Source organism: Vitis vinifera, chromosome 10, assembly GCF_030704535.1.
Source record: "Vitis vinifera cultivar Pinot Noir 40024 chromosome 10, ASM3070453v1".
NCBI classification, from domain to species: domain Eukaryota; kingdom Viridiplantae; phylum Streptophyta; class Magnoliopsida; order Vitales; family Vitaceae; genus Vitis; species Vitis vinifera.
In genome coordinates this window covers 7932515-8003682 of record NC_081814.1, presented here as the reverse complement: position 1 = coordinate 8003682, position 71168 = coordinate 7932515, and the positions used below count along the sequence as shown (strand labels likewise).

General features: G+C 33.9%; 5 protein-coding genes across 10 annotated transcripts; 1 reads left to right on the top strand and 4 right to left on the bottom strand.

Annotated features, from left to right (window-relative positions):
- Positions 1-744: 744 nt before the first annotated feature.
- Positions 745-8778, bottom strand: LOC100854996 (probable LRR receptor-like serine/threonine-protein kinase At5g45780). Of its 2 annotated transcripts, none has more exons than XM_003632967.4 (11): positions 8425-8778; positions 8200-8332; positions 7969-8040; positions 6556-6699; positions 6402-6473; positions 6256-6315; positions 3323-3396; positions 3094-3240; positions 2664-3002; positions 1685-2076; positions 745-1196 (listed from the first exon to the last, which is right to left on the bottom strand). In XM_003632967.4, exons 1-11 carry the CDS (start codon positions 8522-8524, stop codon positions 867-869), a joined length of 1863 nt encoding a protein of 620 aa, XP_003633015.1. In that variant the 5' UTR covers positions 8525-8778; the 3' UTR covers positions 745-866. The 2 variants fall into 2 exon arrangements, with proteins under 2 accessions (XP_003633015.1, XP_019078165.1); XM_019222620.2 differs by having other exon boundaries at positions 3323-3388; positions 6415-6473; positions 8425-8774.
- Positions 8779-9743: 965 nt separating this feature from the next.
- LOC100855030 (shaggy-related protein kinase eta) lies at positions 9744-14882 on the bottom strand. 2 transcript variants are annotated; one of them, XM_003632968.3, is made up of 12 exons: positions 14562-14882; positions 13552-13644; positions 13391-13450; positions 13035-13307; positions 12871-12945; positions 12737-12793; positions 12049-12189; positions 11889-11939; positions 11713-11808; positions 11321-11404; positions 10945-11046; positions 9744-10356 (listed from the first exon to the last, which is right to left on the bottom strand). In XM_003632968.3, the coding sequence occupies exons 1-12, from the start codon at positions 14574-14576 to the stop codon at positions 10261-10263; spliced, it is 1143 nt and encodes a 380-aa protein (XP_003633016.1). In that variant the 5' UTR covers positions 14577-14882; the 3' UTR covers positions 9744-10260. The 2 variants fall into 2 exon arrangements, with proteins under 2 accessions (XP_003633016.1, XP_010655538.1); XM_010657236.3 differs by having other exon boundaries at positions 14279-14798.
- A 9924-nt stretch (positions 14883-24806) lies between these two features.
- On the top strand, positions 24807-36594 carry LOC100249781 (O-fucosyltransferase 8). Of its 3 annotated transcripts, none has more exons than XM_010657234.3 (10): positions 24807-25055; positions 27352-27438; positions 27543-27642; positions 27814-27884; positions 30327-30415; positions 31066-31186; positions 31288-31431; positions 34081-34415; positions 34528-34768; positions 36031-36594. In XM_010657234.3, exons 1-10 carry the CDS (start codon positions 25023-25025, stop codon positions 36343-36345), a joined length of 1536 nt encoding a protein of 511 aa, XP_010655536.1. In that variant the 5' UTR covers positions 24807-25022; the 3' UTR covers positions 36346-36594. The 3 variants fall into 3 exon arrangements, with proteins under 3 accessions (XP_010655536.1, XP_059596035.1, XP_010655535.1); XM_059740052.1 differs by lacking the exon at positions 24807-25055 and adding an exon at positions 25083-25818 and having other exon boundaries at positions 35782-36594; XM_010657233.3 differs by lacking the exon at positions 24807-25055 and adding an exon at positions 25086-25818.
- A 218-nt stretch (positions 36595-36812) lies between these two features.
- LOC100244635 (nucleobase-ascorbate transporter 2) lies at positions 36813-41940 on the bottom strand. Its single transcript, XM_002265876.5, has 14 exons — positions 41490-41940; positions 41296-41393; positions 40791-40967; positions 40162-40262; positions 39993-40068; positions 39809-39868; positions 39232-39416; positions 38664-38760; positions 38489-38575; positions 37956-38014; positions 37762-37853; positions 37594-37671; positions 37348-37508; positions 36813-37253 (listed from the first exon to the last, which is right to left on the bottom strand). Exons 1-14 carry the CDS (start codon positions 41578-41580, stop codon positions 37041-37043), a joined length of 1575 nt encoding a protein of 524 aa, XP_002265912.2. The 5' UTR covers positions 41581-41940; the 3' UTR covers positions 36813-37040.
- A 5599-nt stretch (positions 41941-47539) lies between these two features.
- On the bottom strand, positions 47540-64047 carry LOC100854923 (uncharacterized). Of its 2 annotated transcripts, XM_003632966.4 has the most exons (9): positions 63779-64043; positions 63289-63668; positions 56823-56883; positions 54751-54986; positions 50666-50867; positions 48972-49103; positions 48751-48818; positions 48538-48656; positions 47540-47944 (listed from the first exon to the last, which is right to left on the bottom strand). In XM_003632966.4, exons 2-9 carry the CDS (start codon positions 63610-63612, stop codon positions 47878-47880), a joined length of 1209 nt encoding a protein of 402 aa, XP_003633014.1. In that variant the 5' UTR covers positions 63613-63668; positions 63779-64043; the 3' UTR covers positions 47540-47877. The 2 variants fall into 2 exon arrangements, with proteins under 2 accessions (XP_003633014.1, XP_010655534.1); XM_010657232.3 differs by lacking the exon at positions 47540-47944 and having other exon boundaries at positions 48544-48656; positions 48726-48818; positions 63779-64047.
- Between the last annotated feature and the right edge of the window lie 7121 nt (positions 64048-71168).

Genomic DNA, 71168 nt, shown 5'->3' with positions numbered 1-71168 from the left:
CTTAAAAAAACCGAAAAGATTATTGCAAGTTCATAATCATTGAGTTAGGTTCTTTTATTTGCTTTTCCATATTTCACAAACCTTGTTCTTAAAAATAAATAAATTGAAACGATTCTATGAATTTGTTTTAGGTAATGGAGTTTATGTTAACATGTCTCACCTTTTATGCGTGAATACAATCATGCATGGCCAAAAAACATTATATAAGATCATTATGTTTTTTAGTATTAATTATCTAAGTATTTTCACTTCTATGATTTACGAAAATGATTTGAGTATTTTGAATATCCTTTGTAATGCACCATGATGATTTACTCAGAACCTCTATCACAAAATTGACTTATATTTGATAAATTATGCTCCAAGTCTTCGACAAGTAAAAAATTTTGAATGATAAGAGAATATCATTACCAATATTATCAATACTAGATATCATTTCTTTTTCTTAATTGATTCTCTATCACCATGAGTGCCCATTCCTTCATGGGTCTTAGAGGGTTAGTTTTTTTTTTGTTTTTTTATTGTAAACATACATTTACTTCTAATAATATTTCATTTAGCATAGATATACAAAATCCCTATTAACATGAAGAAGTGAACTTCTAAGTTCTAACAGCATCAAAAATAAGCACCAGCATCTTAGTTGAATTGGAAAAGCTACACATAGTTATATTATACAAAATTCTTTAAGAGGGATCTGATTTTTTAAGTATCAATATTCACAATTGCAAGTAAGTTTTGTTCTATACCAGTTGCACACCTAGAGATGGGTTTGAGGTTGCTGCCCTATTGTAGTCCCAAAGTAACAAGTTAAGAGATTTTGGTATGTAATGCTGAATCTGGAAAAAGGATATGATAGTTACCAGTCACCGTGGTCCAGACAGCTCTATTGCTTCAATGATGAATGAAGATTCCTCATTGGCTTCACTGTAATTCCTGGAGAGACTACAAGCCCTTCCCTCACCATTGAGGGTTCCTCCTCCTCCTTGTGATTCCTCCTCCGCATGTCCAGACTGCCCAACCATACTTTCCAGGACCTTCAACACTTCAGACATCTTGGGCCTGAGGTTGGGATGGGGTTGAGTGCACAGCTGAGCAAGCCCTACAGCTTTTTCAAGCTCTTCTGTGTCGAAGCATCCCTTCAGATCCCTATCTATCAGCACTTCAAGCCTCTTCTCCTCCTGCAGAGTTCTAACCTGCACAATTCAACTAACACTTGAATTTTTATGACCCATAAAGAAAATGAGAAACAAAGGCCCTGTGAACTTAGAGATGCATACTCTCAGTTACTAAACAAAAAAGCAAAACATCGTATCCTCCCTGGGCGAATTCCATGCTAAATTTCCATGATGGTTGCCAGCACAATGCATATAAAACAAGGTGAATGGATGAATTTGAGGGCAAAAGACCAGATAACACCAGGAAAAAAAGGAAAACCCAGCAGAAAATTCCCACCCTTAAAAAGTTATCAATCAACTAAGCTGAGGAGTTGCTCGTACAAAGTCAAGAGCCATGTTGTGAATTAAAGTTTCATAACCAAAATCACCAACAGAAACAAAAGTTAATCATAAAAAACATACATACTTCTGACAACTTTTCCCCCCTGATAAAAAAGGTCAAAATATGATAGCTGCATAGCAAAGAAAAAGTATGAAAATAGCAGATAGCATAGGAAACTACTTACCCAGTCAAGAATCATACCCTTCTGAACCTGACCATTTCTAGCATCTAATGCCTTTGGCCCTGTTATGAGTTCCAAAAGTAAGATCCCGAATCCAAAGACATCAGTTTTCTCCGAGGACTGTCCAGTTGAAAGATACTCAGGGGCGATGTGTCCCACTGTACCCCGAACTGCAGTGGTAACATGTGAATCCCTCCTGTCTAACAGCTTGGCAAGGCCAAAATCCCCAACTACAGACTCAAAATTTTCATCAAGCAAAATATTTGCTGCTTTTACATCCCTATGAATTATTTTTGGATTACATTGTTCATGTAAGTATAACAGTCCACGGGCAGCCCCAAGAGCGATGTGCATGCGTCTGTTCCAATCTAAAGATGGTTTTTCTCGACCTGTGTCTGTCCAAGAGAATCAATATCATGTAAAGAGGAGAAATCTTCTACTTGATCTTATTTTTGTTTGAAAAGAAAGAAATCATGCTTCCAATGCAATTTGGTATTCAACAACGAATGAAATTTTTCTGGGTAACCAATCACTAACCTACTGGATATCATCACCCAAGTGAATAGCTATAATATATGTAAATGCCAAAATTGAATTAAAAAAATCTCCAAGTGCATAAAATAGTATTTGGAAGGCTTAGAAGAAAATGGAAAAAACTATCAAGAGTAATTTTCCTTTGTTCAAAAAAACACTTCCGTGCCCTGTATAAAAATTGTGATATTGTTTGAAATCACCTGTAAAGCAAAAAAAGATATGTATGCCTCTAAAAGTCCACTTTCTTCCAGAAAATCATGTTGATTTCAGTAGAATGACAAACCTGTTTGAATGGTATGTAACTTGGAGAATGAAAACAATGCTAGTAAAATGAAGCTCATTCACATATAAACCTCAGGATACATAGATCCTACTTCCTCAAATTCATTCAGAGAGAGAGAGAGTAACAAAGAACACAGGCAGACACAGCACCAAAATGGAAACAAACCTCTCAAGCGATCAGCAACACTCCCATTTGGCATATAAGGATAAACAAGCAACCTTTCATCCGATGTCATACAGAAACCATACAAACGTAAGAGGTTTCGGTGCAGGGCCAACCCAATCATCTCAACTTCTGTTTGAAATTGCACTTCTCCAGTGAAATTGGGATCTTTCAGCCTTTTAACAGCCACGATTGTCCTATTTGGAAGATACCCTTTATAAACCACTCCAAATCCACCTTGTCCTAAGATGTTTTTGGGACTAAAATTGCTCGTAGCAATTTGTAGTTCACGAAACGAAAACCTCTTAAGATGACCGATATCAAATTCATAATCTTGCTGCACTGCAGATTCAAATAATCAGTGATTCTCACAATATTTGGCATCATTTGCATGCTTTATAAGAAGATGAAAACCAGTGTAATTAGAAGGTACCATATGATGTAAACAGGAGACGAGACCTGCACCAATGCACCAAACAGACAAGCAGAGTCATAGAAACCAGAAATGTGCAGCTGACACCTATGGCAACAGAAACCACCCATCGATGATGACCACTAACTTTCTCAGATGAACTTGTGCCTGCAAGTGAAGAATATTGCATAGGTGGTTATACTTACCACATCCTCAAAATATACCACTTGACAGGTTATGTGAAGATTACCATTTATTGGTTTTGCAACACGCATGCACGTTTGGGCAGATGATGAAGTGCATAGGAAATTGTTCCCTGTAATACTACAGTGAAAAACATGTAAACCTCCAAAAGAAAAAGGAAAAGCTGGAATAAGATAATGCAAAGAATTTCTGAATCAAACTGGAAGTGCCTGTAAATAATTTGAACACAAACTGCAAAATCTACCATGCCACAAATATTGGCAGTTTCCATATATACATTTCAAAATACATTGCCTTCCTTTTATAAATGATGAGATTATACTACATTTAAATAAAATGGAATGGATGCCATAAGGAGCGGGAATTTGCAGAGAATGTTTCTATTTTATTACTTGTTGGGAGAACATAAAATTCATGCATGAGGTGCAACATTTAGGATATATCCACCAACTCAAGATTTATAACAGAAGATCAATCTCAATCAGAAATGAATTAGCTAGAAATGCCATTTACAATGAAAGGAACCTATCCAGGACTCCGTTCAGACCTGACCAAGTAGCTTTGAGCATCCCATAAGAAGCAAACTTTGGTTTCTATATCATGTTATGCCAGAATTTGGTTTCACACATTTGTTTTTACATAAGCCAAATGATTTGGTGTGATTGTTGGGCATTGTTTAGCAGATGGAAGTAAGCAGGATGACTGGACAAGACTGTTTTGCTCCTATAAAAAATCTATCAAGTGAGAATTGGGTTTAGATAAACTTTGCTGTACAATTTTTTTTTTTTTTTGGATAGATAAACTTTGTTGCACAATAAATGCCACTTTTCTTTTGACAGGAGTTGGTATTTTAATGTGGTTGTTGGGAATTGTATAGTAGACGGCAGGGAGAGGATGAGACCATTTTGATCATGTGGTTAAGTGGGAATCAAATTTAGATACAATTTTATTGTGTCAAGCACAGGCATCTTGAATAAAACTATACTTCACTCCCACTTTGGAAAATGAAGATAAGTTCTCTTCTACTCCAATTAAGAATCAACCAAACCTTCTAAACCATCAAGCTGCATCTACAAATCCACCACAAGAAGAAAGGAGAAGGTTTGAGGATTTTCTTCAGTTTGTTCACAAAAAGAAAGGAAAGAAAGAGAAGAGCAATGATGGGCCCCACCAAAAAGCACCTCCATTTTGATCAAATAAAATGTTTTACTAAACTTGTCCTTTAAGTTCTGTCTCCTCACTTTTCAAGACAGTTCAATAATTGGAAACTTGAGTATGTAGAGAGATTCTTATGGAATTTGCACACTTTATTAATTAGAAGGGAAGAGGAGAACAAGTTGAGCTGGAAGGAAACCAAGTGCGACACTTTCTCTGTTATATCCCCCAATGCCTCCTTAGCCAAGGGAGGTAGAGAGATTTTCCATGCAAGCATAGTGTGGAGTACTTGGGTACCAATGAAGGTAGGCTTTTTTGCATGGAAAGCGACATTGGGCAGAATTTTGACGGTAAACCAGATCAAAAGAAGAGGATGGATTTTGCCAAATAGACGTTTCTGGTGCAAAAGTGAGGAAGAATTGATGAATTGTTTGCTTCTTTATTGCTCCAAAGCAAGAATGTTGTGGCATCTGATCTTTTTTCTCTTTGGAGTGGTATAGGTGATGCACTATTCAATTAGAAGGAACCTATTGAGTTGGCAAGGCTCACTCCTGGCAAAGTAGCAGAAAAATATTTGGAGGGCTGCTCCCTTGTGTTTATTTTGAACTTTAGGGAAGGAAAGAAATGGGAGGTTGTTTAATGATGTTGAGCATTCAGACCAAGCAATCAAATTTTGTTTTATGTCTAGTTTTTTGGATTGGGTTAGAATGTACATAGCAAACCATTCAATGTAAATGATAGAATTTGTAGAATGGACCTTCAAGTAAGGAGAGGGAGACTTTTTTGTTTACCCTTTCCTTGTTTACCCTAGGCAACTATTCTATACACTGTGTGTACTTTGATGCACCTCCTCTTAGGCGCTTTTAAAATATCTTTTCATTTGTCTATCAAAAAACATTTCTGTCTCCTAGCAACTCATTTTCTGTTCTCTCTTCAAAAGAGAAATCGAACAAGGGGAAGTGAATTTCTCAAGTACACTTCTTTTTTAGTGGACCAAATGGACTACAAGTGGAGAATTCTAATCTTCCAAATCGTCTGGAAGAAAGTAGTGTCAACCATGACATGCTGAAAGAGCTCCCTTACCACACTGATATAGCCTGCATTATTTTTTCTCTTTCCACTTTCTCATGTAAATTTCAGGGTTTGCGTACCATCATAAACAGTAGATATGACCCAAAAAGGAAACCATTAGTACTTGCGGAGTTCTTGTGCCCCTCCCTACCTCCCATCTTCAGTTCTTTGCAAGTTCATCAGGATCAGAAAATCAGTCATTTGATTGAACATGAATCAAATCAGTACTCCAAAGAAATAGATATTATAATTACTTATAGCAGTCAATGAGGATGAATTTCTGCTGCATCAAAATAATAGTTCACCAATATTTGGCCCTAGAATTTGTGAGAAGCAACTGCCATATTTCTCAGAAGAGAATTTTAACATAAGCAGGTGAATATCTTAAAAAATCACCAACTAAATCAGTTTAGGTAAATTACATAAGCTCCTTTACCTTTATTACAGGATCATCTTTGCTATAATTACTTTGAAACTTTAACTATTCAAATCAAATGTTCAGCTGAAAGAATGCTAATAGAAAATCCATTTATATTCTTTATAGGCAATGGATGTTTAGACAGATGGATTTTTCACCACCACTAAATGGCTGCAGCAATTGGTATCAATTTGTTGAAAGATGTAAAATATAGTCACATCAAATTCATAATGTTCAAAGGGATATTGATCCATCTAAGCTGTTGGTCCACCAAAAAAACAAAAGCAGCAATGCTTTTCTATGAAGGAAAGATGCATTTCCACTAAAGATTTCACCTGTAGTCTTTTGCCAGTATGTTTGGAGTGGGACCACTGAGATTGTTGAATGATAAGTCCCTGAAATATTGAAGTAACATTGAATCAATCACCATTTTGCATTATATAAAGATAGAAAAGACAGTTTCTGTGTGTGGGAGACCTACAAGAATGAAAGACCTGTAAGATTTGCAACAAGCCCAGGGATCTGTCCAGACAACTTGTTTCTACTAAGCCGCCTGAAAAATGTAGCACACTCAAAGTTATCATGACAGTTGGTAAGCAAATTGGCACCAAGTTGAACAATCAAGCCATACTTACAAGTAATTTAGATGAGTCAGCAAGCCCAATGAGCTTGGAATTTCACCAATGAACTGGTTATCTGAAAGGTCGAGAGTTTGAAGCGCAGAAAGCTTCCCAATCTCAACAGGGATAGGACCAGATAATTGATTGTTCTGTAACCACCTGCAAGGTTAATAAAAAAGAAGGCTTTTGAAACAAAATTATAATTCCGTTTAGCTATTAACACAAAAAAAAAAAGAAAAAAAAAATTAGAAGTTAAAAAATGGCTATCACATTCTTGTAATGAACTTAAAATATTGATACAAATTTTCAGATAAACATAAGCAGACAATCGACTTTCATTTAGATGCCTCCTAATGCACATTAAGAATTCCCCGTAAAGAGGCTACTATGATAAAGCTCCCAATCCCAAATTATAGACTTTTGTCTAAAGGATAGGTAGTCAAACATTATCTTGTGAAAAATAATAATAATTCCACAAATATTTGAGTATTGAAAATACTTCTTTTCAAACTATTCCCCCACACAAATTCAATCTTGATTTTTTTCTTATACAATAAAATTCTTGACTAAAATCTGAAATCAGTGGATAATTCGAGAAAATCCAAAATTCCACTGACAACATGATCATCAAAATCTCACTTGATAAATAATGACAAAAACTGGGTTACCTCAAAAGGCTATGGTAGGACATATAAAATGTGGATAATGGGATCAACTAAAACAACAAACTTTGATTAAATGATTCTTATTCTTCCTCCTAATTTCCTCTTTGCAAGAAAATTATAAAACTAAAGAATCAAGACCTAATACACAAGAGATTTGCATTTTCTAAGATGAATATTTATTAACCAAGGCTCCTACTTTAAAAGTAAAACCCAGCTTGCACTTAAATTTCACTTACCTACATCTATAAGTAATCTACACAATCTCAACCCATAATACCAAATTTTAAATTAAGTGATGTGCCCACATATCCCTTTCCATTCAACATACCCAACAGAAGGAAAGAACATGCAGACAACAAGAGCCTAAATCTCATGATAAGTAAATGACCCAAAGAACCCTTAGTTATTGTTTGAAAAATAGTGCATTGGATTTGTTTTAGCCAAATGTGCAGCATGATCAAAGTCATGTATACTAGAAAGCAGTTTCTCTGCCCTCCGATTTCCTTTTCCCTTATCCATGTATGATTTATTTGTGCAAATTATTCGAATTTTTGAAATCAGGTCTTGTTGAATTGAGCTGAGTTTTGAGTCCTTGGCAAATGAATCTTACTGATTAGGATGAACACTATAGCCTAATTATGGATTGAAGTTAATAGCTCAATGGATAATTGCCCAATGATTCCAAACTCAGAAAACATTTAACCAAATTTGCAATAGAAGTTGTGAAGAAAAAGAAAAAATAATAATAACAGAATAAGCTTACAATGAACGGAGATGACTCAAATTCCCAATACTGGGAGAAAGGGTTCCCGATAAGCCCACGCTAGACATAGAGCTGTCAAGAGTCGAGAACTTTTATTAAGTGCAAAGATATAGTAAAACTCAGCAGATTTGGGCATTGAATAAACTATAAACCTACACCCAACTGACTGAAAAGCAGAGTTCCATTTTCACGGCAACCAAACAGAGGAAACGGGGGCAGTGGTAGACTTACAGAGAAATGACGAAACCCTCAGGAGTGCAACCCACCATGTTCCAAGTACAGGGATCAACAGAGTTAATATCCCACCCATCAAGCACATTCGACTCATCATTCATCTTATTCTTCATTGCCATCAAAGCGGCCACTGTCCAAACAAAAAGTGAGGAAGAGACATCAACAACAACAATAATAAAGAAGAAGAAGAAAGAAGATAGCATGAGAGAAGAAGGCAACAACCTTCATAGTTAACCCCCTTGGGAGAGAGAAGACTAATGGAGGCTCCACCCATGATGGGCAAACAAAACAACACCCACAACATCAAAACGGCATTATCCATGATTATGGAGTTGAGTGAGATTTGGTGAGTTTTTCCTGACACTGGAGACTAGGAGGTTGATTCAAGTTGAAGTCACCTCCGTTACTGTTCAGCCACTCTCACTCCTTCCGCATTTTAAGCTCCAATGGAGCTCTAAATTCATCATCATTATTATAATTATAATTTCTCATTGCTAAACCTGATCTCGATTGCCCCACCTTTTTCTATTTCCTAAAATAAAATAAAAATATCAGGGGGAGAAGTGACGAAAGAAAATGGCGGAAAGAAAGGAGGACAGGATGGTGAAAGGAGCACCAAGCACAGCAAAGTCAAATGCTATAGAAAATGATGTGAGCGAGAAAAAATTAAAAATAAAAGTGGGTAGGAGCCGGGGACGGGGGACCTCTGCTTCGAAAGAAGAAAAAAGTCTTGAGATTTTAATGCCGTCAGAGACTGTCGGCTTGTCGTTTTCTCCCTTCATGGACATGGTTTTCAAATGCCTATGATGCCTATGATTTGACGCCCTCCACCGCTTCTTGCTTGCTACTGAGGTGAATCATGTTGGACACCACATTGTAAACAAAAATTTATCAAGCTTTTCTCGTGTTTCTGTTTTTCATTTTTGTTTTTTCGCTTTTTGTCTTGTTTTCTTTCTCTTCATAGTGGAAGCTCGAGCATTACAAACTCTGATGATGGTGTTTGGAGATTAGACTTTCATACACATCTATAATGCGTACCAAATTAATGTTACTAACTGTAACTTTGTAACTTAAAATTGTGGTACTCAAATTTCAACCCTGATATAGTAAAAAACAAGAAAGGACAAGTTTTTTCAACAGACAAAAAGCGTCATATACGAGCCCTCAGCCCTCCCTTGTTGAAAAGCCTGATGGAAAAGAAAGGGGAGTTTTGATATTTGCGCACCCGCACACAAAATTTGACTAAACTGGACCGGTTGGACATTCATTACAGCACCACCTAATCATTCAATGAAACATGGACATGCGTTGAGATAATTAAAGCCAACCAACAGCAGCATCACACACCTACCCTTCTTACATGATTAACAACATTGGTTCATAATTCACTTGGGTCATTCATCCTGTAGCAGACAAATGATCCAACAGCCGGGAGTCAAGAAAGAATAAAATCAATAGGGACCCAATTCTTATGAGAGTATTTTTAAGGCTTTTCATATTCTCATTTCTGTATGGGTAGTAGCAATGGGGAAAGAAAAAGAGGAACACAATCATCAATTCTTTAAAATTAAGCTAGGAGGCTGGTCTCTCCACAAATTGAAACCACTTATCTTTAATACAATTCGGTTTGTACCAAAACAACCATGAAGATAAAAGTAGAAACAAGGAAGTAAACAAACCCAACAAGAAACTCACTACCCCTTTGCAACGGCCATTTCCTTTCAGAGCCCTCCTCTCGTAGGCATTATACAATTCACCTCATCTTTTCATTCTGCTAACAGCTTTTGATCAGTTCAAACTCAAACTATATATACTATCAAACATATACAGGTAAGAAAAAGCATTTGGGGGATAAGGGAGGAAAGACATCATAAAAGAGAAGCATCCAAGTCAATAAGTTGCAGCCATCCACCCACTGGAGTCTTTACGTAAATTCTTGTAGAGCAAGAAATGCTGCTGGTCAGGCCTCACTGCATGGGGGATTCAGAACACAGATGGCACATCCCTTGGTGGTTCATTCATCAATTAGCAGAAATCAATTCAACATCACAAATAAATTTATGTGCCTGCTGGGTGGAAAAAACTTAGGCCTATTTGCCTCCTCACATGCTCCGGTATCAACTTATTAACAAGCTCAGGAGAAGCCCCAGATAACTGTGAATCACAATAAAGATAACAAGTGAACATTAAGAATATCTTGGACCAGAAACATACAAAAAGAAATCATAATACTAGAACTAAGAAATTGCACATTTGCAGAATAATTTCCCAATACAAAGCAACTTAACAAAGGCTTATTCCAACAAATGCAGACAAAGGCCAATTGCTTTAGACAATTATATGAATCATGAACAAAACCCATATATATATAACAAGCCTAAAATGCATAGGTAACCTACTAATGACAGTCAGGAATATTGTTTCCACAATGAAGGTATCTCCATCAAATCAGGTTCAATTCAGCATGAAAGACTAAAAATTCACATCATAAAACTGAAGATGATCTAGACATATCAGTAGACCCATTTGATTTATTGAACTCAATTCTTGTTAATATAGTTATGTGCAAAAGGATCTGTGTTTAAAAGGCCTCTCATTATATTGAACAAAATTGAAAGGCCAAAAACCCAGAAGTCCAACAACATGAAGAAATTATGGACAGACATGTTCAGGCTGGAGACAAGAAATTAGTTTAGAAATTATATAGAATAAAAAATATAAAAATAAAATAAAAACCCTTACTTCCTGCTTAAAATTGAAGAGAGGTGGTAATGGACGACCATTTGGCAGGCGGGCATTGGGTTCTCGGAGCTCATCAAAGAAAGGATGTGCACATGCTTCTAGCTGCAATGACAAAAATATAGCTTAGTCAAAGAGGATGGAAATGGACAATGTATATTTCAAAATAGTACTACTAATAATTACTTAGGATTTAAAGAAACTATAATACAACCCAAAGGGAAAAGCCAATCCAATGAGAAAATGGAGAAAAAAATTACTATAAACTAATAAATTGGCAAGTAATTAGTCAACCTCAATGAGTCCTCATGAAAGTTTCCTAAACTATCAACCATATGTAACCATATATCTAGAAAAGTCATAGCAGAATCAAACTCACAGCTGTGCAGCGAAGACTTGGTGAGTATTGCAGAAGTCGAGAAGCAAGATCGATTGCTTCAGGAGGCATTCGTTTGTGAAAGACCTAAACCCAAGAATTTAAACATCAATGTGAATCCTCTTTCACCAATTTGACATAGCATTTACAAAAATACGTGCACCAGTTAGAAATGGAGCCCACATTCCCACCAGGAACAATACAAGAAAAAAAATTTAAGCCATCTAAAGATTTCAAACCATGCATGACAAAAGCAAAAACTGATGACTACGATAAAAAATTGTCTGCAGATCATTATAGATAATATAATGATCTACGTTGTTATTAACTGGTCTCATCTATGTTGTTATTAACTGACAAAACCACAATAAAGGGGAAATAAATAAAATGCAAACCTTGTGCCAAGGGTGTGCTTTTATCTGTGGAAACCTAAAATCAGTATAACTCGGATTCATACAGCGAATTTCTTCCCGCGTTGGTGTACCAAGAACCTGCCACCAGACAAAATGCAAGAATTTAACAAATGATCACCAGAACTACATGATTTCAAACACTAAAAATCAAATTGCACCTTGATAATCTCAACAAGCTGGTCCACTGCATTCTCTCCAGGAAACAATGGCTGTAACCGAAAATAAGTCAAATGAACAAAGTTTTATCACAGAACTAAAACACATTTCCAGATATTGGCAGAAAGTGCAAAACTGAAAATTGCTGTGCAAATTGTTCACCTGGCCTAGAAGAAGCTCAGCTAGGACACAACCAGCTGACCATATATCAATTGAGGTTGTATACTCTGTGGCCCCAAATATGAGTTCAGGTGCTCGGTAGAAACGAGAACATATGTATGATATGTTTGCTTCACCTTTAACCTGATGAAAATTGGATTCATGGTGAAAACATGAAAGATATCATAGAAAGAAAAAACAAGCAAAGACTTTCTTCCTACTGAGTACTGACTACCATGAAAGATTTGGTATCGAGCAAATTTTTCTTGAAACATATATTGAAAGGAACTGATCATCTCAAGAGCTAATGATTAGTAGAAATAACCGTTAAATGGTGTAGATTAATGATTAGATGATTAGGTAATTTATAGAAGGACAAGAGGATCAACTAAAATGCTCTTGAACCCACAAAACAAGAACATTATCAGGTGCAGGTTTCCTAAATCAATTTGCCTTCGAATGAACACTTCATATGCCCTCAAATACGACATCATTAATCAAGAAACATAGCATTAATTTCTTAATTTCCTTTAATAGTTTTATGCCAAATAGAAGTAAGATAGGCTGTTGCTAGATTGGCACCCCTCAAGATACTAGGAGAAGAATAAAGTATCAAAGAAGTTCTGGTAATACTTTGAAATAAAACAAAATAAAACTGAAAGGCCAAATGAAAATGAAAGGATTGACATACTAGCACTTTTGCACTTCCAAAGTCACAAAGCTTAACTTGGTGAGTAAGTGGATCAACCTGTAGAGAAGCCAAAAATTAATTCATTGATGCAGTTGTGACTCATTATTTTAAGCAACAGTCAGAGAAGAACATACTAGAAGATTTTGAGGCTTCAAATCCCTATGGCAAACTCCAGGAACACTGTGGATATATGCCAGGCCCCTGAAAATCTGGGATACATCCTCAACTTAATTAATATCTGGAGAGATAAAAGATAAAATATATATCCAAATTCCAAAGTGGGAAGTATTGCACATACTTGGTAAGTGTAAAGTTTCACATATATAAGAGGCATTCGCTGTTTTGCGTTGCTGTAGTGCTTCAAGACCCGATACATGGTCTCAGGGACATATTCCATTACCAAGTTGAGGAAAAGTTCATCTCTACTTGTAGTAGAAAAGAAACAATGTTTTAGGGAAATGACATTTGGATGATCCATCGTGCGCATTAACTGCAGCTCACGATTCTTATATCTTCTGTCCTGCAAAACCTTCTTTATGGCCACAGTCTCTCCAGTTTCCAAGCATTTTGCCTAACAGAAGCGAGGAACCAAGACATGAAATATAAAGAAAATGATATTGACACAAATAGTTTGCATAATTAATATCCATGTACCTGAAAAACAATTCCAAATGACCCGGTACCCACAACACGCTCTGCCATGTAACTGATGGTCTGCAGTAAGCATCACAAGAAATATATAAAACCGTTGACAATCATATTTCCACTCACAATTTGGAAGAGAAATTGCTTGTGGGCATTCAAAGTAGTTATACCTGTTTGGGCTCCCCATTTTTCCCTCCAATTGTGGTGGAAATGATGTGACCTGTGACAGGATCATTCCCATCAACAACAGGGGCAGAGATTTCCTGTGACAATAATCAAGTCAATGTTTCAAGAAGTGTTAATTCAAGAGCATTTGCATCACATAAGTAGAAGAAAATTTCGGAAGAGCAAATACAGGATAAAGCCACGTTAACTGTTAAGTACGACTTTGAATAGGTGACTATAAACATATATGACCCCTATAACAGCCCAGAAAATCGAAGAATCGGGTTTTCTAGGAGCTCAAAATCAAGCATGTTGAAAGTCAAGAAAAGAAAGATGCCCAAGAGAAACCATTAATTGCTAAAAAGTGTTAAATGCCTAAATATTTGCAGATGAACAAAGAAGAACCAAAGCCACCGAACCATGAAACAATATGGATCAGAATGAAGATGGGCATATTTCTATAAGAAAAAACAAACTGAATCAGGCAATTCCAAGCACCATACGAGGAATTGAAGAAGAACGACTTAATACAAATCATTTAAACACGAATCATACAAGAGACAAAAGAAAAGCACGACCAAACCTCAAATCACAACAAAATCATAGAACAAAGCCCTGATCTAACCAAAGCTTTCAGTAAAGTCCATTTCAATCAGCAAAAACAACAGGAAAGATCTTCAAAACCACCGGAACACAGAGATTTCTAGCAATTCCAGGTGAAAGAAAACGAACCATAAAAGCTTCAAATCATGAAGAACAAGAGCCAAAAGGAACACATCCAGCTAGATCTCTAGAAAACCAACCAGAACCAGCGACGCAAACCTCTAATTTCCCCCTAGGTTGGCGAGAAAATGCAGGAAAACAAAAGAACAACAAAAAAACCCCAAACCCCAACCTCAGGACAAGAGAAAAACAATATAACTGGAGTTCGTCATTTGTCTGAGAAACAAAAAGAGCAAATAAATGAGGAAGAAAAAAAGGTTGGGAAAACGGAAGAGATAGAGAGGAATGCAACCTTGTCGTCGGACATGAGGATGAGATTTTCCGGCGGCGACGAGAGAGAATCTTTCACTTTCTCATTGTAAGGGAAATGGAGGCCCCAGCCACAACAAGCCCATGTGCTTCCACCTCCCTCCCTCTACTCCTTTTTCTTTCCTTTCCCCCTCTCTCTTTCTCTCTCTCTCCCTGAATGGATTATGGAGACGTCGTTTCTCTAAATTTTTTTGTTATGCCACGCTAGGAATGTGATTTGGACTCCATGGCTCTCGCTTTGTAGTCTCTACTACGCAAAGATAACTAACAAATAAATAAATAAATATAAAAACAAAGAAAAAAAAAAAAGGGGACATTTTTCATTTTTTTTAAATATATATTTTTTTAATTAATAAATCAAATATGAAAAAAAAATTAAAAAGAAAATATGAAGATGGGGTGGTGGTGTCGGTAGTGGTCAAAGCAAAAAGGGAGAAGTCTGAAGTCTGATGCACTGTGGAGGCAGCACACCACTGTTACGCTGGCGCGACTTTGACAGCAGATGAACATCACCTCAAGATGCTGACACGTGTCCCACTGCAGAAAGTGATTGGATGCTCACCCCCAAACACTAGGCCCCATCGCCCCATCATTCCACCTTCTCCTCTCCCACCCTGCCCCACTCCCATTATTTTATTTTTTTATTTATTTCTTTTTTTTTCTATTATATTATTTAATTTTAAAAATTTTATAAAAATAAATCTATTCACAGTTGGTCGGTTTTCAGAAAGAGACAAGTGGACAAGATTTCAAAATTTACCGAATCAATTACCACTCTCATCATTCTCGATAAAGGCACTTGGAGTGAGATGGGTATAGTAACAGTCGATTAGTAATTCAATGAGGAGCTTCCTAATTATGAGCTCTCCATTTACCAAATGGAATTCAATTTAAATCCAATTTGTTTGGGCATGTTTGGAATCATCTTCAAATGTAATTTTCAAAAATACTTTTTAAAAATATTTTCATAATATTTCCTTGAATAAAAGCTTATATATTTACAAAAAAATTACTTTTACCATACATCTTAAAAAAGGAAATTGGAGACAAAAAGACTAAATAAAATAATGACAGTAAAAAGGAAGGGGAATAGGGAAAGGGGAAGTGGGGGGTGGGGGCCGGAAACACAAGGGGCAAAGAGAATCCAAAGGAAATAAAGTTGATCCAAATGGTAAAAAAGGGACGGAATAAGGCAAGATGAGAATTACATAAGTTTCACATTTGACTATTGGAATCAGACAATTCACTTCTTTTCAAGCTTTTGGAGGCTTGGGATTTAGGCTTAAATGCCACTAACCCTTAAGTTAAGCCTAATCTTATGTTTGTTGAATTGCTTGCTTTCATAGCTTCACTTCACATATCATTTCTTCTTCTTATATTTTTATCTTTTTTAATGCCTAATTTTTATTTTTATTTTAAATTTTGATGTCATTTACTTGGGATGTGTAGACTTATATCATCACTAGAAACATGTGAAGTATATGGGTAACCCGAAACGAAAGTTTTGTTTTGATCCATCACTGAAAAATGAAAGGATTAAGTTTTTTAAGATGAAAATTGAAGTTTTTCATAGGAATTTGAATGAGATATAATTGAAAGAATCCTTAACTATTAAGGGTTAGTAGAATGATACACACTTTTACCCCTAAATTATACCCTCTATAACATGATTATGGTATATAAATTGACCTTTTATTAAAAAAAAAGAAAAAAAAAAGAAAAAAGAATTGAAATCTATCAAAATATAATAAAAAAATTATGAAAATTAAAGTTATGTTGAGGACTTAATGAGTTTAGGAAAATAGGTCTTGTTTAAATAATTAAGAACACATTTGATAGTAATTTAAGAAAAAAAATGTTTTTTTAAAAAAAAACTGTGATTGGTAAATTTTAGGAAATATTTTCAAAAATAAAAAAAAAAACATTTAGAGTGTTTTATAGAGAAAAACTTAGAAAACATTTGGTACCAATTTTATAAAATGTTTTTAACTTTTTTAACACTTAAATAAATAAATAAAAGTCTTAAAATTGTTAAAAACTCTTCAAAAAATCATTGTCAAATGGGCTTTTAGAGTACGTTTGACGGTATTTTTAATAAAGGGTTTTATCAAAAAGTTTTTTTTTATGAAAATTACTTATTTAGAATGTGTTTGATAGCGATTTTAAGAAATGTTTATAACTTTTTTAACACTTAAATAATAAAAAATTTCAAATATTATAAATATTATTAACGCTTCATAAAATTACTACCAAAATAGTTTGAGTGCATTTGGAAATGTGTCAAACACACTCGTAGAGTGTGTTCGACAATGATTTTACGAAGTATTTATAATATTTTTAATACTTGAAAGATAAAATTTTCAAGTATTAAAAATGTTATAAATGTTTTTTAAGTGCATTTGACATTAATTTTATGAAGTGTTTTTAATTTTTTTTTTAACATTTTAAAATTTTTATTTTGCAAGTATTAGAAAGGTAAAAAAACACTTCTTAAAATCATTACCAAACACAAACTAAGAATCATTTGACAGTGATTTTAGGAAACGCTTTTAATATTTCTATACTTGAAATTTTCTATCATTTAATTATTAAAAATGTTAAAAACATTTTTTAGAATTACTCTCAAACTGAAAACATTTCCTAAAAACATTTATAAATTGGCTCTTAATAGATTATTTTCCTTAAAATTGATAAAACATTTTTATTAAAAACACTTTAAATTGATATAGGATAAAATACACTCTAAATAACAAGTTGAATTTTTTATTCATGAATTTTTAGTTTTTTAAAATAAAAAATAAAAAAAACAAAACAAAAGGCAATAACATTAGAAGGCGTTATGCAATAATCCATAGTTTTTGTTTTTATTTTTAACTTCCTATGAATTCGAGGGTTTGAAAATAATTAAGAAATTATTCAAGGGTAGTAAAAAAAACAAAATTCCATGATGAAGTGTTAGAATGCATGATATACTTTCTCTATCCAAATCTTATAAGTTTTAACTTTTTTGAAAAATTGGTCACTTAACGTGATATCACAATCTCGATTCAAGATATATCATGTGTTTGAATCTTATATTGTTCATGGGCTTAGATTTCAACGACCTAGATATATTGAATCTCATTATGTAACTGTTCATAGGTTCAAATTTCAACGACCTCACCATGTCTAATCTTATTATGGAAGCTCAAATTTTGCATTTTGAACCTTACCATGTCAAATATCATTATTTAATCATCTCGTGTAAGCTCTATTTGAAATCACTACATAAGACTAGCATAATTTTACCATCAACTCATGAATAGAACATGTTTATTACCCAATAAAAAATAATTAAAAAAAAACCTTGTATTTAATGTTTATTAACTAGAGCTACAACTCGGGTCCATTGTTTGAGTTAGTAGTTAACTTGAGTCTAACCTAATCCAACTTCTAACCCAAAGTATTTAATTCAAACTTATTTCTTTAAATTCGAGTTAAGTTGGGGTTAATTATAATAGATTCAAGTTGATTGAGTTAGATTTGTATTGATCGAGTTTAAGTTATTTGAACCTTAACTCAAATCCAACCCAAATTGTGGTTACAGTGAAAAAATCTAACTTAAGGTCAACTCAAATATTAAAAATGATTATCTAAACCCGACAAAATATCAAATTCTTAATATACACCCTCATTATTACCTATATAATCGATTATTATAAATTTATAAACAATACTTGTGATGCTAAACAAAATGAATTACACAAATTGTAAAAACATATCATTTGTTTCTCTAAGTATTACTATTAATCTAATTTAGAGTTGATGTTATAAAAGAAAGGAGCAAACATTGCACCTAGTATAAGAACAACATGGTTCAATACCAATATTTAAAAAATAAATAAAAAATTTTGAAATAGATTAAGTGTATAAATACTATTAATTTTTGATAAAATTGTATACTATGTCATCAAACATTTGTTTGGTGTGATATTATTTCAATCCATTATACAATTGATAAAAGGACAAGAAACAAGAATATAGAGTGGCTCCACCAAAAACTAAGAATTCTTCTTATTTCTCAAAATATGGAAAGAATCATGTATTTAATATATATTTAAATATTTAAAAACAAGTTATTATAATTAGATTTAAACATAATATTTGAATAAAGATTTAAAGTCAACAGATCATTTAATATATTTAAATATTTTTAAAATTATTAAAATTATATAATAATTATTATATTTAAAATGTTTTAAGTCATTAAGGTTATATATATATGAGAGAAATGAAATATTAAAAAATAACCTTGAATATTATTTTAAAAATAAAAACAAAGTCATATTAGTGCAATAATAAAATAAAAAGGATTTGTAAAATAATAATATTAATAAAATAGATTTTTTTTTATAAGGTGATTATAGATTTCCTTCCAATTCTTTGCCAATTTTAAATAGTTAAAAATCAATAATTTTTTTTTCTTATTTCATTATTCATAATTAGGTATGATTTTGGTAATTATTTTAGAAAACATTTTTATCTTCTCTAGAAGAAAAAAAAAATAAAAAAATCATACTTAGTAACTAAAAATTGTTTTTGTTTTTTAAAAATAAAAAATAGGTTGTTTTGATATAACATTTTTTAATTATTTTATGATACTTTCACTTGTTTTTTAAGGATTGTTTTAAAAAATAAGTATACAAACATGTATACTAATTAAAAATAAAATACTAAACATAAAAATCATTTTAAAGCATATTTAAAATATTAAATATATTTTATGTCTTTAAATAAACTTTTGTTCTATAAAATGTAAAAAAATAGTTTTAAAAATTTGTTCTCAAAAACCATTTTTGAAAATAGTTATCAAATATGTCGCTAATCGCTTTAATCAAATTCTCGATTTTGAATCTATTTCCTTTCATTTTCATTTTAATTCCAAATTTTTTATTCTATTTTCTATAATTTAGTAAACATTTCGAAAGTTAATGGGGATTCCTTTTGAAAAAAGACTTACCATGTTAGAAAAATAAGACAAATAAACAATTAATCTGCCATTCCAAGAATGCAAACAAATACCAATGTCTCGAGCTAATTTGTCTTTTCTATCAACACAATTCAAGTGGAAATAGTGTGTAACAATTTTTGCATTAAAAATGAAAAAATGGACAGTGAGAATTCTAAGAGATAATTTATCAACCTAATAGAAAGTAAGACACAAAACACCAAAATTTATTCGGATTGGACGGTTCGCCTCCGTCCATGGGTCAAACTTAAACAAAAGTCTAAACAAAAAACAAAAAAGAAAAGAAAAAATCTAAAAAAAACAAAAAAGAAAAGAAAAATCCACGCTTCTTTCAATGAATTTGGTAGGAGAAGAAAACGAAAAGCGTGTGGTAATTGTTTTTAAAATAATTTTGTATTATTCAAAAAGAAAAAAGTTTTTATTTTAAAAAATAAAAAATAAAATGTTTTCAAATGATATGTTTTAATTATTTTTATTGAGAGTTGTTGATATCGAAATTAGGTATGTGTCATCTAAGCATCTTTGGAAGGATGCAACTCCACCCGTTACCATGATCACAAGAGTGGAACCCTTCTAGTACCACTTATCAAGAGATGCTTCTCTATCCTTTGTACCTCTTCATATCATCACATGATTGTTGATAAGATCATGCTCACAAGAACACATCTTGTATTTGGCATTTAATCGAAAAAGTCTGTGAACATCTCGTGATTATCCTAAAGTTCACACGTAACATCCCTGTTTATGAAACGAACACACCTATTGTAACAATCAAAGGAAAAAACCCAAAGAATACTAAAAAAGATTGTTTCCGATTGTTTTAAAAAACAATTATATAAATATCAAGAATGATTAAAATAAAACACTACATGTAGAGATTACTTTTAAAACTTATTTGAAAACATATAAAATATGTTAAAAATATTTCAGATTCTCATCATATTCTTGTTCTATAAAATATTGAAAAACGGTTTTTATAAACTATTCTCGAAAGTTGTTCTCATAATTATTTTAAAAACTATTGATCAAACGTTTTTAGAAATACAAAATATGTTAAAAATGTTTCAAATTCTTGATCAGACTTTTGTTCAATAAAATATTGAAGAATAATTTTTATAAAACCATGTGAAAAACTGATTTTAAAAATACTGGTCAAACATATCCCTGACTGTTTTCTTTTTTCAACCTGCGGCTATTCCCTTTTTTATTTTTCGGCAAAACCCTTACAATTCTGCTAAGCACCTCCCCTTTAAGAGGTGCTTGTGCCCATGCATTGGACCCAAGATTTGGTTTCGGTAACAGCCATCAATGGAGCGCCCAATCAACAGCAAAAATGCCCTCACATGGGTGGGTCTCATGAGCTAAACGAAATGGAGCCCACACACACAACACGTGGAAGGTAAGAAATTAAAGACGAGGAGAGCATGGCGAGCAGAGATATAATAAGTGAAGAATGAAACGTATTTGTTGAAAAAAGTGACAAATTAAAGAAAAGATAAAGAAAATGGAAACACATTCCAAACCCAAAGTCACATAATGGCTATGTCTGTGACAAAGTTCAATTAGGCTAAGACAGACAGAAAAGGACATATAACCTATATCTAACTAAAACCCACCCACATGATCCTGGGACCTGCCCCTCATAATAGATCGTGTATCTTAATTACATGCCTTTGACTTGAGGGCATCCCACATCAAATCGGCAGTGACCATCAACTGAAACTGGTATCAGGTTTTCTAACTCACCACCCCAAGCTATGCACCTATTCATGGAGAAACCTAGTTCCCTATTCTTTTGTTTCAAGCTGTGTTCAATGGCCTGCAGATCAATCTGCTCTGCTCTGCTCTTCTTGCCTGGCAACTGGACCTTGGAAACCTTTCTTTCCCAGCTGCTTCACCTCCACTTTACTCACAGAAACTTCCCTGGCCGTCTGACTCACTATTTGGCTCATTTGAACCCAATGGCAGATATACAACATATATGGCAGCCAATAGCTTGCAAGGTTAGGGTACGATCTCACCTTCATGCCACCAACTATTTCATATTCTTAAGTTTTGTAAATGTGTACCAATCAGTCCCACATGTAATTTGGTTGGGCCAAATCTTGGTGTGGCCCAAGCTCACTAGTGTGATTGTCAAGCCACGATCTAGCCTACTAACATTTTTTCTTTTAGTCCAGTAACGTCCATAACCGCCTGTGAGGCCTCGTATTTGTGAAGGGAAAGCCCACCATGTCAGAGCCGCTAATTGTTAGAAATGATAATTGTACGAGTTTTTTCATATCTTCGTGTCATATGTTAAAATCTTTTATTAAAATGGAGATGGGAATAGGTTTATATAAATAAGTAAGGAGATGATGACTCTTGTGTCATTTCCATCTCTATTTATTGTCTAACCTTATAAAAATTGTCACGTTCATATAGGGTTTTAGTAGATCGTGATGTGAAAAAAGTTCAACATTTTAATTTTTTATTTTATTTTATTTACCATATTTGTGAAAACCCTTCGTATCAAAGCCGCTCATTATATAAATGATAATTTGAAAAGTTTTTTCAAAAGTTCATGGGATATGTTAAAATTTTTTATTATGATGAAAATGAGAATAAGTTTATATAAATAAGATAGAAGACGATTATTGGTTCAATGATCTAATAAATAAGCAAATTCAATATAGTCCAAAACAAACAAGACACTAAAATAGCAGAGGGTACTTATTGGATTGATTGGTTGAGGCATGATAGCGCATTGTCCTTAAAGTAGATATATCATTTTTGGGGTTTTAATATCAGTGTAGTAGGAATTGATGTCCTATCTTCAGGATGCAATAGTCTATATACCTCGCCTTAGGTGTATATCTCTATTTATTATCTAACATTATAAAGATTGCTACATGAGTTTTAGTAAATCATGATAGGAAAAAAGGTTTAGCATTTTATTTTATTTTTTTATTTACCATATTTGTGAAAGCCCTTTATATCAAAGTCGCTCACTATAAAAATGATAATTTAAAGATCTTTTTCAGAAGTATATGTTAATTTTTTTTTATTAAGATGAAGATGGGAATAAGTTTATATAAATAAAATAGGAGACGATTGTTGATTCAAGGATTTAATAAATAAGCAAATTCGACATAACCTAAAACAAATAAACAAGAAATAAAAATATAAGGGGGTATTGATCGGATTGATTGACTACGACGTAATAGGTAATGCATTGTTCTTAAAGTAGATCCACCATCTTTAAGGTTTTAACCTCATTGCAGTAGGAATTGACGTCCTATATCTAGGATTCAATAGCCTACAAACCTCGCCTAAAGTGCATACATTTGATGAAGAAAATACAACTGACTTTTTTTAATATCATTCCTCCAATTAAGAAAAATAAAATGAGAAATTGCAGAAAATGGAAGATTGCAATTTGCTTGGAACAGTATCTCGGATGGGAATTGTTGGACTCACACATACACATGGGGGATCTACATTAAGGGTTAAGGGTTTATGACCCAAGCCACCCGAATTTTCCATTAGAATGGGTTTGAGCTCTTGAGGCACGTGAAACTGTTGGAAAATTTTTATATGGGCTAACATTAATTGAATAATTTGTATTTGTAAAAGCAGTTTAATGGATAGTCTATTATATAATTAGCCCAATTAACTAGTGATCACATTTTGGATTGGGTTTTGCATCTTTTGAGTAGAAGCTCAATTGAGTGGTAAGTGTAGGCTATGAGTCTCATTGAAGCCCATTATGGGAGGGCCCAATGAGAACCTAATATTGAGTTATGCTAAGTCCCCTTTTTAATCTAGATAAAAATGGTATTTTCTGTTTTCTCATAGACCCACCATAGTTGTTATCAAGATCATAGAGAGGAAGACTTGGTTGCAAGATAATAATCACCTGTTTTTTTTGTGATGACTCAAACAGATATGTTCTTTATAGTGATTTTCTATTGTTAGTATCATTTAATCATGTATGATTAATTTATGTGATTATGTAAATATTCTACAGAAACTCCCTCATAGTTCTTCACAAGCTCACAAGGCTAAGAAAAATGGGTTAGTATATATACTCACTGAAGTGCTTCTCCTTTTCCAATGTAGGATTGGAAAAACAAGCTTTACCATTTTAAACACATACACTCTATACACTCTTCCTACAACGATGACAACCCATTTTGAACTTGTCTCATTACTATCTTTATTCATTATATAGCCTTATAAAGATTGTTCCATGCATATAATGTTCTAGTATATTATGATATGATAAAAAGTTGGACATTTTAATTTTATATTTTATTTCCTTTATTTCTTATATTGAAGTTTAACTTAAATAATTAATTTTTTAAATAGTAAAATGCTTTTTAAAGAAAAACAATTCAACTGCATTTTTTGATATGTTGACCCGTATCGTATTTTTTCTATACTTATAATTAGTTTTCATACTTTTATGGGCTTCTTAATTAGTTTCATTTCTTTACTCTTATCTTCCTTGGATTTCTTTATCACAATTCCATTGGCTTTGTTTTTCCTTTTAAAAGAGTGATGTGGTTCACACCCCATTAATTTTATCTTTTGAAAAATCTTTTGGTTCTTTTTTTTTTGTTATTTTATATTTCTCTATCACCACGTTTTTAGTAGAAATTTTTTTTGAGAGCTTAAATCAAACTATTTGAAATAAATCTAGCAAAAATGCATTTTGGTCCTACCATATATTAATAAATGTTGCTTTAAAAATAAATTTTCGAGAATTAGGTCTTGAATTTACCATCAACCCAAAAAAAATAGATTGAGTTAAGTTTAAATTGAAAATCTCGTATTAGAGATAAGAGTTAAGGTTACATTGATTATTTCTTAACCAATTTGCTCAAGTTACAAACTTGTTAGCCCCAACTTAAATATCATATTAGGTTTTTAATTGGATTAATAATTTCTGTTATTCTCGTACTTGGCCATGCCCATTATTTTCTTTCGATTATTCCTATGAAATTTTTAACTATATGATCTATTTTAACTTTAATATTAACCTTATATGTTTTAAGGTTCCTTTACCTTTCGGCTCTCTACCCTCAAAAAGAAGAAAGATTAAACTTTATAAACAAATTTAAGATGAACATTTTTTATTTTTAATATAATAATTAATAAAGCTCTATTTCATAAATAAATAATTCTTATTTTATTTTATTTTGTGGAGAATTACAGGATCCTCATTTGGTGGAAGAGCAAGTACGGATGCAACCGTTTTTGATGTGAAGTTGGTTAAAAAGGCCCCACCAGATTGACCGAATCATTCATCTCTGGGTACTGTTTACCTCTTCTCTACACCTTTCTTGGCTTTCGGAGTCTTCACAGATAAAATCCCATGAAGATTTCTGGGTTGGTGTCGTTATTGTTGTTGTTGTCGTTGTTGTTCATCTGTGGCAACATCATGGTTGGAGAATGGAAACGCAGAAACGCTTCTTATGTTTGGTGGTAAGTAGTTGTTGTGAATGCGATTCTTCTCCTGCTTTATAGTAGAAAAGAATTGCTTATTTATAGTGTCATCTGTGTATTCAAATTTTGGCTTAGTTTTCACTCATCTATATGCGTCGTGCCACCAACTTCTTAACTTCACTTGGAATTCATCGTCAATGTGTGCCAACAAAGCTGAATATTGTTCTTTCCATCAGATGGGTTGGTGGGTTGGTTTTAGATTTCTCAGGAAGAGAGAGTTGTGGGGTGTGTTGTAATCAGGGCTCTGAAAAGGGGTTTTTGAGTGTTTCGTTAATTATCGATCAGAACATGTTAATTTCGTGAGAGTTGGAGGTGGTGGCTTTGGTTTGAAGCCTTGTCGAGAGACTGTGGTTTAATGGGGAAGCAGGGGTCTCCAAGAAGTCCTCGTCCTAAATCTGTTGGTGCTGATTTATCATTGGGGATGAAAGAATATCAGGGTAGATGCCCGGAAACTCTACCGGGAAGTGATCCTTCTCTTGGGAGGAGAATATCAGGGGGAGATTACAACTGGAACAGAAATTTGCTGCTTCATGGGTTGAAAAATGAGCCAGCAAAATTTGGGGCTTGTAAGGGAGTTTATGTAGGGAAAAAGCATACATGGTTTCGTAAGCATGTGAGGTCGGTTGTTTTTATGTTTGGGCTGATGGGTTTCCTTTTCCTGCTTGATTCCCTTATGGTCTCTATTTTTGATTCAATGAATCTTCAGGGCAGTTCCGCCCCAATCAAATCAAGTGGCCTAAAGGTACAACTTAATTTCTGCAAATGATGCCTTGCAAGCTAATACTACATGCTTTTTCCTCAATTTGTTGTGTTTATGGGTGTTGGACTACTGACTATTGGAACTTGGAAGTTACATAGTTCAAGATGCAGATATGCCAAATAAGAGTTACTTATTTCGTCCATTATTTTCTCATATTCCCATTTTTTTTTCTTATCTTTGTTGGTGCCTATTGGTAAAATTCAGTGGCATCTTCCCTCAGCTTACTTTGTTACTCTCTAACTCCTATTATGATCAAGTTCTACTTCCCAATTCTTTAGGCTAAGGCATGATCTCTATACACATCAGCAAAGTTAGATCCTTTTGAACAATAGGAGTAAGCTCCAAGTTCATCTGAATGGGATCACAACATTATCTTTAGAAGTCAAAGTTGAGGAGGTCAGTCTTCCTCTGCTTCATTAGTTTCCTGCTATCCATGCTTGATGCATCACTGAATCATAAACATCTTCATTTATATTGTAATGACCGGCTCCCAACCATGTAGATATTGTCCACTTTGGACCCAAAGGGGCTCTCACAACTTTAAAACGTGTATACAGGGTTAAGAGGAGTCCATACTTATATAGCGCTAGGAACTATCCCCCCTATCCGATGTGGGATGTCACAAACACCCCCCCCCCCCCCCTCCCCCCCCTACAAACACAACGTCCTCGTTGCGTCCCACGGGATTGTGGGGCCAAACAGACAAACACCCTTACGGGCCCAAACAAACCCCACACCGAGGTCAGGGATCAGTTCTGATACCATTTGTAATGACCGGCCCCTAACCGTGTAGATATTGTCCGCTTTGGACCCAAAGGGGCCCTTACGGCTTTAAAACGCGTTTACAGGGTTAAGAGGAGTTTATATTTATATAGCGCCAGGAACTTTCCCCCCTATCCGATGTGAGATGTCACATCTATCCCTTGGCTAAGAAAGAGTATAGGTTGAATATCGTAGTGGGATATTGTACCTCAAGATATGTTAGTCTATGTTTTAGTATCATACCTCTTCCATCATACATCTGCAGAAGTTTCACTCAATTTGTCATTCTTTTTTCACATGATGCCTTTACATCACTATCTGTTATGCCTTCACATCATGGCACAACTTTTTCCTGCTGAAGTTCTATAGCAACTGATTGTTCTGCTTTTTATTCACAGAGAATTTTTTGTTGCTTTTTTAAAATGAGAGCAGTCATGGTATATGTTGCCTAATCCACCTTTTCTTCTCAATTGCATAAGGGAGGAAACACATGCATGCTTATTGTTCTAGTTGTAAGACTCAGCATGTCTAAGTGTGCCTGTATCCTTTAGGCTCTGCTTATTCCCTGGCAAATTAGCTTGTGCAATATTTATTTTTTATTGTGTAATTTGTGGATAAAGAGTGCATACTCAAGTTATGTGGTGTAGATATTTTCTTTGTGTACTACTTGTAGTTAATTTTCTAGTAAAAGAAGTAGGGGAAAGTCCTCGATTGCTTCAACTTAAATGGGATTATGTTTCCTGCATGTATAAGGAGGATAAGAGTTATCCCAATGAAGAAAAATCACCTGTACTGATGTATGATCGGCTTCTAAATTTGGCTTCTAGTGCCCTTGCAGAGGTTTGTTTCATAACTTTTAAAGTCCATATGTATATTAATACGTGCTTGTCAGATACATGATTAGATATATTTCTTAAACATCTGGAGCCTTGATTGTGCTACAGAAAGAATTCAAGCAAGATTCATTGAATTTCTGGGAAGAGCCATATCGGCATGCATCTGTATGGAAACCCTGTGCAGATAGAAAAAGTTCAAAAATTATAGGTACTTGATATCTTTAAACCTTTGTTGTCATATGAACAACATTTCATTTAACTATGTTTTACAAAAATAACCTCTATTGTCAAATAACTGATAGTGTGAGATTGAGTTAGAAGTTTAATGATATCCCTCAATGTTTGAATTGCTTTGTCACTACTTTATTTTCTGACACAGGGAAGTCTGAAAAAAGTAATGGCTTTATGTTGGTCAGTGCAAATGGTGGTCTCAATCAACAGAGGGTTGCTGTAAGTATCTAAGCTGCATTATTAATTAATATTTACTTTCAGAGTAAGGAGAGCTTCAAGCAGACTAGGATAACTTAATTCCTTTGAACATCTCAACTCTTCCTGTGAACATACTTGCAATGAGTTTATTTTTATCAGAGAGTTCTCTATAACTTATGTCATATGTGGTAAAAGTTTGCTGGCAAAAAATCAATTCTCCCCTGCATCTTCAATATGGAATGGAAGTTTTACTTTGGAGACAAGGATGGAGACATTTTGATTGTCAATCTACATATTCTCTTTATACAATGGAAGGCAATCTCAGCTTGTCATTGTAATTATCCTTACACAGTGATTAGCTAAAGTTCAGAGCAAAGGTTTGATGACTAAGCTAAATAAACCTCAACAGTATCTAGATCTCTGTTGGTAAAAGATATTGCATCTGATTTATTATGAGAACTAGTCAAGTACACTACATTAGATGGATCACCCTCTCTTGCTCTATCCCCATGAGGGAACACAATAGAAACCTCACTATAAAGTGTACAAGAAGAAGATCTCCCAAAACCCTACGCAAACCATCCAAAGAAGCATGATCTTGCAACTCAGAAAATATTTAACTTTGTAAATTAAAAATATATTTCTTAGGAACTCTTATACCAATTGAGGGTTTTGGATCTTAGGTGTCAGTAGACAATGGGTCTGTCTCGAAGTTTCAGATTCATCCATGCTAGAGTGGGAGTGATCTTTGAAGTTTTGTGAATTTTAATGGTATATATGGGTTTGTCTCTGAATTCTTGAGTAAGGGGTGCCATACCCTCCTTGTATTCCCCAACTATGAAGAATGAGTAGAGCATTTACAGTATTTGGACTATAGGGATAACATATTGAAGTAGTCGAACAATGAAAACATTCAATGTTATGTATTTCTGAATATAACCTGGTCCAAACTGTTTGTGCCAGGCTTTTATTTTTTCTCCTTGAGTGATTTGAATTTTTAAATTCTGGAGTCTGTCTCATTTTCTCTAATTTATTACCAAAGATCTTGTGGTCCACTTGCCTCATATATTTTTTTTACCTTTCATATAATATTTGAAGTAAAGGTAATCAAGGCAGGAAATCAAGGCATGCCTTGATAGTTCTTACTTTTGATAAAAAGCACAATCATGTTGTCTTTGAAATCTTCAATAGAATAATATTGTTTTTCAATTAATGGAAGCAAGTTTTAAGTGGTAAGTATGGGTAGAAGATGGAGGGTGGTGATCCAAGGAAGTGAGAGAAATTTATGGGGTAGGGTTATGGAAAGTCATTAAAAAGGATTGGGATCTTTTCACTAGTAGAGTTGTCTTCTCAATTGGTAATGGGTGGAGGGTGAGATTTTGAAGGACAAGTGGTGTGGTGATGAACCGTTGTGTGCTACCTTCCCTTCTCTTTTTGTTATTGTTTCTTCTAAGGAGCTTGGGTGGCGGATGTTTGGAACTCGTCAGAAGAAGGGGGTTTTTGGCCCCCTCGCTTTTCTAGACTCCTAAATGCTTGAGAGGTGGATATTGTGGAACATTTTCTTTTGAGTTTGCAAGGGAGGAGAGTGTGCAACAAAGAGGAAGATAAGGTAATTTAGAGAGGGTAAAAAATGGTAAGTTCTCTGTTAATGTCTTTTACTCGACTCGAAAACTAGGAAGTACAATTTTGTTTCTGGCAAGTGTGATTTGGAACTCATGGATGCCGCCGAAGGTGGGCTTTTTTGCTTAGAAGGTTACTTGGACAAAGGTTTCAACCTTGGATCATTTAAAGAGGAGAGGATAGTCTTTGAAAAACAAATGTTTCCTTTGTTAGTTAGAGGAAGAGTTTATCGATCACATTCTTATCCACTATGTCAAGACAAGGCTATTATGACATCTACTATTTTCTCTTTTTGGTGTGTATTGGATGCTTTTCTCTTTAGTTAGAGAGACCCTTTTTGGTTGACATGCCTCTTTTGTGGCTAAAAAGTAGAAAAAGGGGTGGTGGGCTGCTGCCTTATACTTGTTTTGGAAAATTTGGAAAAAAAGAAACAATAGATCATTTGAGAATGAGGAGCATTCCATTCAAGGACTAAAACATTCTTTTCTTTGTAATCTTTGGGCTTGGTCTAACTTGTTTTTAGCTTTTGGTCCCCCATCTATAATAGATTTTGTGGATTGATTGGGTTCATATTGAGGAGGGCGTTGTTTTTGCGTCTTCTCTCTTTTCTTTTAGAGGAGTCTTGAGGCCTTCGTTATATACTTCTTATGTACTTTGGGGTGCTTTGTTGGAATTTCTTGTTTATAGTATTCTCTTGCCTTGCTCATAAAAAAAAAAAAAAATTGTTTTTCAATTATGTGTATTAGGGGAGTTTCTCTTCTCTTTGGAGTCTAGACTGCTGTTATATTTTAAATGACCTTATTTCTGCACAACTTCCATGTATTGTTAATTTACTGTCTGCAGATTTGCAATGCTGTTGCTGTGGCTTCTCTTCTTAATGCTACTCTAGTTCTCCCCAAATTTCTTTACAGCAATGTGTGGAAGGATCCTAGGTCTGATTTCGTGCCTTATGTTACTCCTACATATTGTTTTAAACAGTTTTTTTTTTTTTTTTTTTTTTTTTTTTCAGTTTTTGGTGTATGGTTTTGGGATCTCAATTATTGATGGATTTTCATGGAATTGTTCAGACGTCACTTTAGTCTTGCTTATCTTATCTAGGATATCCTCTTTTAATAAATTCAGTTGAGTAAAACAGAAGAGAAATACTTGACTCAATGATTTCTCCTCTTATCTCACAGAGTGTAAGCTGCCAAAACTGAAGGTGCTTCATGCTTATGTTACTTAAACCAGCTATTAGATGTCTTACAGCTTCAAGAGATGGATATACAAGTTAAATTATAATGGTTTATTATCATCTTAATAACATGAAAGTAGAGTAATGAAATGTAAATTCTCATGACTGGTCTAGTTTTCTCGAGGGTTGTCAGTAGGACTATACTATCTTTTTATTTTATTTTATTTATTTGGATATCTTGAATTGATTACCTATTTGCAGTTATTAGGATCTGATTAGTGCCTTAAATAGTTGCAAATATTTGATTTTTGTCTTCATGCCCCAATTGTTGTACACATGCATGCATGCATGCATTTGCTATTTCAGTAGCAAAATACTTACTCCATGTGTTATTTGATGGGACTGCAGCCAGTTTGGTGATATTTATCAAGAGGATTATTTCATTAATATCATGAAGGATGAACTAGAAATTGTAAAGGAGCTCCCTCCTCATTTGGAGTCACTAGACATGGAAGCAATTGGCAGTCTAGTATGTCATTTATGTTATTTCTTAGTTTATATCTTACTTGCTGTGGATTATTTTCACCCATTTTGAGAGCAGTGCCTTAACCTTTTATCTTGCTTTTCCAGATTACAGATGCTGATATTCCGAAGGAGGCAAAACCCATAGAATATGTCCAAAAAGTACTTCCTCTCTTATTAAGGAATGGTGTTGTCCACTTTCTTGGATTTGGAAATCGACTCGGCTTTGATCCATTGCCTTTTAAGCTTCAGGTTGAGGACATCCCTTGAAGGTTCAAGTATTGCAGGCTTAATGATAGTGTTATGGAAGCCTAGCCTACTATTCACTAGATATCAAATCTATACTATATTTTGGTTCAGGTAGCATTGAATATTTTTGCATCTTGTTAAGCACTCATTTAAGTTCACATGAAATCTAGGTCATGCTAAAGTAAGATAGCTCAACCTGGAATTTCCAAAAACTTTAGGAGTCATGCTCTCTATTTTGGTGGGAGTATTGAATCATCTAAAGATCCTGCTAACTAAATAAATAACTCAGTTTCTAACCTGCAAATAGTAGTCCTCATGTACATATTCTGATATATAGACTTCCATTTTACAATACATGCTAACCTATCAAAAATATCATGCAGAGCACATGCATTATATGGTCTAAACAAAGTTGCTTCCTTGGAACATGAAATTTTTGCCTCCAACATAATCTATGAAGCAGTTGTTGCTGATACACCAACAACCTTCGCCCACATTCACCCCACAGAAGTAGCTTACTCACCAAATGCATTCAATTAATGCATCATGAATCTTTGGGCAGTAGACCCCGATAAACCTTCTTGTTCAAGGTAGAGGATCAACTCTCACGCTTTTGAGGCTACTGATCTCAAGAGAATGGCAAAACAAGGAACTGTTACACTTATGCTAGATGCGTCTCGGGTTAAAGCCATTAGCCTAGTATAAATTGTTGGTCCATTACCTAATAGCTTAAGGTTTTGGGTTAGATTGGTAGGTTAACATAGTATCAAAGATCTAGTTAACCGGAGGTCTCAAGTTTGAGTATTTCTAAATGTTTATTACCTCATCCATTTATTTGTAATCCATAATGTATAGTTTGTCTTTCCATGTGTGGGTATGGCCTAGAATAGAGTGTGAGCCTATTGGCTAACAACTAAGTTTTTGGATAAAATTAGTATAGCTTACAATAAGTTATAGGGTTGTGTACATGCTTGTGCTCTTGATAGCAGGTCATAGCAACCCCGTCGCTGACCTGTGAAACAACTCAATGGTCTTGGTTTAGTGGTTGAAATACAAACTAACCAAGACTCACCTGTACCCTCTAAGATTAACGCCTGTCCCTATAGTCTAGGTTATAACATGTAATCTCTTTAACTTGCATAGAATGGATTCCAGTTCTCCATAATCCCTAGGCAGTTTCTGCTTGATGTGTGATTCATGATTCTGTTGACTCAACATGGCTCCTGCTTGCAGATCATCTGCAGTACTTTGTGCTGCAAGTCTTCACATGCCATAGCAGCTATCTAATGCCACTGAGCCATCACACATCAAAATCTTCTACTTTCCCTTTGACAAAGTGGTCTCTTGATGCTCTCTCCCACTCGTTTTCCACTTAGGTTGCCATGCAGTCTTACTTACCACTTTAACCTAGGTCTCTCCAGTGGAAAGTGCGTTGATCAAATTTTAGTATTTCTGTATATATCCATTCTTTCTTGGAATTTCTATTCTCCAAAGTTTTGTTAAGTTCAACCCTGATTCTCTCCATAGGAATCCTGGTCGATCAGGGGTACTCTTATCTCTAGAGATCATGATGCTTATCATTCTCACTTACTTCAAGCCTTTCAGTGTAGAAGATGCCAATAGATCCCAATCAAGTTTAGAGACTCTCCAAAAGACTTCAAAGACGATGCTTAGGTTAAAATTTCCATATCTATCTTACCAAATGTCAAACTTGTCTTTGAAGTTATCTTTGTTCCTTTCTTGTTATATAGAAGCTAGGATCTTACCCCTCCAAAACCCCCTTTTCCCAGAAACCTAGGAAAAGAGAATGCAATGAAGAGATGTGGTATGAGGCATCCAACTCATAAAAGTAAATCAAAGTAGAGGTTCAAAACTAGAAATGGCATCTTAAAATGAAGAAACAAGTGACAGCAGATTCCTCATCCTTCTTACAGAACAAATCATAGATGTGTACTTTGGTCTTCTCTTAGAACTCACCTCTGGTGTTTGCTTTTTCATAAGCCATTATCCAAATTACAGCTGTAACTTCAGGAGGAACCTTAATGACTAAAGCACAATAGAGAAGAGGATAGGCTTTAGCGGCATGATTCTTTCAGAAGATATTTACAAAATACAGAAAATTTGGATCAAGAGAACCAGACCTGTTGCATGTTAGTGCTACATTCAACATTTTATGAATAGATTCATCTATGGTCCTTGGTTGTTTTATCACTGATCCATATTAACATTCAACATTCTCATTTAGCTACATTCATTTTGTAGATTTTTTGTTTTTTGATTGCTCAACATTTTCCATAAAGATTGGTTGATCTTATTGACATATTGTAAAATTTTCCCCAAAATGATAGGTATACATCAAATAAAAGAATCTGTCACTTCTATCCATCTTATTATAATTCTGTGGACAATATCTAATTCGATATCCAATGCATGGATGACTGAATAAGATAATAAAATGGTTTTCCTTAAGTATCTAGTTATCATTAGCATCCACTGTGTTGTATCTACTCCTAATTCAGAAAATGAAACTGAAGTATATCCGATTTTACACTTCCTCAAACAAATAATATGTACCAAGCTCAAAGTTCCTCTCTTCCATGTGAGTGACACCTTTATGAGTCAATGATATATTATTGATTTTTTTTTTTGCAGAGGTTAAGATGCAAATGTAACTTTCATGCTCTGAAGTTTGTGCCAAAAATTCAACGAGTTGGTTCGTTATTGGTTCAAAGGATAAGAAAATATGATGCTGCAAAGAGTAGGTTAGATAAACAACTGCTTGGAAACTTCATGTCCAACATTCCCTTGAAAGAGAACCATGCTGAAGGGGGCCCATCCAAATATCTTGCTTTGCACTTGAGATTTGAAGTGGATATGGTGGCATACTCCCTATGTGAATTTGGAGGTGGAGAAAATGAGCAAAAGGAACTTCAGGCCTACAGAGAAACTCATTTTCCCCTGCTTATTGAGCGCTTGAAGAATGTGAAGTAATGTATCTAGTTTTCTTGGCTCCTCAGGTTTTGCATCTTTTTTCACCATGTTTGATCAAATTTATTTTAGTTCATTAATCTTTCCTTGGTGTATTGTTTATGGCTGCAGACCTGTTTCCCCTACACAACGGAGAAAGTTGGGGAAATGTCCATTGACACCAGAAGAAGCAGCACTAGTTCTTTCTGGTCTTGGTTTTAAGCGGGGAACTTACATCTACCTGGCTGGGTCTCATATATATGGGGGACAGTCTAGAATGCATCCATTCACTAACCTTTATCCCAATTTGGTCACGAAGGAGGATCTCCTCTCACCCGGTGAACTCGAACCTTTTAGGAATTTCTCTTCCCAGGTAAATTAGCAGTAGCTTGTCCTGCCTTTCAATTGGAAGAAATCTAGGTGTAGTAAAATATGTGAACAATTTCTCATGGGAGCTTTGACAATTACTTCTTAGCAATATACTTAGAACATTTCATACAGAGCTATGAACTGGTTATGCAGAAACTTGAACCACTTTCAAGGTTCACTTAATTCTGTTCAGTTCCTTGAAGGAATGAAAAGAAAATAATTTTCTAGTAGAATCTTCTTTCTTCAGCACTTTCAATCCCTTTCTTTTATTTTCTTGTTTTCTTTCCATGAACTTCTCTAATGAATTTCAAATTTTTGAAAATTTCCTTGATTGTCATTCATGTCCTCGAAAAGTGACCGATGTTGACATGGGATATCTTCATTCATGAAAATTTTACATACCTCTACACACTGACCTACATCTTTCTATTTGGTAATGCTTATTTACTCACATGGCTACAAACAGTTCAAAGCATGAAAATCTACAACAGAGTAGGAGAAACATTTGAAATGGATGATCCAAACTATTGAAGTTGAAAGAGTAGGAACAGAAACTATACCTCTTAAATGATTGACATTTGATCAAACCCATACCAGTGAGAAACTTAGCTCTGGAAAAGTTAGTGACGAAACCGAGTACATACTGTTTTGCAGTTTGTCTTAAAGTCTAACCTAAACATGTGAAATTGGTCCAAAGTGTCCAGCTGTCAGAAAGGCTTTGACATAACGACCATTGAAAATTCTGTATTGGAGAGAACACATTATTAGAAATATCAAATGAGATGTAAAGTAGGCAAACCATTTTCCAACATAATAAGTCATTCATGATTCCTCAATTGACATTGTTGTATTTAGTTGGGCTAGTTTCTATATTGCTTAAGTTATTCTAACTTTTCACATATGATATTTGCATTATGCTTGTATAGTGGATACAAAAAGTGTAGATTATTTACTTGACCTTGTTGATTTTATAGTATGAAGTATATAATATGTGGTATTAAATGAGTGCTATTCCAGACATGAACTTCCTGGTATCATGGAATGGGAATGATCGCAAAGAATACCATTGTATCATGATAGTTCAAAGCCAAAGGACAATGCTTAAACTGTTCTTTCTTCAAAACTTAAGGCCAATTCTCTAGACCCTGCTGCTGGAATACAGCTCAGAATCTTGGTTGTCATTGTTTCATCAGATAAGAGTATTTTCTTAGGTTATCTCTTTCCCTCAACTCACGGGTACTAAAAGGAGAATTGTTGTGGATGCAGCTGGCAGCTCTGGACTTTATTGCCTGTGCAACTGCTGATGTGTTTGCCATGACTGACTCTGGGAGCCAATTATCATCCTTGGTGTCGGGGTTCCGAACGTACTATGGTGGTGGACGTGCTCCCACCTTGAGGCCTAACAAAAAGAGGCTAGCAGCAATTTTGATGGAGAGTAGGACCATAGAATGGAAGAGTTTTGAAGAAAGAGTAAAAAAGATGATCGAGGAGGGTCAAAGGGTGCGGGTGAGGGGTTTTGGTCGAAGCATTTATCGACAGCCAAGGTGCCCCCAATGCATGTGCAAGTCCCACTTACATTGACAACCTTTCCAAGGGTCCTTCATCCTTTCAATATTCTTTCATTCATTGATGAGAGACCATGCCTGGCATTATGGTGGTGTGGAACCTCAATCTCAACCTCATTGTTGATTGAAGGCAAGACCTGTTGGATTGATGTATATCACGGGATAATGGGGCTGTATTATTTTTAATCTTAAATCTTCCTCTATGATTCTTTTATGATTGTTTTTGACTCTGGTAATATAATAATTCAAATTTCATTACACAGAAGCCTCAGTGTCTTGATCTCCCTGATTTCTTCCTTTTTCTTACATGCAAAAGTTTTCACATGGAAACTTGGCTTGCATATAACTTTATGTCAACATCTATGGCGTCTCTTCCCGCCTTCTGCGCCTTCATTCCTCCCATGTAGTGTGTGGGAAGTGTTGATAACAACTGTCATTGTTGGCATACGTATAACACTGTAAATATAGGGGGCCTCAGCTAAATGCAGTGGATAAATAAATTATTTTTACTGGATTAAACCTGAATAACCCTAGTCAAATATACATAAAATTGAAGAAATAGATAAAAGACAAAACAAAGCTGCCATCTCGCTTCGAGTCAAAACATGGAAGATCTCCATTTCAGTCTCTCTCACTAAGATTGTGATCATCACACAATCATTTTCTACAGACATGGCTTTTCCTTACATCTCTCTCTTGTAAGGCAGACATTCAAGATGGTGGAAAGAAGCGGTTGAGGTTGAAAGGGAGGGTGTAGAACTCCTCATTCCGGCTGTCTCCTTTAAATGTCCGGAACTTAACCCACCATGGCATCCCCCTGTCTCTGGCGCTGTCCTTGTAGTCAAGTGTGTTGTCTAGGAAAATAGCGACGATTAATGCAACCGTTGGGGACGAGAAGAAGATGGTATTGAGAAAATCATTGAACTGCATGGAAATAAAAATGAAATGAAAATCCAACCCACCACCCAGCAATATAGTTTGACGTTAGCAGATAATAAACTGACTAGGAAAGACTCACCCATCCAGCCCTTGTATGAGCAGGACCATGAAGGGCAGCAGAGGTGTATTCCCTGAAATACTCAGGAATGGACAAACCCAGGAAGAAAGCCACACCCGTGATGAAGAGGTTCCTCATTGAGTTCATGTTTGTAAATTGCAAAAATGATAGCCCCACAGAAGCTGAAAGCAACAGTATATATTCAACCACCAAATTGCAAAGTTAAGAATACAGGAATCAAAACAAAATAGTGATACTAATACTCACCAACTAGGCCAAACAAAACACAATATACAGCAGCAAATATAGTGAAGGGTATTGATGCAAATAAAGCTCCAAATTTCCCTGCAAGTACAAAAAGAAAAATGAGTTTTAAGGGACAAAGAGAAGAAGTAATTCAAGAAGCAGTAGTATGTATGATAAATTGTTGCTCACCTAGTATTGAGAAGAATATCATAAAACCAGCTGAAATTTGAATGACCCTGCGGCTTCCAACGCGAGTTGATCCAAGAAGGCCCACATTTTCTCTGTTGTGTTTTTTTTCTCAAATAAATTAAGGACTATTCCAAGAATAAATAAAAAAAATCGAAAGCAAGAATTTGTTGACAGGGTAGTATGAGCATACTTACACAGACACTGTCGAGCCAGTGGATGTCCCAAAGAGTCCACTCAGTAAGATCCCAATTCCCTGCATAACGAGGTTCGATATAAGTTCTCTAAAACTAGAATTGTGTAATTTTATTCTAGGGCTATGTTGGCAGAACCATTTTAATGAGGTCTGGTCGGATATACAATCAACTAGTTCGCTTGAATTTTCCATGGTTGTAACCTAACTTTTTTTTTTTTTTTGTTCTTTTTACTTCTATTGCTTTGGTGAACCATAGAACAAAATTGCCACCTCTTTTTATTTGCATGATTTCAGAAAATTGTACCCCTAAAATGTCCAAGTTGGTAGAATATCATGCTAAACAGGGGGGGCACTGGTTTAACAGACAAAAGTTTTTGTTGGTCCCACAGGAAAAGACAGAGGCCATGTAGATTTTGCTGTCAGTTTGAGAACTTGTCACATGTCAGTTTATCAGGTCTGATGGCATCCAAAGTGATAATTTTGCTACTCGTGAAGAATAATGGAGCATAAATCCAACAAGTATAATTTGCAGACCTGCCAGCCGATACCCCGGCTAAGGACGTGGGCTGGAGGTGGTGTGGCACTTGCTAGCCGAGACGCAGCCTTATAAGCTCCAGTTGACTGCCAAAATAAATACAAACTGTTATTACCAGTACTCAATATCTATGATCTTGAATCCTCTGTTGTGTGCAGGGCACATGCATAATACCTCAATCAAGGAGACCAGGACAGCAGCCATCATTCCAAAAGCATGACCAGCATCAAAAGTGGGTGCGCCCCACTGAAGAGGATATGGTATCTTTATCCTACATAGCAATGATTCCAAGGATTAGAGGCAATACTAAGAAATCTCTTTGATTGAAAAATGTACAATCTCTCTGTACACAGTTCCAGGAGGAGGAACCCACCCATGAGTGGATGTCACTTATCAAATGGGGTCCCTATAAAAGTGTTACACTAAAAGGATGATACAACTTGTGCTTGTTTTCCAACTGTACTTTCAGGGTGTTTGAACAGTAGCCATTCTCCATGAAGAGAATTTTGGGTACCAACCGTGGGCTTGATTTGAGATTAGCCTTGTCAGTTAAAAGAAATTTCCAGAATGTTTCTATGCACCACCACCACTGGCCATCCAAAGATGTGCAGTATGCTCAGATCACTGTAATAAGGAGCACTAATAGTTCTGGTATAGGCATTTGTGTCTATGGTAAGTGTGTGTATTAGTATATTAGATTTAGGCAAACACAAAATTGATGGAAGCTAATTCTGATACCAACCATGGAGCAGAAGATATGAGGTTGGCCTTGTCAGTTCGGCAGTTATGTTGGGTTGTTTCAGGACGATGTCTGTATGCACCACTGGCTGTCAAGAGATGTGCATATGCCCATATCACTGTGACTGATATAAGGAGTGCAAAACGCTCCAGTACAGGCAGTTGTTTTGTTTGAAAATGTTTCAAGTACTGCGAACAAAAAGTAAGCACACATAATTAGAAAGAATATTTGCTTCCCAGCTAATACTATCCAAGGTTCATACTACTAGTAATCTGGCTAGTTTGCTTAAACCGATTTTGCAAAAATTACAATATGCAACTATACAATTCTGCTAATGGCTGAAACTTCTAAGCTTCTCCCCATTTAGTATAATAATGAAGTCTAAATTTTTCAAGTCTTGTTCCAAATGATAGACATCCACCACAACCAGGAGGAACTGACTCCCACTGGGGATAATCTACTAGAAGATAAAGAACCATTTGATGGAAACAAGTTTCATTCCCATTTGGTATAGAAACTCCCATTACCCTGCAAAGATAAAAAATTAGAAAGTGAATTCAACAAATAGGATGCTGTTTACCTGGGAGAAGGCAATAAATAGGAAAAGCATGGGTATGCCAATTTCCACGCACCGTCCAAGCTGATAGATATTTGGAGAAACCAAGGTGAATGGTATCAGTGAGAGGGAAAAAGAATACCGACTTTTCTTTTCTGATATGAGAGATTTAAGAATTAAAATACAGGCATCAAAATTTCTACTATACCACTGGGAAGCCTCTGTCAAACAGCCCAAAACCCACTAACGAGATCACTGGTACCATTCCAAGTGGACTAAAAAACCTGAGACACCAAAAAATGTCCACATTTGAACACAAAGAAAATCTACCAGTAAAGCTCATTTTCTTGATTATGAATGTACAACTTTCATTTTACCTCGAACAGATGGCCCATATTTGACTGTACCCCAGAATAATTTGTATGCTTGATGCCACTATCAGAGCACCTTGGATTGCTCTCATGGTATTGAGAAATCTCTAAAAGTATAAAAATACAAAGCCATCAGATTTCAAACAAGTTTGGCACATTATCATTAAGGTTTTAAAGTATGGTCCATGGTAAAATTCATTTCTAGACAGGATCATGTGTAGAGAATAATGAATTTTTTTCTCCCTTCCTAACCACGCCACCCTCAGGAAAAAAAATGTTTTTCAGGTACCCTTTTCCGGAATCTTAATAATAAGGTTTTAAATCATTTTAATGAATGGCTTATTTTAATAGAGGATGTACCCACACACTGTCATTGGGTCAAACTCACCGTGTTCAATTATTAAGAAAGAACATGAATCTCCAGGTTCTGAATTGATTGTTGGATACTTGAGGAATTTCCCATCTATTTGTCCTCTCTAAATTTTATTTAGTAAAAGCAATTCGGTGAGTGGGCCACACAGATTTGGACCGAAAGAACTGCCTTTTTGGTGAATGGAATTCAACTTTAATGAGAAAAAGCAAATGCAGGAAAAAAAAATTAAAAAAGGAAGAACTGAGACGGAAAATAAACTAACCTGATGAGGATCAGAGATTTCCATCAAAGATGAATCATGAATTATGGAGATAACGGGGACCATGAAAGCATATGAGCCCCCAACCACGGTTGGCAATCGAGTCCCAAACAGAGTCTGTAGAAGTGTATTAATTCCTTCTACAAAAAGCAGAGTCTGCACTACCCTCACTTTGTCATCCTGATCCCATTCATCGAATTAACCAAAAGAAAAGGGAAAATGAAAATACATTTCAATCGGGTAACAGATAGGAACAAAAGATTCATAAGACATTCCAATTTGGTTCTCCAAATCTCCTCTTCTATGCTTCTCCTTTAGCACATTTGGCAAATCGTACTAAAAAATGGATTTTTTTTAAAGAAATAATTTGATGATCATCAAGCCTTGTCTCAACACAATAATGCCCCTCAAAAACTTCATGGAATTTAAAGAAAATGGCTTTGGTAGATTGAATGGTAATAGAACCAAATCACAAAGAAAAATGATTGGGTTTTGAGAATTGGCTCACATCAGTTCCACCCATCAGAGGAACAAGGAATGAGGGAATCATCACTGCAGTCCCCAAGGCCAAGATGTAGTGTTGGAACCCCAGAGCTATAGCCTCCGCTGTTTTTACATCCAGAAAGTGAGATACCATTCAAAAAATGAGCCAATCATCAATTGGAGAATCAAGATTGAAGAAAAGATCAAGAAAGAGCGTACCCCATGAAGGATTTGAGTCGATACAGTACTCAAAGCCTTGAATCTGGTCCATTGGTGGATGGCTAATCTCTTCTGGCTTTGGAGCTGCCATGGCTGTAACACTAACACCCACTTCACAAGAATCACAACCACCCTTCTCAAAAACACTTCCCCCTCTCAGAGTTGTATCAACTGAATGCAATGGAATTGAAATGAAAGAATGGAAGAAATAGATAGAAGGAGAGATAAAGCTGAAGAAGGAATCACTGTAACACAAAAAGTAGAAAGACAAAGAAAGAAAGCAAAGGATGAGGGAAGCAAAAGAGAAAGGATTGTGGAAAAATAAATAAAAAGGAGTCGTAGCGACTCTAGAGAGAGAGAGAGAGAGTGAGTGAGGGAAGAGACTACAAGTGTTAGAAGAAATAAATCAAGCATGCAGTTGCAGCCCACTCATAGCCTTTGTATTTTTCTCACTCTTCTCTCTCTCTCTTTCTCTATATACATATCCATCCCCTGTGTTTTCAATTTACAAATGTGAAAGGTTCCGTTAACTTTTCCATATTCCCCAAACTGCCCCTCTATGAACTTCCAAACCAAATGTTACCGTTGCCTTCACTGCCCTCTGCCATTTTATTTTACAACTCAACTTCTACTCAGGCCCATTATTAGTCACCTAATCTTATACAAAATAATAAATTGGGGGCATATATTGAAATAGGTTTCTATGAAACTTCCACGTTTTCCATTTCCTTTTTTTTTTTCTTTTCTTTTTATCTTATTTATTTTATTTTTAAATCCTTAAAAGGAGAGAAAAAGAGGTGGGCATTTTCTTCCTTTGAAAAAGATTATTGGGGGGGGGGGGGGGGGGGGGGGGGGGGGAGGGGGGCGTGATGCCCATTTTGATACCAACCCTTGGATCATCACTATTATTAAGTGATTAAAAAATATAGTAAAAATGGTAGGGATAATAAAGTAATTTTCTAAGTACTTTTTAGAAATTTTAAGTACAATTCATTATTGCCTTTTAATAATAAATACTTTAAGTAAATAATAAGATGGTATTTATTCTTCTATTTAGAGCAATTAAAAAGAAAAACAAATGAAGGGTATTATTGGGACCAATGTGCCTTTAAATTTTTCAAAATCTTGGTAAAATCATAATGGATTTCTTAGCATTTTATTTAGAGTCCCATTAAGAGCTCTAACTAATGAATATATAAACAAAAATATCCCAAGTATTTAAATTAAGAGGAATTTAAAAAGGGAAAAAAAAGAAAAGGAAAAGGGTTTGTTGTTATTTTAATTGCAAAGAATTTGAATGGCTAATCGAAACATGTTTGTTTTCAATTCAAAACCCCAATATAGATTCTGATTTGGGTTTTCTTTTTTAAGGAATGAGTGAGTGGGGTCCTGCAGTAAATGTTTGATAAACAAACAGGGTATGACTAAGAGCCAACGTGTGAGGGAGCAGTGTCCGGAGCCCAGAGCCCAGAGCCCAGAGTCCTAACGTCTCTATTTTTTATGCCCAGACAACCACCATGGAAAACTGAGCCCAGCCTCTATAGTCTGTATCACCCTACGTGTATTCTATACTGTATGCCCCTGCCCCCAAGGGCCCCAACCAGCAGTCAAATTATTAAATTTTGGGTTAATTATCATTTTTATTTTTTATTGGAAATACAGATGGGAATTTGGTAATTGATATGGTGAGTTAAATGCATGGATTGGCATTTCCCTTTCTTTCCTTCTTTTTGGGGCGTACACTGACACAACATTAATGCTTTCAACATTTACCTTCAACAACAAATTATTTGAAGAAGAAATTGACAACAAATCAAGCTTTTTCTTTTCTTCTTCTGGTCAAGATTCTTTCTCATTTGCAAGTTAGCATTTCAATTTGAAGCAATTAGTCAAAAGACATTTTAGGTAAAAATGTTTAATGTTTTTGGTTAAAGGATGAAGGTAGATGTTGCCATTAGGCAACTCTAAAAGTTTAATCATTTCCAAGCTTATCCATCGATTTTTATACATTCATTTTAAGTTTGTCTTTGGTTCACAACAAATATTTAAAATATATATATTAAAGAAAATGATTTTTTCTTATTTATTTTATCATAATAAATATAATTAAATTTTTAAATATTTTTAAACTATTTGCTCTTTATACGTAGAAAAAAAACAAAATAAAAATATTTTATTAATTTTAAATTCATGTTTTATTCACTTCTTTTTTTCTTTAACTTTTCTCTCTCATATTTCATTAAATTTTTGGGAAAAAAAACATAACCTAGGTTTTCTTTCCTTGCAATACCCGAATAATATCAAGGTTATTTCTTGAGTGTCATGAAAGTCAAATAGCCTGACAATGACATACCATTTCAAGGACATTTCTTGAGTGACATTACTAATTTTTTCACAACTTCTAAGAAAACATTTCAGAAGGATTCCCTCCCCAAACCAACAAAATGTGGGTCCAAACTATTAAAAATTAGGACTGCAACATGAGATGATGGGAGGATAAGCAGCTAGATAGACGAATTCCAACAAGCACCAATCCTATCAAGCACAAGTGCTCTACCCTCCGACTTCCAAATCAGCAAAGCCAAATGTGTGAAAAAAATAAAGTGGCATTCTGATGGGAACAAAAGCTATTGCCGTGACATGTAGACATGTCCGAATTGATGGACTGTTACATGAATTTAACCAAGGATGCCAACGATAAAAAGATGTCAAAATAGGACCCAAGCAACAAATTTGACAGGGAGGAGGAAAGGCTCCCACTCTTTTAACAGCTAATTATTCTGAGGCATGCTCTAGTGCCGCTTCTTCAAGATAATCAACACCACCACCCCAGAATTTGAAAACGGTAGTCAAGAGACTTTCAATTGAATGAATACCAAGTAAGAGCCCTGACTGTGTCAAAACTAGAAAGAACAAAGAATGCGAACAGAATGACCAAGTTGATGGTGTGGCATGTTCAGATGCTCTGATACTGGTAAGGATGGTAAATGACGCAAAGGGGTGTAGCCGTGTAGGGCGAGAGGGTAGGCAACTTTTTCTAAAAGACACTTCTTTTTAATGCAATAACCTTAATACCGTTTCCGCCCATGTAAAAAGATCACATCAATTTTAAAAAGGTCGCACATAGTACCCTCAGGGATGAAGGATGTGCCTAATCCAAGGATACGCCCACCCAGAGAATATACCATTCCCTCCACACTAGCATGGTCATGGGCAGACTTTATACAACCAGAAACTGCAAAAGCCTCTCTTTTTCTCCTTGACATGCAAAATATCAACAATCCATTCATTGGCATTAACGATCATCGCGCCGGCTGGAAAGGTGCATTCGGTTGTAGCTGTCAGGAGGCAGACGCAAGAAAATTATTGGGACAAGCAGTCGTGACCAGGATAGTGATGGATTCGGATACCACACGATGTAAGATTAGAGAATAATTCAGATGTCAAACAGTCTTGTTAACATGTTGCAGCATTGCTGATCCTCGTGAAGAAGTATCAAAGTCCAATTTGATTTTCGTGTCTTCACTTTCTCACACATGAAAAATAGCCAGTCAATTTTGCACTGCTCATGGGTAAAAGAATAGTGACAGGCCAGTGACAGACCTTTTCCACTAGTCCACAGGCAGGCAATAGGGACTGGTTTGGAAGTTCGAAATGCACAAAGATGACGAAATTAGAGGATTGGGAAAGGAAGGCAATCTACAAGGGAGCTTTGACCCAAAATAATGCTTTTTAAAAAAAAATTCCAAAAAATAAAGTGGTTTTGAAAATAATGCCCGATCTAATGCGTCTGTGCCACATAAGCCGCCACGTCATAAAACCGTAGTTGGTGACTACGGTTTTATTTTTCTAAAGTGTTTAGAAACCGTAGTTACCAACCACGGTTTTAACTTTTAAGTTTAAAGCCGTAGTTGGTGACTACGGCTTTGACTTTTTTTTAAAATGGTCAAAGCCGTAGTCACCAACTGCGGTTTTAACTTTATATATATTTATATATAACTTTAATTTTTTTAATAAAAATATTATATTATTTTGATTTTAAATATACTTATTTCATTATTTTAAAAATTATAATATACGAAATTAAATAATTGATATTTTTAATTTGATATAAAAATATATTTTTGAATTTTATTAAAATAATAGGCACTATATTTAATATAAATATAATTAATTAATTAAAATAAAATATAATAAATTATATTTATTTAAAATAAATAAATTATAAATACCTATTTAGAAAAATAAAAAAGTAATATAAATTATTATATTAATTAATAATTTTTTATATATTATATATAAGTGGTATATAATACCTCTCTCACACACACATATAAAAGTCTAATTTAAGTTTAAAATTTATCACATTTTTATTTAAATATATAAATAAATTTTATTAAAACATTTGACACTATATTTAATATAAATATAATTATTTAATTAAAATTAAATATAAATAAAATATAATAAATTATGTTTATTTAAAATAAATAAATTATAAATGCCTATTTGGAGAAAAAAATAATATAAATTATTATATTAATTAATAATTTTTTTATATATTATATCGAGACCAGTTAGATGCACAGACCCATGACCAGGTACATATAAGATGTAATGTGCTATTGTTAACCATTTAAACCTGTACATAATTTATTATATTTTATTTATATTTAATTTTAATTAAATAATTATATTTATATTAAATATAGTGTCAAATGTTTTAATAAAATTTATTTATATATTTAAATAAAAATGTGATAAATTTTAAACTTAAATTAGACTTTTATATGTGTGTGTGTGAGAGGTATTATATACCACTTATATATAATATATAAAAAATTATTAATTAATATAATAATTTATATTACTTTTTTATTTTTCTAAATAGGCATTTATAATTTATTTATTTTAAATAAATATAATTTATTATATTTTATTTTAATTAATTAATTATATTTATATTAAATATAGTGCCTATTATTTTAATAAAATTCAAAAATATATTTTTATATCAAATTAAAAATATCAATTATTTAATTTCGTATATTATAATTTTTAAAATAATGAAATAAGTATATTTAAAATCAAAATAATATAATATTTTTATTAAAAAAATTAAAGTTATATATAAATATATATAAAGTTAAAACCGCAGTTGGTGACTACAGCTTTGACCATTTTAAAAAAAAGTCAAAACCGTAGTCACCAACTGCGGCTTTGACCATTTTAAAAAAAAGTCAAAGCCGTAGTCACCAACTACGGCTTTAAACTTAAAAGTTAAAACCGTGGTTGGTAACTACAGTTTCTAAACATTTTAGAAAAATAAAACCGTAGTCACCAACTACGGTTTTATGACGTGGCGGCTTATGTGGCACAGACGCATTAGATCAGGCATTATTTTCAAAACCACTTTATTTTTTGGAATTTTTTTTTAAAAAGCATTATTTTGGGTCAAAGCTCTACAAGGGGAGGCAGAACAGCCTAGCATCCTATCATCATATGTAGTTAATAGTCATGCAATCATGAAGAAACTTGATAATGATTGATAGATCAATTTTAATGGGGCCAGAGCAAAGAATGGGTGGAGGCGACTATGATGTTGTCCGGTGGCCACAGATACCGTTGGAGTTCAGTGACTGAGAATGGAGCGAAGGAGAAAAGAGAAAAGAGCACAAAACTATGATTGAAAGATGCGATCCAAGTGAAAAGAATGTTTGGGCAAAGTGGTAGGACGTGCGATGGAAATGACGGGGTGGGGGCATGCCTTCTTTTGAATTATTTACGAAAGAGATTCCTCTAGGCTGGGGCTCAGATTTGTCTATTTAAAGCATGACTTTGACTTGAAATAAAGGGCTTGGTGATTAGTACATACCAAAAAGAAAAAGAACAATCCAAAAAGGAACACTTTCTGATAACCAATCTTTCTTTGTTAAGAACATCAAGCTTTGGCCTAATCAAGAGGACTAGGTCAAATTTTCCACCTCATGCCATTTTTCCGAATTTAACCGATTCTGGGGCAACCCCTGTCAGGTAGTAAAAGAGGCAGCTTCATAAAATTGTGTTAGTCCACTATATCAATAGAGCATCCAGGTACAGTTACATAATTTTAAGTGACAGTAAAAGGCAAGTGACCGCAAGGAAATCCATCTGAGACGCTTATGCCCCATTGAAAACCATTTCTAGGGCCATATCAAACTAAAGAGAGATCATGCCAGGTTGAATTACAAAGGCAATGATCAGATGGAAATGAATTCCTATTTCATGCCATATACATAATGACATAAATGATATAACAAGGAAGAAGCCTACAAAATCCCCCAGATCTATTCCATCAATCCTCAAAATTATATAAAAAAATTCACTGCCAAGCAATACAATGAAGGGGTCAAGATCTTCTCTCTAACTTCCTTTCACTAGATCTCTTTTCTTCTGCCTCTCGTCGTCTCTGTAGCCTGCCATTTAAGTAGAGAATACAGACTGAATGTCTCATTGGAAGAAAGGAGAAGAATATTGCATATGACACTCAAAAATAAAAGGTTAAAGTCAAATTAATTTGTTACCTGTTTCAATAGTTAAAACCAGTTCGGATTATAATAAGAACAGTACAACAACCCCAGTTACATAAAAATACTTCACAATTTCTCTCTACTTAAGGCAATTTCCCTTTACTTTTTACAGGCCATCTGCATTACCTTCAATCACTTCTCAATTGCATTTTTCAAGCTTTTGTGCATTTGCTTCACCCCCAGAATGCTTTTTCTATAGCAGTAATATCGAATGTTGACTTCTCACAAGATCATAAACACAATATGCTTTTACTTATAACAGATGTCCATATCAAAAATTATCAAGAGATCTTTTTAAGAACTAAAGCTCTTAAACCACTTAAGTAGATGCATTTCATATATATTGTTCAAAAGCCACTGGGGAGTTTGCCTTATTTCCATTGTAGTACAAGGGAACACCAATGAGAAAACACAAACACTAGGAACTGGAGAGAGCTGAGCAAGAATAAAATCCAATGTAGCAAGTAAATAGGACTTACGCAAAAGCACTGTATCCAGCACCAGCATTAGCTGCAGATAAGAGTGCTGCATGTGCCCCTACACTTGACATAGAATCCTGCCCTCCAGAAGGAAGAGGATTCCTTCTATCCCCATCCACCTGAAACCAGATAAGTTATTAAAATATAGCAATCAATTAACTTAAATTGGTATATTACAGGAAACATACATATATATTATGCATGGACAAAGACCTTATCCCACTTTGATTTCTTATTCTGCCTACCATCCCGCGTCACAGCATCAGCTGCAGTAGAAACACCTGCAATTCATAGGAATCCACCATGAACTGTAAGATGATGACTTGTTTGCAGAGGAGACACCACAAATTAATAAATTGAAGGACTGCAAAGGAAAATTTCCTCAAGAGTCCTATTTTCATTCAATATGTTCACAAGAAAGGTGAGTTTTTGACCTGGAAGAGGAATGTTGATTTTTGGAGCAGCAGCAATGATTCCAGTTTGTGCTCCTCCAGCAACAAATTCAACCTTTTGACTGCTCTTCCTTTCTTGTTCCTTCCTCTCCATTTCACGCTTCATATCAGCTTCTGTAAAGAACATGCATTAGTGGCTAAAGTTATGTTTATTGTAAATAACATAGGTCTCTTCTGGTATGTTTGAACAGGAAGAAGTGATAGTCGCTTACGTTTATAAATAAGTATCACAACAAAATAAACATTTTCTATAGGTAACATTTTTTTTCCCTCCCGAAAATCAAACTGGAAACCTACCAGGATCCCACCTCCAACACTTTGCTACTTGAACCAGGTTTCAAGGGCTATGACAAGTGGCAACAGAATAACCATTTAAGACAACTTTTAAGAAGCAAGAACCAGCAAGAAAGAATCTGAAAGTTAATATAAACAAATCTCAATCAAATTACAGCATATACCCTGACCATGCAGATTCTATCACTCAAAATATTCTGTTCAGCTATTGACCATTAAGCATGCGAGTAGAGGTGGCCAGAAACAACATGACAGTGAAGGGTCGAACCAAACATCAAGTTGGCTGCCAAAGAAGGATTCATATAGCTGAACCCAAGTAGCTGGATCAAAGACTAGTTGAATTCATTTGTTAGGTATATGCAGATGTAATATAGTCTCTGCAACATATTGTGGTCAGCATCCAATATGGATATTGTTGCCATGCCAATGCTTTGATTGGGATGAGGCAGGCTTCCTTGAACTTGAAGCTGCATTTAGTAATAGATAGATAGTGCAGGCATGTGATCTTCTATATAGGATTGGTGAACACTCTCAGAGTCTAAGATCATGTTTGGTAGAGAAACAAATGGAACTCAGATTTGTGAGAGGACAAGATTGAAAGTTTGCATAAAGCAATTCTCTAAATTAAGGACATTTTGAATAGCTGACTGGGAGATTACAAGAGGAAAGAGAGAAGTATGGCTTACAAGCCCACCATGCTTATCTTGATGTATTTGGAAGTGAAGCAATAAAAGAATCTTTGATGATGTTGATCAATCAGAATTGTAGCTGAAAAATGTTTTTGTGAATTTTTTGTTGAATGGTCTGCTAGATCAGTAGGAAATAGAAGCCTTTCTTTTGTAGATTTCATTTGATATTTAGCTTTAAGGATCAAGGAGTTTTATTTTCCTCATTTTTTTTTTCTTTTAAAATCCTCATGAACATCACAAGTACAAGGGAAGTGCCCTCTTCTTGGCAATTGTTTCACAACATTTTACGTCTCAAAACATTTTTTTTTTCATTGTCCAAAATGCCAAAAAATAATGTTCAAAACAAAAATCTTTTCAATTGCCATGCTAAATTAATATTAACCAGAAATATGACAGAAGTAGGAGTTTTCAGTAACCATTTCCCAGGTCTACTCTCTGCAGTACCAAACGCAACATATTTAGACAACTTGAAGATGCATAGAGTCACTAAAGGTAACATGTAATAAGAGCACAAACATTATAAAAGAATATTGTCAGAAGCAAATGGAAAACCTTGCCGCATAGCTGTGTATATTTAAAACATAAAAAAGGGATTGATAGAAAGAAAGAGGAGAAGAAAAAGGAATGCATGCACACACACATGAATGCACAAGCACACACACAGTAGAGAGAGTAGAAGGAGCTGTCAATTACCTATCTCATCATAGTAGTCACTTTTGTCATATCCATGAGGGTCAAACACATCTTTACTGAAGCAAGATCCTATCTGATCAATGTCTTGATACCTCACTGCATGTAGCAAAAAGTCAGGGTTCCGATAATCCTTCCTATTTCTCACTTCTGCATTAAAGCTTTTTCCATGTCTCTTATATGAAAGGAACTTGTTTATTTTTTCCTGCAGCATCAAAACAGGAGGGAGAAAAAATATCAGAAGGCAATGGACTAAACATCAAGTCACAGTATTTGAGTGATTTTAATACTAATGGAGTTTTGAAATTATGCCCAAAAAAAGAAAAAGAGAAAGAAGAATACAAATAAAATTGTTTTAAACAGTAAGCACCAATAAATTAAGATGTCATTTGGGAACATTTCTATTTTTAAAAACAAAACATAAATATTTTTCAATTATTCTTTCAATTTAATTATAAAAAAAAAAATACTTGGTAGTTTTTAATTTTGTTTCTTGTTTTTGAAAGCAAAAAAATAAAAAACATGTTTATAGTTATATAATTAAAAAAATGTAAAAAAGAAAAAGTTATTGGTGATTTTTCAATGATTTCTTGTGATATCCAATGATCATAAATGAACCATTAATATCGTTTGTTTGAGGGAGAAGAATAAGATGCAGGTGGAATGTGTGTTAATTATCCATTTTAAAAAAATTGATAATCATAAAATTCATAAAATTTTATACTTTTTTTATTAAAAAAAAAAATTGCTAACAAATTCTTAAAATAAAAAGTGAAAATAGTTACCAAATATGACTTTTAAAATAAGACAAATTCTTGATGCAGTACTTATAGCTAATGAGGCAATTGACTCGATGTTGAGAAGTAATAGTCTAGGGGTGCTTTGCAAACTTGATATTGAAAAAGCTTATGATCATGTAAGCTGGAATTTTTTACTTGAGGTGTTAGGAAAAATGGATTTTGGACAAAGGTGGATCAATTGGATTAGTTGGTGCATCTCAACTCCAAGGTTCTCAGTTCTCGGTGTTAGTGAATGGTACTCCCTCAGGGTTTTTTCAAAGCTTTAGGGGCTTAAAGCAAGGAGACCTGTTATCTCCATACTTGTTTGTTCTAGCTATGGAGGCACTTAGTTGCCTTCTTGGAAGGGCAAGAGAGGGTGGCTAATTATTTGGTTTCAAAGTGTTAGGGATAAATGGGAAGGGCTTGGAGATTTCCCTAACCAAGAATAAGACAATCAAAAAAGATTATTCTCCCTTTCCATATCAACTCAAAGAAGAGAAATTCCTCAAAGGAACTTAGATTGGTGCTCTAAGCATATAAAAAATAAATATAAATAAATAAACAAATAAAAGATCCATTAGAAGAAGAACAAGGATAAATCACTTGCAAAGCCTCAAGGCTTCATTTGAATCATAGAAAGCACTAGGGGGGAAATAGGAATGAATTTCAAATTCCCTTATTTGGTTTGCCATAGAAATTACTAAGAAAAATAAAATATAATCAATATAACTAAAAAATTTATACATTTTCAAAGCATGAAAAGAGATAAATTTGGAGAAGCATGTAAGAAAGAGTTTATTGAGTTTAAACCTATTTCTTGTTTTTCACTTTTTCTTTCATTCCATTATTTCCATTTTCCCCTCCATTTTCTTTATCTCATACTTCCCCTTAATTTTTTACAAGATCTAAATGGAGACTAAAAATAAGTAAAAGCATACTAGAACTATCCCTAACTATTATAGTAAAATATTAACACCCAAATATTTCCAAAAAAAAAAAATCTTAAAAATGAGTAGCAACATACTTGAACTAATCCTAACCATTAAACTAAATTTTAGCACTCAAATTCTGTTTCTAAACCAGTAAAACTTCTAAAAAAATCAATTGAAGATATAAAATTATTCATAAAATAGATCCTAATAACTCTAAACTTCTAGTGACCCACCATATTCATAGGTCCCCTACCAAGAAGGATGCATCACTCGGTCCTCTCTTTCCACCATTGATAAATTGCTCAAGAAAAGACCTAGAATCTACTAACTTTTTACTAATCTAAGGCTGGACCCATTAGAGAGCAGAGTGATCATCCTGCATTCTTAGTAGGAAGATGATAGCAGTCCTTTGGGCATTGACATCAATGAGCCAAGGCACCTTAAATGTGTTGTTCTCTGTTTTGAGGCAGGCAAATTAGAAGAGGTGATAACCATTAAAAGGCGGGAGAATTGCTTTAATTAAAAGAATGTTTTGAGGCAGGCAAATTAGCAGAAGTGATAACCATTAAACATACTTACAAGTTGCAGTTAACAGAAAGGCAAGATTTGCAGATTCATTGGTTTGGACAAAGGCAAAAAGAAACTGGAATTCCTAGCTTGGTCAGGGAATTCCAAAATTGGGATATAAAGGAAGTGACTACCTTCATGGACCACATTTATAGGGTGGAAATGCTTAGAACCAGAGAGCATGCAAATGGATGAAAATTGACAGAAGATAAAAGGTTCTCTATCAAATTGTTCTATATCAAGATAAAAGGTTCAGCTGAGCAATGATTTCTAGCTAAGGAAATCTAGAGCTCTTTGGCTCCCATAAAGGTGGCTTTTTTGTGTGGCTCACTGGCTTGATGATGAGGGAAAAGAGTTATTCCAAACTGGTGCTTATGTGCCAAAAAAAAAAGGGAAGAGTGTGGATCACTTTTTCAATGTGAGATGCCAAGGAACCTATGCTTTATGATGATCGCTCTTTTTTGGTGTATGTTGAGTGCTTCCGAGAACCACAGTGCAGATGCTTCACAACTGGAATGGCAAATTTGCTGGAAGAGAAAGAGAACGTGGAGGACGGTCCAATGTTCCTGTCCTGGTGTCTACGCAGAGTATGCTGGAAGGCCTGGTCTTCATACCTGCCCTGGGCTTTACTCGAGGCCAATTCTACTTGTTCATTGTCACCAGTATTGGGACTTTTGTATCCCCTTCTAAGGTGGGTTTCTTTACTTGGAAGTGGTACGGGGGTGGGTTTTCACCATCAATCAACTAATGGATAGAGGAAGAATTATCGTAAACTGGTGTCTTTTGTGCAGAGAGAGTTAGGAGTCAGCCAACTTCTTTGCAAGGTGGATTGCTCACACATCACTACAGGCACTACATCCCCTGCTTTCTACTGTCCTTGGCATTTCTTGGTAAAGTCTTTAATTTTGATAGTTCTCTGGTAAGTTGCCATGGCAGTTTTGTTGCCAAGAGGAAGAGGAAGATGTGGAAAATTGCCCCTGCACTTACTATGGTGTATTCAGAAGGAATTACACCGGTCCATTCTTTAAAGGAAGGAGCACTTGGAACTAAGTTTGAAAGCCCTCTGTGTGAAGTTTTTATTTATGCGGTCTAGGGATTCTATAGAGGAAGGACACTTAACCTTTTTTGGATTCACTGAAAGGTTGTTATTTATTAGCTTAGAACCTTATTATGACCACTACTTTTTCTTTCTCTGTTTATTTGCAGTGTTCATTGAATACCCCATGTACTGGGTCTAGTCCCTTCAGGAACCTATATATTTTTCTTCCTACCAAACCCCCCACACATCAAAAAGGAAACAAAAAAATCCAGGAGCTTGAGCATATAATGCTAGGATCTCTATATATCGGGTTGATAGAATCTAGCATGGATGGGAGGCACTCCTTGTATCAAATTTTAACGTAAGTATTGGATGTAACCAATTGGTGAGGGTTCTTTGGCCCTTTCTCTTCTTACTTTTCAGCTTTCAGGTGGGAAAACCTTGCATACTTGTATCTCCTTTGGTTGTACCATCTCAGGCACCATTCTAATAAATTTCTTTGCCTTACCTATCAGAAAATACAACACACAAAGCTACCAATAGAAAAAGTGTCTCTAGTCTTCATTTCTAGAGACCCAGAAGTATTAAGTTTTTAAGTGCTGGAAAGGCCAAAGGAGACAGTGAAGATCGTAGGACCGATTTCAGGATCTGTATTTTTAGATTTTCAGATCAAATTCCTTAAGACCTCAGAAAATATTATTAGAATCGATATGAAGTAGAAGCTTTCAGCAGTAATCATATCTTGCTGGCTCTTCTAAAAGAGGAACTTACTTGCAACTCATCAGAACACTTGGCTTTTGTTGGTGGTGGAAGGAACTTATCCAATGGATCAACATCTTTCAGCGCTTCTACAGTCATCTTAACATCTTCATCAGCCTCTGCAGCTTCAGCTTCTGTTACGGCATGAGTAATTAGATCAGATTGAGATGGATCTAATTGTTCAAATGATTGAGGAGGAGTTGCTTGAATGCTCGTTGTCCCTGGGGACATTTTTTCTTGGAAGTCACCTGCAAATGCAAATACATGTTGAGAATTATAGACAGAAGAAAAGGTCCAGACTTTCAGTAGTAACATAACATGGTTCAAGAAATAAATATCTAAGAACATTCTATATTTCTCTTTCTTTTTTTATAACTATGTTTCTTAACTCACCAAACATTAAATATTCTTGATTATAGTTATTCAAGAGAAATAAAATTAATTTCTCTAAGATCTCGAGCTGACATAAAAAATGAATTGGTTCAAAATGAGAATATTAATGCCCATAACATATGCAAATGCCAAATCCAATAAGAACAATTTATGCCAAATTAAAATTAAAAAAAAAAAAAAGAGCATTCTATATCTCTCTTCTTTTTTAAACTATGCTTCTCAATTTGCCAAATATTAGATATTCTTGATCATAGACATTTGAGAGAAATTAATTTAGTAAAATACCTCAGCTACATACAAAATGATAATAGGTTCAAAATGGGAATGTTAACGCCCATTAAATATCCAAACTCCAAATTAGACAACATTATCATATATTTGATAGGCTAGATAAAATTCTCATTTTGAAACTATTGTCTACAGCAATATCAAAAGAGCTCCATCGTATGAGGCCCTTGTTAGCAAAAAATAAAACAAGCAATGCCCAATGGAGGATTATTTATTTAAATATAAAATGAATAATTTATCATTGATGGATCAATTTCTCCCATGTCAAAAATACACTCCCCTAATACATTACACATGACCCTATACTACTGAAAACTGTGAAAGAGATAGAAAATGCCACTCAAATAAATAAAAAAATGGTAAAACATGTAGTGGACTTGATCTAGCCCTAGACAAAATCAGCCTCAAACAGAACAAACAAACCAACTATTCCTTCAAGCCGTATGAACCATTGTCATCATATTGACAAAGCCACCCTAAGTGACATTGGATTGAATATGTATATCCTATAATCAAGGATAAAAATGTTGATACCAACAAAAATATCGATAAAATATCCATGTAAATATCAATATAATAACAGTAGAAATAAAAGAATCATGAAAAAAAAAATTATCAGAACAAAAGAATCCTTGAAATTAACCTCAAAACATCAAAATGTTGAATGAAACTTTGAGAAATAATAAAACAATCAATAATGCATAATTAAACTACTTTGTTTTTTTAAATAAAATAAATATGATAAAACACCATTAGTCAAGAAAATATTCTACGCCGATGATAAATGACCTTGAAAGTGAACACATTAAGATTAGAATATTAATACCTTATAAATGTAAAAAAGTATATTTATTAAAGAATCCAGGTCTCCAAAAGACTAGTGCAACCACCACCTTTTCCACAACTTGAGATCCAAATATTACTGGACTCAAAGACTGTAGTACTGCTGATGACAGATATCATGTAGAGAAACTATGAGGATTTCACAACCTACATAGAGCAAATAGAAGGGAAATTTTGAAGGTCATTAATACCAACAGATAGTCAAGTTGCTCTTCTCAATTCAGCCTTTAGGATGTATACTCACATCTTCAAAGGCATTATAGAGTTGCAGTCCTCAGAGCAATGTAGTTTACTGTTAGTAAGTCATAGAAATTAAAATGCTCCTTCCTCTTATATAGGTTTAGTTGATATTAGTTTTTTCAATTTGCTGCTTGCCACTAACATCCATGATACAAGTAAAACCACACCATTATACAAAGCAATGTAACAAGAACTGCGAAAATTAATGTCGCTAGGCATTGAAGTTAGCACAAGGTCAATTAAGGAAAAAAGTCTTCTGAAAGATAACATGATTAAGAAATAGGATACTGGTGTAGCAGATACATATGCATCACACATACCATTAGCAGTTTGAAGCTCAAGGCCAAACATGACACGACCAATGCTTACAATTTCCCCTTCCTGCAGTTAAATGAAATCAAAACAAAGAATTAACTAAAGCAATGCATTTTCCACCAAGCAACACATTTTTTATTTTTTTGACAGGCAAAATGAAAAGATATATTAAAAGCACCAGGAAAAGAGAACATCAGAGTACACAAACCAACAGTTAATTGAAGATACTAATCCAAAAAAGATATGATGCAGAAATGACAAAGCAGCTGTTTGGTAGCAGAACAAGACCTATTTTTGGCTTTTTTTTAGAAACATGTTAGCTGAGATAGTAAGAAGCTTAGGGGTGGATAGATTTGTAGATTTGGGCGAGCCGTGGAATCTACTGGTGGCGTGTTAGTTTTCTGGGACAACAAGGCAGTGCAGATTGTTGGGATGGAGGCAAGGGTGTTTTCTATTTCTTGCATGTACAGGTCCTACGAGGATGGATTTGTGTGGATTTTTACTAGGGTGTATGTGCCCATCTAGAGGAAGGGAGAGGGAGGGTCTTTGGGATGAGCTAGGGGATAATGGATCCTGGGTGTGTGGAAGGGGACTTCAATATAGTCCTTTTGTCGAGTGATCGTAATAGAGGGGAGTGATTTACTGTAGCTAGGAGGAGGTTCTTAGACATTAAAGAGAGCTTGACTTATGTGATCTCCACTTTCGTGGGGGGTGGAGTGTGGGGTTTACCATTGACTTGGTGTGGCAGGATGAACAACAACCAGTCCAAGTCAAGGCTAGATCAGTTTTTGGTGTCAGAAGGGTGAGAGAGTTACTTCAGTGGGATAATGCAGAGCACATTGCCAAGGCCAATGTCAGATCAATCTCCTATTTTACTAGATGGGAGATGGATAAGAGGAGGAAACATCCCTTTCAAATATGAAAATATGTGATTGAAAGTTGATGAGTTCAAAGACTTGATAAATAGTTGGTGGTGGGATTATCACTTCAGAGGTTTATGCAACTCTGTTTTGACTTCTAAGCTAAAAGCGTTGAATCAAATTTGAAGTTCTAGAATGAAGAGGTTTTCGGCAATCGTAGTTTCAAGAAAGGAGATGGCTTTTAATTAGGTGGGTTGGGGTGACGCAAAGGAAAGGAAATCTACTCTTTCTATGAGGAGGTCAAAGCTATAAGTGGGCATCTTTGAAAGAGGTTTCTTAGACAAAAAAAAATTGAGAGAGATTTGATTGAAGAATGGAGACAAAAATACTATATTTTTCATAAGATGGATAATGTGTATTGCATAAGAAACTTTTTGGGCAAGTTCAACGTTAGAGGGTTTGGACAAATGAGGAAATAAGATTAAGGAAGGGATTGTTCAAGCTTATCACAATTTGTTGTTTGATCTAGGAGTTTGGAGACCTACAATTGATGGGATGTCGTTCAAAGCTTTAAAGAGTTAGGAGGTTGAAGGTTTAGAGATGCCTTTCTCTAAGGAGGAGGTGTTCTATGTGTTATTGAAATTGAATGAGGCCAAAGCTCCTCGCCCTGATGGGTTCTTTATAGCCTTTTGGTAAACATGTTGGGACTTTATGAAAAAGGAGGTTTAAGCTTATTTAAGGAATTTTTTTTATTAGAAAAGGTTTTGAAAAGTCTAAATGCCACTTTCCTGATGTTAATTCCTAAGAAAGGTGAAAAATCCTAAGAAAGGTGGTGTCGAGGACTTGAAAGATTTTACGCCTATTAGTTAGGTGGGCAAGTTATATAAGCTATTAGCTAAGGTTTTGGCCAATAAACTGAAAAATGAGGTAAGAAGAATAGTTTCCAAGTTCCAAAATGCCTTTGAGAGGGAAAACGGAATATTGATAGCGTTCTTATTGCTGACTAAGTTGTTGATTCTATGCAAAGGAGCAATTCTAGTGATGTTATTAGTAAATTAGATATTGAGAAGGCCTATGATCATGTTAACTTTGGGAGGTTTTTGCTAGCTATTCTAGACATAGTTCAAAGTTGCAGTATCGGTCATTGATTTGAGAGGTCTTGAGGCATATCGGTCTCAGCATCTCGGATCTATGTCGACCGATATGCAAAATATACTAATTAAAAACTAAAATATATTTTAAAAAATTATTACAATAATAAAAAAAATTAACACAATTAAATGAACTTAAGAATTAATAAAATAAACTTCTTTCTTTTAATATTTAGTTATATTAATATACAATTTTAAATTATTAAATATAATTAATAACTATTAAATATAATTAATAACTATTAAATATTTAACTATAAATATATATATAATAAAAATATTCTAAAATACTATTATTATGCTTTATGGTATTTTATTTTATATTTATATAATTAAATTTATTAATTCATTATTAATGATTAATATCATATTTATTTTAAAATTATTATATATCCATATTTAATACTCGTAACATTTATCATATTTCAATTTGTTATGTTTTTAATTTCTTATAAATATCCTATATAATTAATTTTATAAATAAATTGTCATATATTAGGAATAATTAATTTCATAAAGGGAATAAGATTAAAATTTCCTAAATATATTCCGCTACTTTCTCAATTCCTAAATTCCAAACCAAAGAAGAGGAAATGAGGCATCGTTCCTCCCACCCACCCAACTAGTCATCAACATCACCGATGACCTAACTCGTCGCCAACCATCAACAAAGATGATATTGCTATTCAACGGCATCGACACTTCCAAATGAAGAAAGAAGAAATGCAAAACCATTGTCATTACACCTACCCAATTCGTTGTCGACCATCAACAAAGAGGATATTGTTATTCAACAGCATTGATGCAATCGACAAGTAAGCAATAAAGATTGAAGAAGAGGGTCGGGATCGGAATGGTGCCTCAACCAATCCTAGCGCTACCACTCACCATCGTTCAATTCAACGACAACGAAGAAGATCGTTTTGTGGGTTTGAAACCATGGATTCTAGTTAACTCAGTGTAGTTTTAGTGAATCAGAACGAGTTTTGCCGATTTTTTACCGAGTTAGTACAAAACATGTACCAGGTATCCAACTCGTCAAGGAGCTTGGCAAGGCAGATATGACTCAACCGAGTCGTATTGGACTCAGCCGATACTTTGAACCTTGATTCTAGAAAAGATGGGTTTTACCAAAAAGTGTATTAAATAGATCCTTTCATGCATTTCTACAATGCGATTCTTTGTCCTTATAAATGGTACTTCATTCGGTTCCTTCCAAAGTTCTAAAAGATTAAGATAAAGAGACCCCCTCTCTCCCTATTTATTTATGATGGCGATGGAGGCCCTCAGTTGCCTTTTGGAGAGGGTTAGAGAGGGTGGTTTTTTGTAGGGAGTCAGGGTTAAGGGGAGGGAGGATGAGGGGGTTGAGACTTCACATTTGTTGTTTGTTGACGATTTCCTTCTTTTGCGAGGCTTCTCACTCTCAAATGGTTTATTTAAGTTGGCTTCTTATGTGGTTCAAAGCTATCTCAAGTCTAAAAATCAACCTTGAGAAAAATGAATTAATCACTATAGGTGAGATTGTCAATGTTGAAGATTTGGTTGTAGAGTTGGGTTATCGAGTGGGTAACCTTCCATTTACTTACCTAGCTCTTCTTCTAGGAGTTCCTTTCAAGATAAAATTAGTATAGGATAGGGTGGAGGAAAGGTTTAAACTTAAGCTCTCAACGTGGAAAAGGCAGTATATTCTAAAAAGAGGAAGACTCAATCTAATTCGTAATACCTTATCCAGTATACCTAACTACTTTATGTCTTTGTTCAACATTCCTAGTAAAATAAGAATGAGGCTTGAGAAGATTCAAAAGGATTTCTTTTAGGGAGGAGGCATATTGGAGAAAAAGCAACACTCAGTGAATTGGTCAATTATGTGCAAAAAAGGGAAAAAAAGGGAAAGGGGTAGGGTGGTTAACATTAGAAGTCTTTCTTCTCTTAAGAAGGCCCTATTGGAAAAGTGGAGTTGAAGATATACCGCTAAAGGAGATGCTTTTTGGAAGCACATTACTCAAGAAAAATATGGAGAGGAAGAAAGAGGCTAGAGATCTTGCATTGTGAAAGGTGAGTATGGAGTAGGGTCATGGAAAGCTATTAGAAAATGGTGGGACCTTATCAACTCTAAAGTTTCTTTTGAGGTTAGGGATAGGAGGAAGGTGAGGCTTTGGGTGGAGAGATGGTGTGAGGAGGAATCCTTGCAAATATCTTTTCCCACCTTGTATGCCTTAGCTATGAATAAAGAGGCATGGGTGGCAGATATTTGAGAGGAGTGTATGGGAGCATTGGAACTCTTATTTTTCTAGACATTTGAACAACTAGGAGTTGGATATTGTGGAACCTCTTTTCTTGAGATTGCCTAGGAAGTTGTTGAAGAGGGGAGAGAAAGATAAGGTGGTGTGGATGGGCTCAAAAAATAGTGTTTTCTCTATAAAATCATTGTATTCTATGCTAGAGTCGAGGTGCTCAATTTTTTTCCTTGAAGTTATTATTTGAAATTCATAGGTTCTATTTAAAGTGAGTTCTTTTCACTTAGGAAGCTTGTTGGGGGAAGGTTTTGACGTTAGAACTACTTCAAAGGAGTGGTTGGTCCTTGGAAAATAGATGCTCCCTTTACAAAAGTAAGGTGGAATCTGTTAACCACATCCTTCTTCACTGCCCTAAAGCTAGGGAGCTACAGTACCTTTTTTTTGCTTTATTCGAAGTCACTAAGGCTCTTCCTTTATCAATTAAAGAGGCCTTATTAAGTTAACATGGCTCCTTTGTGGGAAGAAAGTGTAAGAAGGTCTGGAGAGCTGCACCAGTGAGTATTTTTTGAACTTTGTGGCGAATGAGTAATCTAAGAGCATTTGAAAAAATGAAGCAATCAGTTCATTCTTTGAAGAGTTCGTTTGTGATAAATTTGTTTTATTGGGTTAAGATGTACATTGCAGAAGGAACTTTGTCATTATTTGATTTTGAAGATTCGGTGGGGTCTCAATAAGGGAGAGAACCTTTTTTGTGTTTTCCCTCTTCCGGCTATGCATTTTGTTTTCCCTTAAATACAAGTTGTATATCTTGGTGTATAGCTTTTTACATTAATATTTTTTTTTCTCTTGCTTACTTACCAAAAAGGGAAAAAAAATGATGAACTACATCTTTAGAGAACAAGTGACAAATTCCTTCATTAGAAAAAAAAATGTTGGATCCGATAATACAAAATGTCCAAACATCATTTCAAAAGAGACACATCAATTCACAATCACAATAAGTCTATGTCAATTGTTGGTATTTAATGCTCAACCTTTTTGTTTTGATCATGAATGCATTTAATAAGCATATCCAAATCAACACCCGTGGTGCATCAAGTTCATTACTTGTTTGTGATGTTGCTTTAGTACATATGAGAATAGAGACTAGATCACAGTTTGAAGGAAACTTCATGCTATGTTTGGTTTTAGGAATACACTAAGGAAAAAAATGTTAAAGAAAATTATTTTCTCATATTTGGTTTTGAGATGGAAAATACGAAAGAAAATCAAATATAGTTAAAATTAGTTAGAAACTTACATATAATTAATATTGGTTAGAAACTTACATATTTTCAAATTATTTAATCTTGATATTAAAGAGTTAAAATATATTAAATGAATTTGAAGTAGTATATAAAAATAATTTATTGACTTAAATTTTTTTATTTTCCTTTCCTTCTACTTTTCCTCTTTATTTTCTTCCCCTTGCATTTTCCCTTAAATTTTTTGGAACCTAAACATAGCCTTAGGATCTAAAGATTTGGGACAAGTAGGATTAAAACACAATTTATATAAAAGTCTAGTGAAAGTACCTGAGAAACAATGAATAGTTGAATATGAATGCTCAAAAGATACCTAAACATGGTAGTATTTCCACCTAGGACTCAATATCTGTTGTGAAGGGGAGAATGGAAAACATATTAGACAAAAATAAATTGGTTAATGAGTGGAGTGTTGAGTGACTTCCATCACTAGTTTGGGTGGTTACCCTCATTGTTGAGTACTATAGTGTATTCTATTTTCTTTATTTACTAGCTTGTTTTGACATTTCCTGGTGAAGTTCAACCCCTTCCATGCCTTTGAGCTATCTTATTGTTCTTGTTAAAGGAAAAAAAAAACAAAGATAGTTACAATACCTGCATTGATGAAACCTTTATGATGAAAAAAAAAAAAAAGAGGAAAAATAGATTTAAGAAATGAGTACATCCATGGTAGGCTACAGGTCAGACCTATTGACCACAACACAAGATTAGCATCTAACTAGACATAAATAAGACACAAAGATTCATATAGCTCACCTAAATGGTTAGTATATAAGGCTTTCTCATGTTATAGTAGTTGCTGTAATATTAAAATTTTATCATCATATAAAATAGCTAAAATTCAACAATTTCTTCTTCCTTTTTGGTAAAGTTACTCAGCAACCAAACAAAGGATAACTAGAAAAAAAAAAGAATATACCTCGGCTTCAGGTGACATTGCACTTTCATCATGGCCATAATCAACGATAGTGAGCCTTCCTCTTCCAGGCTTCTGAGAATCCAACAACATCGGCTGGGGCAGCGGAGAGGAAGAAGGAATCTGAGCCTGTTGGGGAGTGGTCTTCGGTGTGGAATTGACATCGAGAAGTGGAGGCGTGTTCTCATAATTGACCTCCCTATCACTGTTCTTTAAATCTTCTTCTGTATCATCTCCATCTTCTTCGTTCTCAATATCATCCATGTCCTCATCATTGTACACCGCCAACAACGATATACCCTCGAATTCTTTCTTTTTCGAAGCCATCAAATTCAAATCCGGCGATTAATTCTTCAATTTCACTTTAACACAATTGGATTTCACTGCGTCGAAGTAAAATATCAACTCAAAAAATAGGCGTATGGAATTCCGCTAATCAAAACCCTAAAACTGATGCAGAGAAGATCCAAACGTTCCAAGATAGTGATAATACCTGATGAGGGAGATGAAGCTAGGGTTTCGGATTCCCCTTTAATATCCTCTAACTTTCATTCCTAAGGGACCTTTCCGTCTATCCAAAAACGGAATTCCTTTATTTTCCCTTTCTTTCTTCACTCCTTTTTTGCCCTACTCGATTTTGCTCAAACGGCGTTGCAGGAGGGGGACGAAAGGGTGAAGGGAAATTAGAAATTAGAAATGCTTTTCTTATAACGGTTCGTGTCAAGGCAAGCAGTCAGAACCAAAAACGATTCGTTTTAATAATGTGGCCGGGCAGACCCATGCCCAATTGGGTCGAGGAACAACCCGTCACTAACTATCAAAACCTGGGTTGATTTTTATATTTTTAATAATCAGTCAAATGGTATTTGAAAATAAAATAATTAAAACTTGGGTTGATTATATATAAAATTAAATTTAAAAATTAGTTTTATTTTTATTTTTATTTTCCTATTTTTATAATATAATAATAATAATAATATTTTTCAATAAAATAAGTTATAAAAATAATATTTTTAATTATTTATAAAATATATTTATTTTAATATAATTAAAATAATTTTTTAAAAATAAAATAAATTTAAAAAAAAAAAAGTTAAATGGGATGGAAAATTCACATGGCCGCCTAATTTAATTTTTTTAATAGAATGAAAAAAAATTATTTTAAATAAACAGGACAAGTTGTGATAAGGGTAATTCATCTAGAACTCATCTTGTTATCATCCCTATAATAGCAAATGTGGTTATAATTCTTGTTATTAGACAACTTAGACTATTTTTGTCTTTCATCCAAAAAAACTTTAAATTCTTTAATCATTATAACCTAAATTCAATTATTATATTTTATCCATTTTTAAACAAAATTTCAACTTCTTTCCTTTTCTTTTTCTTTTTTAATATAATTTCAACCTTTTTTTCTTCTTTTTTTTCTTTCTTTTTTTTTAAAAAAAAAATACAACAAAATTTGTAGCATTTTCCATTAATTTCTTTCAACCTTTTTAAAATTATTCTTTTAAATATTGATGGGTTAAACTTAAATATAATGAAATTTCTAAGGTTTTTCATAGTATTGATTGGGCTTGATGGTATGGTATTTGTTTAAAAGATGTTTGGTAAAATTTAATACTTATTAGTTAATGACTTAAGTTGATCTTAAGTTAAATTACAATTAAGTTGTTAACTCAAAATTTATTACTTAATTTTTACTTTAAGTATTAAAGTTATTTAATAAAATTAACTTAAAACTTATTCCAAATCATCAAATTAACATATTTATTTTTATAAATTATAATTAGGGTAAAAAATGTTGAATAACAATAAAACTTGTGGAATAGTAAAAGAGATCGTGAAAGTAATTAAAGACAAAAAAGAGTAAAAAAGTAAAATGAAGACGTAAATTTAATAACAAGCTAATTATTTTTACTTATTGCTTAAAATTATTTTTGACTTTAAATTATATCATTTAATTATTTTACCAAACATACTTAATTTATTTAATAACTTAAATTAAACTATTAATTCACTTTAAGTTATTAAATTGATTTATTAAGCACTCACTTAAGTGGTGTTTGTTTTTTTCAATATTTTCAGAACTAGACCGGTAATCGAACCGGAAAAGTTATCGGTTCACGGTTCACTAGTCGGACTGGCGGTCGAACCGGTGACGTCATAAATATGTAATTTATATATTATTAAAATTAAAAATAATTATAAAAATTTTAAAATATATATGAATAAATTAAACATCAATAATATTATTTTATATCTTTGATATTATCAAATTAAATCATATTAATATTTTAAATTTTATTAAATGAAATATGTATAATATTTAAATGTGAATATATAAAAAAAAATGAAAATTTAAACTAATTTCATAAATTTTAAAAATATTATATTATTTTTATTTAATATTATAAAAAAATTTAAAATCTAATATATGTTGATTTGTTTGGCATATTAAATAATAAAATACATGTAGCCTAGTGGTGTCCTTGGTGTAGGGGTCTCCAACGGGCAGGCCGGGCCGAGCCATGCTAAAATGCTAGGCCCACGACCCGGCCTATGAGCCCACGGGCTAGCGGGCCGGGCCGACGGGCTTTTTGAAATAAGCCAAAATGGCTTTCAAAAAAGTCAAGGGAAGGGAGAGGGGGGGGGGGGGGGGGGGGGGGATTCGAACCCCTCCCCTCATGTTTAAACTTCAAGATCCTCATGGATGCATGATAGTTCGCCATCACCGTTAGAAAATAATGACTAAATGTATATTATATTTTTATTTTTATTTTTTGTGGTTGAAAAATACAGATGATTGACAAATAAATAGGTGCCAATCTAGTTGGGATGTATTTATTTTGTAGTGATGTAAACTTTTCCCACATTTTCAAATGTAATTATACATTCAATGAATAAAATTTTGAAATGAATATTTTTTTTAATACTTTTTATTTTTGTAGTTTTTTTTTAAAGGGGCGGGCCTAAGGGCCTAAATTTAGGCCCGCGGCCCGGCCAGCCCATAAACGAGCTCGGGCCGAGCCTAAAGCGGGCCGCGGGCTTTTTATAGACCCTTACCTTGGTGGACTATAGTACAGGGGTGGTCCAAGGTTCAAACCTTTTTGTTGGAGTTTTGTTATGTTTTTTTTCTTTGATATTTAGCAATCCCACGTCAGAAAATGAGAGAAACAAGGAGTCAAATGACTCCTATAAAAGCCATCCTCAGCAAAGGCTTTAGATGGTCTTGTGGGCTCAAAACTCAGCCCACAGTAAGTGGAATGGGTATGTGGGTTGTGTCATAAGATAGGTCCAACATTCTATGGAATCCTTCCTTCAATGAGAGGATAATATTTTCATTTTGTAATTTAAAAAAAAAAAAAATTAAAGTCACTTGAACCGCCAGTTTGAGCGGTTCAACTCCGGTTCTATCTCAATCCGGTCCAAATGACCGGATCGGATCAGAATGGTGAGTGGTCGACGGTCGGACCGGTCGGACCGGTCGGACCGGCCGGTCCAGTCCGATCCGATTTTTAAAACATTGGTTTTTTTTTACCTTTTTGCTGAAAACAATTTGTTTTCAAAATTTAGGTTGTTTGTTTTTCTATTTTTTCATAACTTATTATAAACTTTTTACTAAATAGAAAAAATCAAAATATGTAGTTTTTTCTAAATAGAAAAAAATAACATATTGGTATTTCTTTACTTTTTAATACTTAATAAAAATAAAATATTACAAAAATAAATAACCTAATGTTTAACACTATTAAGTATTAAGGTTCTATTTAGAATTAAGTAAAAAAACAAACACCACATAATTTTTTAGCTTTTTACTGAAAGTAATTTGCTTTCAAACTTTAGGTTGTTTGTTTTTCTATTTTTTTTTATAACTTATTGTAAACTTTTTGTTGAATAGAAAAAATCAAAATATTTGGCTTTTTCTAAATAGAAAGAGTAACATGCTGATTTTTTTTTTTAATCTTTTAATGCTTAATAAAAATAAAATATTATAAAAAAAAATAGTCTAATACTTAACATTGTTAAACATTAAAGTTCTATTTAGAATTAAGTAAAGAAACAAACACCACCTTAGTGTTTGATAAAACTTAAACTATTAAAGTTGTTTAATAAAATTAACTTCAAACTAATCATTAATCATCAAATTGACATATTTATTTTCATAAATTATATATAAGGTAAAAGATTTTGAATAATAATGAAGATTATGAAATAGTAAAGAAGATAGTTGAAATAATTAAGGCAAATAAGGGTAAAATGATAAAATAAGTATTTAAACTTAAAAATAAGTTAATTATTTTTACTTATCACTTAAAGTTATTTTTTATTTTAAGTCATACTATTAAGTTATTAAGTCATATTGAGTTATTAAGTTGATTTATCAAACGTTCACTTAATTAAAAAAATATTTTTTCAAATAAAATGGATGTTAAAATTCATAAGAAAATCCTTGCTCGAAGCTTTTACAAGATTTTTGTTATAATAAGTCGCTTGCTTTTTGCAATAAAGAGAAAAGTTTTTAAGGAAAAGGTCTGTGGGCTGTTTTAGGCTTCCGCGTAATAAAATACACCGGTTGAAGAAAGTTCATTGAAGTATCTCTTCATCCTTCTCCCCTTCCGACGTGGGATGGATGGATGGATGGATGATGCCATGATGCAGATGGATTAAAGAAAAATCCATTATGAGAGCTTGAGCCAAAGGTTGAAAGAGTGAGGAAGAGGCCATTGGACGATTGATGCCATGCCGCTTGTATTTGTTAAATAAAAAAAATATAATAATATAATTCTTTTGAAAAAAATTGGTTAATAATAAAATTGTAGATAATATATTTAAAAATGATATACTATTTCTTTTAAACAAAATTATAAAATAATAGAATATATATGTATATAGCTTCCAATATATAAGAAAAATTAAGTAGTAAATTTTTTCTTTTATTTTTTACGTATATTTTCAGATTTAAATATTATATTTATTCATTTAATAGAATTTAAAATATTAGTACACTTGTACTTTAAGATTGAATTTAATAAATATCAAACATAAAAAATAAATATTATCAATTTTTAATATATATATATATAGGAAATATCATTAATTTTAATAATATATTTACGATTTCATCGATCATGATTCAAGTATCAATTCTATCATTCTACCGCAAATTGATAACTCTTCTAATTATATTATTTGAAAATATTGGTTATTTAAATATTAAATATTATTTTTTCAAAATTCAATGAGGTGAGAAAATCTCATTATATTCTTTTATTATTTTTTTCTCAATTCCTTTACAAGGTAGTTAGAGGTACACTGATTCAAGCATTATTAAAATTATTAATGTTCAGAACTTCAATCTTCATTTTTGCATGAAAGTGAAACTTCAGAAGCTGCGTAATCGCTCTAATTAGTACTTACAAAGAGTAAGTGAAAAAGGTGGGGAGCTAGAAGTTGGAAGAGGCGGTCGTCACCCACCATGCTGTCTACCTCCCCTACCCTCCACCAGCCACTAATAGGAGTAAAAAGTTAGCCTACTTTTCGTATCCACCAGCCACTAATAGGAGTAAAAAGTTAGCCTACTTTTGTACCTCTCACTTTTCTTCTCAACACGTCGGCTTCAAACCCTTCACTTCTCACAAACAACCATACCATGAATTAATTCCCGGGCCGAGTGAAGAGGACATCGTAAGATGACTCCAAGTTTGGAGAGAATGACGTTGGCCCTTTGCACCTTCCCATGTTGTCTTATGTCTCCAACACGTACACTTGCCTTGATCTTATCTCAACTCTTTTCTTAGCTCTTCTTTATTCAAGTTTATGCATGTTTCATTAGTTTGTGAGATTACCATGTCTTTAATATGTTAATGCTTTTCTTCTGTCTTTTTGTTATTTAAGTGTTGAACACGGTCAAGTGCTCTGAGATTGTGAAGAAATACTCAATACTTGGAGTTTTGGGTCAAAATGGTCCATTTTAAAAAAAAATTGTAAAATCTAACCATTTTTTGAAACTTATGTTCAAATTTACCTCTTTGGTATCACGTAGGTGTCATGTCATTAAAAAATATTTTTTTTTTCGTTATTTTAGTAAAAGTCGCAGTTGGCAACTACGGTTTCATTTTTGAACTAAAGTCGCAGTTGACAACTGCGGTTTCACATTTGAATTAAAGCCGCAGTTGCCAACTGCGACTTCATTTTTGAACTAAAGTCGTAGTTGCCAACTGCAACTTTAATTAATTTTTTTAAAATTAAAAATTTAATTAAAAATTATTAAATTACAATTTATGATTAAAATTTAAAAATATACTTAAATAATAAATTATTTATATTTAAATTTAAAAATCTAGTATTACTTCAATAAACATAAATTAATAAATAGCAGATATTATAAATGAATATTTTATTTATTAATAAATTAATAATATTAAAATAATAAACTTATATAACATATAAATAATATATAAAATTGTATAATTTATTAATTTAAGATATTTAATTTGTTGTTTTTTAAAATATTAATTTATTTGTATTATGATAAATTTATCTTTATCGAAATAATAGTATACTTTTAAGCTGTAGTTGATAACTGAGATTTCAATTATAATTTTTTTTTACTTTCAAATTTAATTAAAAACTATTAAATTACAATTTATTATTGAAATTAAAAATACATATTTTAATAATAAATTATTTATATTTAAACTTAAAAATCTAGTATTACTTCAGGAAACATAAATTAATAAATAGAAGATATTATAAATGAATGTTTTATTTATTAATAAATTAATAATCTTAAAATATTAAATTTATATAACATATAAATAATATATAAAATGGTATAATTTATTAATTTAAAATATTTAATTTGTTGTTTTTTAAGATATTAATTTATTTGTATTATGACCAATTTATCTTTATCAAAATAATAGTATACTCTTAAGTTGTAGTTGTCATATATAGATTTTTTTACAAAATTAGTTAATGAAATTAATTACAAAAAGTCTACTACAAAATATAATTTTTAATAGTTTGATTAAAGTCACAAAAAATATCCACTAAACATTAATATAGTGGAAAATAAAATATATATATAATCTCACATGCCTTCACAATGAGAGAACCTATGTGTAACTGGTACTCTCTTCCTTTTTGGACGTTCCTCTCTAACTGTAGCAGGTACTACATGTGACACATGAAGAACATTTGTCTGTGATGGGGCTGGAGCTGGAAATAAAGGTGGTGGTGGAGGTAGCAATCCAGGTCGATGTAGGCCCCGCCTACTCCTCGGAATGGCTGGCGGTAAATCTAGCTGAGTAGATGTGTTAATCTGCACTGATGGTGGGTCTGAAGAGGTAGGAGGTTGTAATGGAGGTAGGTCTAAAGGGGTAGGGGGTTGTACTGATGGTGAGTCTGAAAATGTAAGGGGTTGGGCTGATGGTGGGTTTGAAGAAGTAGGAGCCTGAACTAGAGATAAGTATAAAGAAATAGGAAGTTGTACTAATGGTGAGTCTAAAGAGGTAAAAGATTGCACTAATGGTAGGTCTGAATAAGTAGGGTGCTGCACTGATGGTACGTGTGAAGAGATGTGTGAGTCAAGGGTCTCCAACGAGCGGGCCGGGCCATACTAAAATTCTAGGCCCATGGCCCGGCCTATGAGCCCGTGGGCTAGCAGGTTGGCGGGTCGGGCCGGTGGGCCTTTTTAAATAAGCCAAAATGGAAGGGAAGGGAGAGGGGGGGATTCGAACCCCTCCCCTCATGCTTAAATTTTAAGGCTCTAACCAACTGAGCTACATTCCTTTTGTGCTTATTAATTGAGTTAGTTATATATATATATAAAAATAAAGTATATTATTTTTTAAAAAAAAATTAAAGGCTCCAACCCA

Coding starts and splice junctions, on each gene's coding strand:
- LOC100854996 (XM_003632967.4), bottom strand. CDS start 8,524: ATGGATAATGCCGTTTTGATGTTGTGGGTGTTGTTTTGTTTGCCCATC. Junction 3,397..6,255: donor ATACTGGCAAAAGACTACAG/GTGAAATCTTTA, acceptor TTTTCACTGTAG/TATTACAGGGAACAATTTCC. Junction 1,197..1,684: donor AGGGTATGATTCTTGACTGG/GTAAGTAGTTTC, acceptor TGAATTGTGCAG/GTTAGAACTCTGCAGGAGGA.
- LOC100855030 (XM_003632968.3), bottom strand. Junction 13,451..13,551: donor AAAATGGGGAGCCCAAACAG/GTATAACTACTT, acceptor TGCTTACTGCAG/ACCATCAGTTACATGGCAGA. Junction 11,405..11,712: donor AAGCACACCCTTGGCACAAG/GTTTGCATTTTA, acceptor TCTTGGGTTTAG/GTCTTTCACAAACGAATGCC.
- LOC100249781 (XM_010657233.3), top strand. CDS start 25,432: ATGGGGAAGCAGGGGTCTCCAAGAAGTCCTCGTCCTAAATCTGTTGGT. Junction 30,416..31,065: donor AATGTGTGGAAGGATCCTAG/GTCTGATTTCGT, acceptor ATGGGACTGCAG/CCAGTTTGGTGATATTTATC. Junction 31,432..34,080: donor CATTGCCTTTTAAGCTTCAG/GTTGAGGACATC, acceptor TTTTTTTTGCAG/AGGTTAAGATGCAAATGTAA.
- LOC100244635 (XM_002265876.5), bottom strand. CDS start 41,580: ATGGCAGCTCCAAAGCCAGAAGAGATTAGCCATCCACCAATGGACCAG. Junction 37,672..37,761: donor GATATTCTTCTCAATACTAG/GTGAGCAACAAT, acceptor TTGTACTTGCAG/GGAAATTTGGAGCTTTATTT. Junction 37,254..37,347: donor CTCATACAAGGGCTGGATGG/GTGAGTCTTTCC, acceptor ATTTCCATGCAG/TTCAATGATTTTCTCAATAC.
- LOC100854923 (XM_003632966.4), bottom strand. CDS start 63,612: ATGGCTTCGAAAAAGAAAGAATTCGAGGGTATATCGTTGTTGGCGGTG. Junction 50,868..54,750: donor AGTGTTCTGATGAGTTGCAA/GTAAGTTCCTCT, acceptor TTGATGCTGCAG/GAAAAAATAAACAAGTTCCT. Junction 48,819..48,971: donor AATCAACATTCCTCTTCCAG/GTCAAAAACTCA, acceptor TATGAATTGCAG/GTGTTTCTACTGCAGCTGAT.